Source organism: Quercus lobata, chromosome 2 (genome assembly GCF_001633185.2).
Source record: "Quercus lobata isolate SW786 chromosome 2, ValleyOak3.0 Primary Assembly, whole genome shotgun sequence".
NCBI classification, from domain to species: Eukaryota; Viridiplantae; Streptophyta; class Magnoliopsida; order Fagales; family Fagaceae; genus Quercus; species Quercus lobata.
In genome coordinates this window covers 104287509-104355088 of record NC_044905.1, presented here as the reverse complement: position 1 = coordinate 104355088, position 67580 = coordinate 104287509, and the positions used below count along the sequence as shown (strand labels likewise).

Sequence of the window (67580 nt, the reverse complement as noted above, 5' to 3'; positions counted from 1 at the left end):
AAAAAAAAAAAAAAAAAAAAGAAGCCCAAACTTACATGCGATCTCCACCAATCGACCTCATCGATGAGCTCATCATCATCACAAAACTACTCTCCCTTTTTGTCACGAATGACAAAGGGTAAGTCACTAAGAGGTCGTTTCATCATCACTGGAAGAGCTAGCATTCTCATCCTCATCATCATCGCTAGTACCATCATCGGCATCCTCATCCTCAGAAGCCTTTGGAGAAGGTGAAGGAAAAGCAACGAAGCCACCAAGGTGAGCCTGTTGTTGTGCAATACGACCAACGCGGGTAGTCACTTGACACAACTCATCACTGAATGTGTCAAGGCGAGCATCCATGTGCTGAAGCTGTGCCATGATCACCTCAAGAGTCACATCATTACAAGCTGTAAAATCAATTTGCAAAAGTTAAATCATTCAATCAATGGAATTGATTATAAACTTGTCCAAGGATGTATCGACAAGAGCACATCTGAACCAAATTCTTATCCTCTTCCTAAATCAACATCACTAAAAAAAAAAAAAAAAACGTTATCCTTGAAAGATGGTAATCAATTTTGTAGTTGATTGATGGGGCAACCTGAGCAAGAAAAATTCCCACGCCTCCAATGATGTTTGACACAGCCAAAATTTTATTTTTAAAAAAAAAAAAAAAAACATGAAATAGAAGCCACAGTAAATGGCTTTTAAAAGACAATAAAAACAACAAAAAGTAAAATAAGAATGAATGGAGTTCAAGTTTCCTATGGTGCACGCGCAACATTGCTTACAGGCAGAAGAAGAGTGCAAAAAAAGGACTGCAAAGATAAAAGGACATATAGTAAACCTTCAGTCAGATACTAAAACCAAAAACGTAAAGACTAAAACTGAAGGACAGAGTATCTAAAGAGTAGATGAGGATTAGCATTATGTAAATAAAAAGTAAAAAACAGCAATGCAAGACATGTAACATCTAAAAAATAGAGCTTCTTTGAGTTTCAGGACTAACATTTGTCTGGCCAAAACAAGCCAAGTAGCCAACATTGCTCGGATAATGCAATAATTTTGTGCTTGTGAACAAGATTTGTACATTAATCAGATAATCCACATATTCAATTGATGACATAGGTACATTAAATGTGCTCAATTAACCGAGGGATGGGGTAGAGATCTGTCCAAATGAAGCAATCTCTCTAAGGGTAGAATTCATTTGCCCAGCTAAGGGTGCAAAACTCAGGCCAGTAGTAGGTGCATGAGGTGCTCCAAGAGCCAAAGCATGAGCATGAGCATGAGCATAGATGGAAGGAACCAAACCAAATGCATTGTGAACTCATTGTGTTACAAGGAGGAGATAGGAATTGATTCTTGATGCAGGGCATGGTGCCACTCCGAATATACATGACGACATGGTGTGGTTAGTGACGCTGTCAAAGAGCAGTTTCCTGATGCAGATATAATTAATTATTATAATGGCCCTACGTATCTTCATCTTAATTAATTAATAATTTAGTCCTATGTATATATCACTGTAGAAAAATCTCTCTATCTCTATCTCTCTTCAATACGCTACTGGACTATTATTTTGTGTTGTGTGGACTAATAACAAACAAGTAGTATGAGACCTCCTATCAAAAAAAAAAAAAAAAAAGTAGTATTATGAGACTTGCATATATGGTTTGGGACACAACAAGTTGTCTTTGTCTTGGAAAACTAACTCCTAATTATTTAATGGCATCCTGCTTGAGCTAGCCTAGCTAACTATATATCTTATTAGGAGGGGGAGGAGGGAGTATTAATTAATTCGTCACAGCTAGTTAAACCTTTAAAATTTAATAAATAAATAAAAGTGCATATATAATAATAAGTTGACGATCTACTTATTATTCCACATGCCAAGTTACACGTTGTCATTAATACTCTAACTAAAATCATATTTTGAACACATGATTGAAGATATAATTTAATAACTTATAATTGTGAAATGATAAAATTGTGTTTTAATTTTAAAATGACTCATCTCCCTTGAGATTTTGGACTCCAAACCTAAAGAGAAAAAACACTCTCCTCTCTTGAGGTTTTGAACAAACTAACACTCTCCCCTTTTTATTATATTAGTAACAAAATATTATAAATTTCTGTAAGTATTTATTTACAAAAGTTTAAGCATGGTTAGTAAAAAAATAACTGATAAACTTAGAATAAAAATGCAAAATTTATCAAGCACCAAAACACTTGCAACAACAAATCTTTCAATAAATCCTAAAAAAAAAAGGAAAAAATAATATGCAAAATTCATACTTAATATTTTAAAAAACACTTTAATTAAAATTTTAAAATTAACAATGAATTTTAATTCTAAAATATATGATAAGTTTTGAAACATGTCTTTAAGCAAAAGACATGTTAGTACACAATATTTTTAATATTAATTGAACAAATTTTAGTTAATCAAATGTTAAAGGGGAAAGTGTTTTTTCCCTTGAAATTTAAGATGAAGTGTCATTTTCTCAAATTTTAAGAGAGAGGAATATAGTTACTCATTTTAAAATTATAACTAAAATTGTATTTTAAAACACGATTGCAACTTTGTGTCTTGTAAACAGTATGTAACTATCACAACTCAACTCATAAGTTAACTAATGAAAGAAGTAGCTAGCTCCCAACACTCAACTCATTAATGCGGTTATGGTGTGGAGTTGCATATTTGGTTGATTCCCATTTCCCAACAATCGATAACACAGAACCATAATTTTATGTGGTATACAAAGTTATAAAGGGAACTGTTAAGGGCATTGATTTAGAAATTATTTTTAGAAACATTTTATGAAAATATGAGAAAGCAATTAATTTCGTTATCAGTTTTTTTATATTTTTCATAAGGGTCATGTTAGCGAATGCCCTTAGAGCAATTGTTAATAAACAAAGACATGAAGGGGTTAACTGAGGCATATCACATCAAACATAGGAGATCTACCCCATACTACCCACAAGGAAACGGCCAAGCTGAGGCCACCAATAGGGTATTGCTGAAGATCCTTAAAAAGATGAAGCATGGGTATAGAGGGAAATGGAGTGATCATTTGGCAGATGTACTCTGGGCATGTAGGAGAGAAGCTATCAGCCCTGTGGAATTAGTTGTTCCTACACCGAGAGTGGTCCTTGAAGAAAGCCAAGAAGAAAACGAGGATGCAAACAATGAAACGAGATTGGCAGATCTGGAAGGGGTGGAAGAAGAAAGAGAACTAGCTAAAAAGAGAAGCCAGAGGTACCAGCAAAGAATGACTAGAGCATATGCACAAGCAGTACGCCCAAGAACTTTCAAACATAACATTTAATCTTTTTGATTCTTTTTGATACAATCACCTTTCATTGTGAGAGTGATATTAGATATTTCACCTTGATGAGATAGCCTTTGGCTTTTTTTTTTTTTTAAAAAAAAAACATTCACTTGAATTTTAGGTCGCTTACCCTTTTTCCTAGTCAAATACTAGAATGTGCGACAGGCTTTTACAGCTCAATATCTCTTTTCATTTGGAGATTTACATTTGGTGAGCTCATTTAAGAAAAAAAAAAAAAAAGAGTGGGAAGATATATAGACACAAGTCTATGCATGTCTCAAGATCATCATAACCATTCACTAATCATTCATGACAAGTTTGAAGATCTATTTACAACAATCACATAGATTTCAAGATTTCTCCCATAGTGATATGAGTGCAATGAAACAAGTTATGCTCGAAAATGCACAAAACCATTAGCACAAAGGTACAAGGCAAAACAAGTTTTTAGACATAAACTCAACAATGTCAATCAAACTTTTTGATTTTCTGATTTTTATATGATTTTTGAATTTTTGACACAAGAAGAAAAGGATTGATCAAAAACAAAAACAAAAACAAAAAAAAAAAAAAAAAAACCAAAAATATGTACAAATAGACAAACACACAACCATCAACATAAGCAACAAGCAATCAATCAACCATTGTCACAAAGCATAGGAAGTATTAATGCATGGACATGTTGTAATGCTTATGCATGAGTACCCTTTTTCACCCACATGTCACTTGCGTTTGGGGTGATTTCCTTATAGGATTGGGTACGGAGTTAGGGCTTTCAAACTTTCGTGAGAAGCTTTCCAAGTAGTTGGTGAATGCACCAATTATCTTCATCAATCATTCCGGGATCACCATTTTGATCTCTTGATTGTTTACCTACCCAATTTCTTCTATCATTTCTAGGTCCTCGTGACCTTTGGGGAGTTGCACTATTCTTTGCTCTCAGCTTTTGGCAATTTGGTCGAGTATGCCCTTGAAGTCCACAATGATGACACACATAAGGTGATCTAGGACCTCTTTGTGGTCGTGGACGAGACTTGGCACGAGATTCAGATCTTCCCACAGATTGACTACGGGAATTCAACAACCGTTCGTTCCCCACATTTCTCTTCTCCTCTATCTTGGGCTTCTCAGCAGTAGGACCAACATCAGCTGATTCTTTGGCCTTTATAAACTTCACTTCTTTAGTGACATTTCCAGATGAGCTACTTCCTCCAGTATATCCCAATTTGGATTTGTCTGAAAAGCACTTTTACGATGAAATAACATCATCTAGTTTCTTGGTGGTGACCCTCTCAATTTTGGCATTTGCTTGCACAACCTCTTTCTCAAGAAATCTCACTTTTGTGTAAGCTTCTGAAAGCTCACCATTCAGTGTTTCTATTTCACATTTGGCCTCCCTATATCGGATTAGGAGACTTTTATAATCCTCCTCTGTCTTCTTCATTTTTCTCACAGCTGCCTTGGCCACCCTTGTGTACTCACCCAACTTCTCCAGGATTGAGTTATAATTCTCTTGAAGGTTGGCTGTGCTTTCATCTTCTTCAGCATCTTATTCTTCAAAAATTCCCATTGATTCTTCAACAATTCCCATTGATTCTTCATCACTATGTTCTCCAAGGTCTCGTACAAGCAGATTCAACTCATCTGAAGACTCAACATGAGCAATAGTCATAAAAGCTGAGTAGTTCCCCTCTCCATCACAGCTTTCTTCAGATTTTGAGTCGGAAGAATTCGAGTCACTCAATGTCGTGGCATACACTTTGCCTTTCAATTTCAAATAATTCGGACATTCCTTCTCAAAGTGTCCATGCCCGTTACATTCGAAACAAGTAACACCTTGTGTAGGTTGGGATTCTTTTCCATCTTTCCTTTTGAATTCCTTTTTCTCCCTTCCTGAACTTTGAAATTTTCCTTTATCACCAAATTTGCCATTATTTTTGAATTTCAAGAATTTTTTGAAATTTTTCACAAGGTAAGCAACATCTTTGTCAACCACATCTTCTCCCGATGAGTCATAATCCTCCACCTTCTCACTAATGGTCTTAAGAGCAAGAGATTTACTCTTCCGTTGATTGGGCAGCGACATCTCATAGGTCTGAAGAGAACCAACCAGCTCTTGAACTTTGATGTCATCAAGGTCCTTGGTCTCTTCAATTGTTGTCACTTTAGCACGAAAACTTTCCGGCAATGATCGAAGGATCTTCCTTACAATTTTAGAGTCTTCCGTTTCCTCTCCCAAATTGAACTTTCTTACAATCACCTCATTCAGCTTGCTATAGAAAGAGTTAAAGGACTCATCCTCACTCATTTTTAACTCCTCAAACCGAGTGGTTAGCATCTGCAGCTTGGTGTCTTTTACCTTCTTCGTGCCTTTGTAAATGGTCTCCAATATCTCCCATGCTTCTTTAGCTACGGTAATGTGAGAGATCCTGTGAAATTCATCTGGAGACACACCACAGAAAATAGCATTGAGTGCTTTACTGTTAGCATTAGATGCAGCAAGTGCTGCCTTATCCCATGTGGATTTGGCTTCCTCAGGCCTGGTCTAACCTATCTCAACAGCATCCTAAACAGATTCATCAATAGAACACAGAAAAGTTCTCATGCGAACCTTCCAAAAAGCATAATTACTACCATCAAAATATGGAGGTGCATTTAGGGATTGAGACCGATCCATCTCAAAAGGGGTCAAGGATCACACAATGGTAATGAAACCACTAGAGATGTACCCGCTTTGATACCAATTGAAAGTTCAAATATGTGTATAAACACCCTTGAACGTTTAGACCCCCAATTTACAAATTAACCAATTCAAGCATTATGTCAAACAACTAGTATGCGGAAAATGAACATAAGCTATAATATAGAATTGGATAAACTATCTAAACCAAATTAAAATCACAACCCACAGCAGATAATAAAAGGCAAAGATAAAAAGGAAGGAAGATGCAAACACAAAGACAACACGCGATGTGTTATCGAAGAGGAAACCGAAGCCCTCGGCGTAAAACCTCTCCGCCGCCCTCCAAGCGGTAAACAATCCACTAGAAAATGTAGTTGGGATACAAGGACAGCAATAGACCCTCCAAGCCTAATCTACCCAGTGCACCTAAGCCCTCCAAGCTTCTTGCTCCAACGAGGTTGCGCCGAACCTTTTTCTTTTCTAGCTTCCCGAATTCCGCTACTAGACCATAGCATCAACCAATGTAGATTGGTTCCTTGCTAACTGCTTCCTAGCAAACCAAACAACCCTCTCACAGTGATGAATATGGTGAGAACAAGGTTTTGGTAAAATGCCTCTCAAGAATTTGACAATGGAGAGGAAGAAAGTTGAGGAATTTGAAGAGACTCTAATGTATAGATTGTTGGTGAATCAATCTTGTTTTTCTTTAGGGTTTCTCTCTCAAAATTCTCTCTGGAAGCTCTCATACATTTGTGGGTATAAGGGGTATTTATACTGGAGTGAGAGAGGAATGTGAAACATCAGGTTTTACAAAACAGGGGTGGCTCGCGGCTTGGCCTCGCGACTTGACTAAGTCGCGAGATCCAGTCGCGAGATAACCGTATGCCCAGTTGTCCTGTAGTGCTCCAGTTAGCTTGACTGTTCACCTTTTGGCACGCTTGGCACGTGTGCTGTGTTTGGCGGCTTGAAGCCGCGAGCTACCCGCGAGAGCAAGCCGCGAGTCTCTGTTTTCTTGCACACTCTTGAGCAATCAACACTCTATCTCACTCACTACCCTTACATCAAACCCACCTAAATACAGGGTTACTAAATGCTGAAATACAAGCAAATTTGGCATGGAATAAAGCCAATAAAATGGTTGATGAAATTCAACCTTACAGTATTTTTTTTTGATAAATATTCATTTTTATTGAGCTAAAATTAAAAAAAGTGTCACTCACATATACTTGATGTATACAACTAGAGACCAATAAAATCATAAACCCCTAACATAGTGAAAATTGTCATACAATTGACATCCAATTCAACAAAAGGATTAGGTACCCTAACAATGGGACAATTTTGTGCAAAAGTCTTGATCTGATTCTTCCATTACTAAATGTAGCCGGATTATTATAAGCTCCTGATGCTTATTTTCTTTCACTAAAAAAGTTTTGCAAAAGGATTTTCCACTGACCATTGTGCCTTTAACTTGAGTGCTAACATGGGCCTTTTCTCCTTCACCCATAGGCTTAGATAGTCCAAAATCAGAAACTTTTGCATGTAAGTGTTCATCCAGGAGAATGTTGGGTGACTTAATGTCCCTGTGTATAATAGGAGGGTTAGCAAGTTCATGAAGATAGGCCAGGCCTCTAGCTGCACCAAGTGCTATTTTTAGTCTCCTCATCCAATCCAACCTGAATCCTGACTTCCCTGCATAAAGAATAGCTATCTCATTAAATGTTAATGAAAAATTGTCAGCATTATCTACATGATAATTTACATTTCCTGGAAAGAAGCTATTAGAGTTATGACATATTATGTTTTCCTCTAATATTGTCTCGGAGGAAGGCACACTGTTGTAGTATAAAAAAACTTACTGAAAGCCATTTTAATAGTGGTTGAAGTACCTGAAAGGTTATACTTTAGAGATCCATTTGGAACATACTCATATACAAGCATTTGTTCTCCTTGATCATAACAAAAACCAACAGGGCTGACAAGATTCTTATGATGAACCCTTGACAGAAGTTCAATCTCGGTTTTGAACTCAAGGCCACCCTGCATTGATTCTTTCTGAGCTCGTTTGATGGCAATCAATTGACTAGTGGGAAGAGTCCCCAGATAAACCTGTAGTAATGTTGATAGATTAGACATTTGGTAACACAATTTACCGATAGGAACAGTTCAGAACTACATTGAGAAACTTAAGGAGTTGTCATTAAGCCAAATATATATATATATATATATATGGGGGTAAAAAGGAAAAGATTTTGTAAAGGAAATTAAACATTTGAAGTGGCAGAAGAACTGAACAAATTGCATTAAGTGAAAAATATTTCTTGTTATAAAATTTAAAAAATCTTCTTATATATTTTTGGAACTTTCATGATCAACCAATATTCTAGAGAGAGTATTCATATTTAAACCTTTCCATAACCCCTAGATCCAATAGAATTTTCTTCAGAAAACTTATTGGTGTACTTCTTAAGCTCTTCAAAAGAGAAACATCTTGCTCCTTTCAACTGAGGAATGCCACCACTGCCATTATTTGGATCCCAGCAAGCTGTATTTGTATGGTGTGAAAGTGATTATATCCATTACAATTTTGTATTAATAGCTCTTAAGTACAAAATTTATGTCATAGTTATCTTACCAAAAGGGTGTAATTGATGAGAAGCTCTTTCTGCTCTTCTTTTTTGGTGGAATGCATAAAACCCTGCTAAGAGTAATAGAAGCAGCAAGACAGTGCCACCAATTGCTGCTCCAATAATAATGCCTATGCTTGACTGCTTTTTTGATTCTGTGTATTCCTCTAAATGATGCACATGTGCAAGAGAGAGAGAGAGAGAGAGAGAGAGAGAGAGAGAGGTCATATTAAGATCAAGCTAACATTTTATCAATTTCTTTTTTAAGAGATGCATCACAATAAGAAAAGGCAAGTATTGCAAGTATTACTTTTTAATATAGGATGCAAATTTGAAGTTACCTGAAAATGGTCCGTATGGCATAGCCTTAAAATAGAAGGGTCCAAATTTATCTGGAGGCTTAAATGTCTGGTTGCTAAGCACAAACCCAATGTTAGAAATTCCTGTTTGATTGAAATGATCTTGACCAGATGGGAAGACTTGTATGCTCTTTTCAAGGTTCTCAGATGAGTCTTTGAAGAGGTTGCTTATGGAAACTGAATCCACAGGCAGTTTGTGGGATTGTGCAAATTTCATTAGAGACCCCTGAATATCTATGTAGTAACTTGGGTTTCCCAAATCTGAGAAGGATGGTGCTCGAAAAAATAGAGTTCCCTTGTATGGATATGCACATTTACAATTGGGGTTGGAATCCTGACCCAAATTGCAGTTTATATAGGCTGACAGTTATTTGGTGGAGTTGAGAATGTACTAGTGTTTTTTGATTGGGGAACCATGCAGTAACTCTCGACACTATTCTTACAAAATGGGTTATCCACAAGTCTGTATAAAAATTATCGATAATTAGTCCAATGATGTGAGGAACTGCTAAAAAAAACCTGAAGATAGTGTACATATCTTGGATATTTGACTCCAACAAACCAAGAGTCTTATGTTGTAATTGAATTGCCCAATTCTCTTCATGAAGGAGAACCTAGGTTTGGAACCTCTACCCCCCCCCCCCCAACCCAAAATGACAACCAAAAAAAAAAAAAAATCCAACAAGAAAAAAAAAAAAAAAAGTCATTCTTTTAACAGTGCAATTAAAATGAAACAACCAAAAAACCAAAATAACTAACTATAGCTTACATCAATTTCTTGTCGTATCCTTTAGCTCTTATTGTGAAGCTTTCAATTGAATTGTTTTGCAGATTGATAAGTTGCAATTGGTTGCTATAGGTGGTGCCAACATCTAAGGTGCCATTGAGCTGGTTGTTCCGTAATACCCTATCCCCAAATGTTAAAACAGTCAAGTCATTGTGTGTAAAAATAGACTTCATTGTTTTCAAATCTAACAAAATTACATGCTTTTTCATTTGGATTTTCTCAACATCCACCATGTTGAAAATGGTGCTACTTGAAATCAAATTGATACTCACAAAGTTTGTAAATGGGTAAGGCTAAATAAGTTAACAGGAACTTCTCCTTGACAATTTGTGTTTTCCATCGTGACAATTTGTGTTTTCCATCGTTCTGTGAATAGAAGATTTAAAAGTTGAATATTGATACCAAATACTTTAAACCTTTTTCCATGCATGAAAATTTTCTTGAATACATTCACACACACAGACAAAAACACATAGAAGCACCACTAGTTTCACAAGCAAGGGCATACCTTCTATTTGGCCATTCCTATGCCAGAAGATGATGCTTAAGGTTGACAATGAAAACTTCTAAATATACCTTAGTAGATTTTAGCCCAAGAAGGAACATGGTCTATCTTGCTAACAACATTAACTTAAAAGACAAGACCAGATTAGGGACCCATTTAGTGCCCGTAAAGGGGGTGGATTATGAAGGACCAAAGGAAGAAGCGATCTTGGAGTCACACATCTCCTAGAGAAGCACATGGGGATGTGCTTATAAGGGGTAATCTCCCTTTCATGTGTAAAGGTCTTGTCTCCTACTGTTGTGTGCTTTGGGAGGGGGGAAAACAAAACTGTGAGGGTTTGAGAACCGCAAAAAATGTCTACACAGTTGGAGTGGGGTCATTACACTTGCTCTTTTTTTTTTTCTTTTTGATAGGTGACCCACTTGGTCAAAATTACAAAGAGATGCAACATGGCAATCTAAACAACACTAGAAAGATGTGAATGATTTTTTTTTTTTTTAACTTAATTATTTATTTAAGGGGAGGATAGTGAGCATATGTTCATATTACCAAACATATGCTATTTATGGTGAATATTTTAATAGAAATCCAGCTATATATATCTATTCAAGGATTTATTGGCTGGTATGACTCTAGAGGTTGTGGAGCAGTGTTTATAGTTAAATGGATGAAGTGAAAGCCAGTAGCATTTTCTGGAATGTTTTATTATCAACACATAATATGTAATACCCGGGATTATGTGGATTAGATTGGTTTAGTATGTCTTGCGAGGGTGTTTGTTGAGTCCCACATTAGGTGTTTACTAGGTCAAATTGGGCTATATAAACTGTTGAATATTGCCTCAAATTCCTAATTAGTTTTGATTTGAGTTTCCTTGGTGTAGAAGGAAAGGTTCTTCCTTGGTGTGGAAGACAAGGATTCTCCTTGTCGTAGAAGTATTCCTTATTGAAGAAGTAATGGGTATTACTTGTCCATTAAGGAACAAAATTGAAGCTTTATAAATAGGCATTGTAGTAAAGGGTTAGGTGACTTTTGCCCAAGGTTCTTCCATGTGGGGAGAGGTGAAAAACTCCTAGAAGAACATGTTGGGTTCATAATTAAGCATTGTAATCCATATCGTTGATAGTGGATATCTTTGTTGGTGTTGCCATTGGGTGTAGAACCAAATTAAATATTGGTGTCTCTTGTGAATGTTTTATTTTCTTGTTCATGTGAATGTGCTTCTGCTAGTCCCAAATCACAATAATTAATGTTAGAGCTTCCGTAGTTGCACAATATAAACAACTAAGAGGAGCCTCAATTGTGATAAACTAGTCCTTTTAGGGTATAGCATAGATGTGAATAGTGCTTCCTTTGGGTACTTACATAATTAAGTCAAAAAATACTCCATGCATTGTGTCAATGAAAATAGTAGTGGGTATTGTTGAGAAGGCATCGAATGAGATATGATATAACAAATATCTACAGATCTGCCTAAAACTAGAAATAACTGCAGGCTGCAGATGAGGACTAAGTAGACGAAGTTGTGTGAGTTCATTCAGATTTGCAGAAAATACCAAAAACTGCATATTAGAAGCCAATCACTCTTAATGAGCTACAGCATAGCAAGGTCAAAATTGTGAGACAAGACTAAATAAGCTATCAATGTGTTGATGACAGAGAAAGGGGGCAGGGATATGAAGAAGGGAAAATGGAACTTACATTGTCGTCAAATACTTTAAGGATGAAATCCATGGAGGAAAGTCAGACTCATCGAAACTATTGTTGCTCATATCCCTGCAGAATACACTTACAATCTCAACAAAAAACATATTGATAGTAGTAATATTACATAAATTTATCCTAGAAAAATGAAGATGGCAAATAGTACCCACTTTGGAGTTAGAAAAAAGAAAAAAGGATAATTACATCAACAACGACAAAGGCCTTAGTCCCAAAAAATAGGATAATTAACTGATCATAAATTATAATGCTCTGACACTACTCACTTACCCCTGCAACACAAATGAAATTCATAGTCTTTTAGTTATATTATTGCAACTTACACATATTGGAGTGTGTTCATGCCAGTAAGGTTAGGTATAGGACCAGACAGCTTATTGTTGGACAAGTACCTGAACAAAGAGCATCAACAGCTCTACTTGTAAAGTGAAATTTCCCGCAAAAGATTATTTAAAATTAAAAAGAAAAAAAAATTCATTATAAGTGCTGTATTTGATATGTCTATCATCTTTACTTACAGCTTGCCAACATTTACAAGATTATTGAGGTTCGAAGGTACGGGGCCACTTAATGAATTCCTAATAAAGCGTCTGTAGCCAAAACAAGATACTCAGTACAATAACTTGAAAGAGGTTCACAGCTCACAACAATCTTAGACTGAATTCACTTTAGCATGTGAGCTAGATACTCACATCACCTCCAAAGGCGTCACAGATCCAAGGGTTTCAGGAATGTTGCCGGTGAGAACATTATTGCTAAGAAGCCTGTAGGGGGGCAGGGGTAGAAAATAACTACTAAATTGACAGTGTTTTGCAATACAATTGAGAATATCAAAGTGAACTTGTTAGCTTCTATATCGAAGACGTTTGAGTTCATATTTGGCATTAGAGGTGGAGACTCTGAAAATGAAAACAATGTTTTATGTGTAACCAAATAATAGTGGTTTGTGCAAAATAGAAAAGACAATCACATAGGAATACAAAGATTTACGTGGTTTGGTTTAGGCCTATGTCCATGGGCGGCATCTAAGAGAAAGTTTCACTAAGAAAATAGGGATACTACAAAGGTGCCACAAAAGCATGCTCACAAACCAAAACCTTAAATACACACAAATAACTCTCTATCTCAAACATCAAAGAATAGAGAAACACCTATTCTTCACATATAAAACATGAAAATGGATGTAAAAAAGTGGATGTGAAAAAACAAGTGTGAGAGTATTATTGACCTAGATTATCTATAACCCAAGTCAACTATGTGAAAGTCCGGTTAATACCTTTGAACATGAAGTACACAGAATTGAATTCAAGCCATACGTGCAAAAAACAAAAACATAACCAAAGAGAGGTCTGTTAGGCATATTTCAAATGTCATATATGAAGTCTCATAAAGCTTGCAACATAGCTGTACCGAGAAATTTTAGACAATGTCTCAGATTCAAGAAGCTTACAAATGTTTCAGAACCATATTTGAGCTGAAATGTTTAGATGGAATTTCGCCTGAGAACTTTCTCTTTTCGAGATGGCTGTAGAGGATGAAAGAATCTTAGATTGTGATTAATTGGAAAAAATGAACTATTTAGCTTGAAATTACATAGACTTGACATACAAGTGCTTTGCCTTAACTAGCATATCGAGACCAGGTGTATTCCCATCAGAGACTGGTATAGGTCCATCAAGCTGGTTTTCAGCTAGGTCTAGCCAATAAAGGTTGGAAAGACGACCAATAGAAGTAGGAATACGTCCACTGAAGCTGTTATTATTCAGAGATCTGCATTGATAGAGAATGAAAAGTTCCAGAAAATTCAGTGTACATTGGCTCAAAAATGAAACTGTAATAGATATAGCTTCATATGGGAGATTTACATGATGCAAAAATAGATCCTTCATCCAGAACATTGTGCAAAATGGATGATAACTTAAGAGACATAAGTAATCGCAGACATGCATTAAAAATTAAAACAATAGTAGAAAACCAAGTCAAAGCCTTACAGAGTAATTAGCTGTTGTAGATTTCCTATTGTGTCTGGAATAGAGCCAGAGAAACTGCAATCAATCAGGTTTCTAGTGTGCAAGCAAAAAGCAACCGGTTAACTCCAAGGATCTAAAACACAAGTTTTGTATGAGGTAATCCTCTAACAGCAATTGATATTTCCTTACAAGTTTATTAGGTGCATTAAATTCCCAATTGAACTTGGAAGTTGTCCTGTTATGTTCTTGTTGTAAGAGAGATCCCTGTATGAAAAAAAAAAAAAAAAAAAACTGATAATTAGGAATGAACTTGCGGATGACTAACCGAAGAAGCAACTAGTGAATACTGCATCATATAATGGAGTAATTGATTTCATCTATTTGTGAAATTTCGGGTCTGTTTGGGATCCGCAAATTTTGATAAAATTAAAAAGTTTTTGTTGAATATACTGTAGATAAAGGTGAAAGTTAGCTAAAATAGTACAGTGGAACCTATGAATAGTATCAAAAAATGTAGTGGGCCCATAAATAGTGGTAAAAATAAGTTGAATAGTAAAATAAGCCGGCTTTTTAATTTTTGCCAAACACACACTTCATCTATTTGTGAAATAAAACAAAATAGTTAATTTTTGCCAAACACACACTTTAATTGTTGATTCCTGGGATGCATGTCTCAAAGATAAAGGGCTCCTAAATAGATGGTAGCCCAAGTTTTTCCTCAACACAATAGTTAAAATGGATTACCATAAAAACATAAGCAGCCAAGTGCAAATAAAAGCAAATAAATGACCTACAAAGTCTGCAACTCAGACAACTGGCTGATCTCACTAGTTAGTGTCCCCATCAAATTCATGCTTGTCAATATTCTGGAATAAAGAACAGTTACATTAATATATAAATAAAAAGAATGGACAGAAATAAAAACCATAAAAAATCATTATAGGGTGAAATTACAAGGAGGTCACACGCGAATTGGTGCACCTAATCCCTTCCCAATTGTCACAAGGATTAGCACTACCCTTCCAATTTGGTGTGTTCTTCAACTCATCCTGGAGAGACAGTAGACCTTTAACTGCAGTAAATTATAAAACAGTATTAATAATTGAATCACCAAAAAGGGTGGTGGAATAGAAACAATATGAATAGTCAAATAAAACTATACAAGATTATATATACTTTTGAATGATAAGTTACACATGTAATTATGGGAGAAGGAAGTGTCATTTGAGGTGGAGATCATTAGCAAGCACTATATTTGAATATGTACTAAACTGAGAGGAGGATTAGGACTAGCTTTATTCCATTTTAGGCAAGCAATTTTCAGGACATGGTCACAAACTACTGTTATTCAGCAACCCAAAGAACAAAAATATAGCCCCATCCAAGTGATGATCCTCTTGTCAAGGTTGACTGAGTACTTTCCAATTCCAAGTGCTGCAAATTAACTCTAAAAGTACCTAAACCATTGTTGGGCTTTGTGGAGCCTAATTTTGTTTGATTCGATTTGACTACTCGACTTGACCTGAATAATGTTGCGTGCTTTTTAATGGGAGATTTTCTGAGGCTTAGTCTATGGAGTGGAGGCTTGGGCCAACAGGCCCAAGTCGGAGCGCTTGGAAATTTTTTTTGGCCCGTTTTGTGTAGAAAACGCAATTTTGTGATTAGGGTTTATTGTTGTCGTTCTTGAGAGATTGAAACACTGTAGCCGCACTTTGTATTTTTTCGTTGATAATAGTGAAATCCCTGCAACTCCATGGATGTAGACAAATTGCCGAATTACGTAAATATTGTCTTGTGCGTGTAATTGTTTTCTTTGGCGTGTGTTTTCTCTATTTTTGTTTCTCATAGGTTGGGAATTTCGGGTTTATTCCTTACAACCATTATATCATGGACTATGTAACTTGAATCAAACTATACAACACTATCAAATCCTAACTTATGAGTGCTACCAAATAAATGTGCACTGTGCCTGTAGAAAAGGGAGTGTGTCAGTCTATTGTCATATGCAGTTAATGGAACAAAGGGTAAATTCTCCAAGGCACTGATCCATAACCTTCACACTGGAGATCATTGATAATCACCTAACAAAAAAAGTAACCCTCCGTGTGCTGTGGAGGAATTGCATATCGCGCATGAACCACATGTTGTAAACATGTTAGCCCTTTATTGTGCTAAAATCAAGGGATCCTCATAGGTAAACTCTTGTTTGTGTATATATATACACACAGTTTGTATAGCACCTCTTATGTTCATATTGATTCTGATGCTCGTAGTAAACTTGATGCAAAGTCTAAAATATATTTTTTTATTGGCTATGGTGATGAGAAATTTGGCTATAGGTTTTGGGATGAACAAAACAAGAAAATCATCAGAAGTAGAAATGTGATATCTAATGAACAGGTTATGTACAAAAACAGGTCAACTATAATGTCAAATGTTACAGAGATAGATCAAAAGAAATCTGAGTTTGTTAACTTAAATGAATGGACTAAAAGTACCGTCCAGAAAAGGGGTGAAGAAGATAAGGAGAATGTAAATTCACAGGTAGATCAGAGTATACCTATAGTTGAAGTCCGTAGATCTTCCAGGAACATTAGATCTCCACAGCGTTATTCACCCGCTCTAAATTATCTCCTATTGACTAATGGTGGTGAGCCAGAGTGTTATGATGAAACCTTGCAAGATGAGAATTCAAGCAAGTGGGAGTTAGCCAAGAAAGATGAGATGGATTCCTTGTTGGGGAATCAGACATGGGAACTGACTGAATTGTCAGTAGGAAAGAAGGCTTTGTACAACAAGTGGGTATACAGAATAAAGAACGAGCATGATGGTAACAAATATTATAAGGCCAAATTAGTTGTTAAACGGTTCCAGCAAAAGGAGGGCATTGACTACATAGAGATATTTTCTCCAATTGTGAAGATGTCAACAATTAGACTAGTACTGGGAATGGTGGCAGCAAAAAACATACATCTTGAGCAGTTAGATGTGAAGACGGCATTCTTTTATGGTGACTTGGAGGAAGACCTTTACATGATTCAGCCAGAAGGGTTCATTGTTTAGGGACAAGAGAATCTAGTCTGCAAACTAAGAAAGAACGTGTATGGCCTAAAACAAGCTCCTAGACAGTGGTACAAGAAATTTGACAGTTTTATGCATATAATTGGGTTCAAAAGATGTGAAGCTGATCATTGTTACTATGTTAAGTCTTTTGACAATTCTTACATCATATTACTGTTGTATGTGGATGATATGCTTATTGCAGGGTCTAGCATTGAGGAGATTAATAATCTGAAGAAGCAATTGTCCAAACAGTTTGCAATGAAGGATTTGGGAGCTGCAAAGCAAATCCTTGGTATGAGAATCATTAGAGACAAGGCTAATGATACATTGAAGCTTTCACAGTCAAAGTATGTGAAGAAAGTTCTCAGTAAATTCAACATAAATGAAGCTAAACCAACGAGCACACCCTTGGATAGTCATTTCAAACTAAGTAAAGAACAGTCACCGAAGATAGAAGAAGAAAGGGACCATATGAGTAAGGTGCTCTATGCCTCAGCTATTGGAAGCTTGATGTATGCTATGGTGTGTACAAGGCCAGACATTGCACATGCAGTGGGAGTTGTGAGCAGATTCATAAGTAGGCCTGGAAAGCAGCATTGGGAGGAAATTAAGTGAATTCTGAGATATCTGAAGGGTTCATCAGATACATGTCTTTGCTTCACAGGTGCAAGTTTGAAACTACAGGGTTATGTAGATGCTGATTTTGCTAGTGATATTGATAGTAGAAAGAGTACTACTGGGTTTGTTTTTACTCTAGGTGGTACAACTATATCATGGGCTTCAAATTTACAAAAGATTGTTACTTTGTCTACTACAGAAGTTGAGTATGTTGCAGCAACTGAAGCTGGAAATGAGATGATTTGGCTACATGGTTTCTTAGATGAATTGGGTAAGAAGCAGGAGATGAGCATTCTACACAGTGACAGTCAGAGTGCAATCTTTCTTACCAAAAATTCGGCTTTTCATTCAAAGTCAAAACATATACAGACAAAATACCACTTTATCTGTTACCTTGTTGAAGATAAGCTGGTAACACTTGAGAAGATTTGTGGATCTAAGAACCCGACAGACATGTTGACTACAGGTGTCACTATTGAGAAGCTGAAGCTGTGTGCAGTTTCAGTTGGCCTTCTAGCTTGAGGACAGGAGGATGAGTTGCAGGAATGAGGGATTGTGTTTTGGAGGATAGCGGTTGATGTTGGTGATTGAACTAGTCTCCAAGTGGAAGATTTGTTGGGCTTTGTGGAGCCTAGTTTTGTTTGATCTAGTTTGATGACTCGACCCGACTTGAATAATGTTGCGTGGTTTTTAATGAGAGATTTTTTGAGGCTTAGTCCATGGAGCGGAGGCTTGGAAAATTTTTTTTGGCCCGTTTTGTGTAGAAAATGCAATTTTGTAATTAGGGTTTGTTGTTGTCGTTCTTAAGAAACTGAAACACTGTAGCCACATTTTGTATTTTTTTTTTCCTGATAATAGTGAAATCCCTGCCACGTAAATATTGTCTTGTGCGTGTGATTGTTTTCTTTGGTGTGTGTTTTCTCTATTTTTGTTTCTCATAGGTTGGGAATTTTGGGTTTATTCCTTACAACCATTATATCATGGACTATGTAACTTGAATCAAACTATACAACACTATCAAATCCTAACTTATGAGTGCTACCAGATAAATGTGCACTGTGCCTGTAGAAAAGGGAGTGTGTCAGTCTATTGTCATATGCAGTTAATGGAACAAAGGCTAAAAGGCTAAATTCTCCAAGGCACTGATCCATAACCTTCACACTGGAGATCATTGATAATCACCTAACAAAAAAAGTAACCCTCCGTGTGCTGTGGAGGAATTGCATATCGCGCATGAACCACATGTTGTAAACATGTTAGCCCTTTATTGTGCTAAAATCAAGGGATCCTCATAGGTAAACTCTTGTTTGTGTATATATATATACACACAGTTTGTATAGCACCTCATTGTACAGAAATTACAAAAGATAGACAGAGGCTGAGTACCAAGCCCTTGCCAGTACAATTTAGAACAATTTTGTTCTTTCTCCATCTGCTTACTACAACAAGGACAAATGAAAATTCATCCCAGGTGGGTCAAATTATTGTCCGAAGGTCACCAAACTGAATGTATTTTTTAGTTTTGTTGAGAATGATTAAATTATTAAGTAGAAGAAATTTCAAGAATCAAAAATCCAATTTATAGTCTTTGCTATATTTCTGTCTCAGCAATTCATTCACATATGATAACAAGGAAAAAATGATTAACAAAGAAAGAAAAAGGAGAAAGCAATTGAAGTGAACTTACAGTCGTCGTTTGAAGCGTCGTTGGCTGTGAGTGGTATAACCAAATATTGCATGAAAAGCAGCAGCAGCAGCAGAGTTCATGTTCTTCCACGTATTTGGCTTCAAAGTTCAAAGTCGCTGAATTGAATAAGGAATGATAATAAATTATGTAAATCCATTTGTGGTAAGATTGATAGTACTAAAATAAGTCAAAGTTGCAGAAGTAGTGATTACATTGTTACAACACATGAATTACGACACAACTATCAGTGTCCACCGAGTCACTGACTAACTAAAGTGCTAGTATTTTGTAAAAAAAAAAAGACACAAGTACTTGTATAAATCATAAATGATGTATAGAATTATATAGGGGACCTTCTTCTCAGAAATATCAAATTACGTGAATAGGAGGGAAGTTAAAAATGATAAATTTCCATTTCCACCTTTAGTCTCACTATGACAACAGAGGGATGACTGAAATAGAGGGTGTAAGAAGATTATGGAAACTGGTTAATTAGGTAGATTACTAGGAACATATAAAAGACAACATGGAAATGTGGAATAAAGCACAACACTAGATACAACAAACTGAGGGATATTATTAGATTTAACAACTTTTTTACATCAGACATAAGAAGCACTGAAATACATTTTACAATAAGAGCTTTCTTTTCTTTTCCTTCACTCACTCTTCTGCCTCTTCAGAATTACAAGAGTCCTATTTATAGACCTTAGAGCTTGTAGATAATGTACAATATTCATATCAGGATAAGTAGAGGCCGTCCTTATGGATATACAAGTGTCTAGATCATAGTGGTATGGCTGGATTTTTATCTTCCTTCGGATAAGCTTGCCATGGGATAAGAACAATAATAGAGATCTTGAGTGCTGGGCTAGCGAACAGGTGTCAAGTGAGGTAGGGGCATATCTACATTGGTGATCTTCTTCAAGCATCTTTCTGACAGGGGGGAATATGGTACTGTTGGGAGCTGTTGGGAGGCTTACGTCTGAAGACGTTTCTAGGACTTTTGACTGTCTTTTTTTTTTCTTTTTTTTTCTTTTTTTTCTTTTTTTGTTAAAGATATCTAGTCCCATCCATCTCTTCCTTGGAACCATTCTTCATCAACATCTTCATCAGGATCATGATTATGATATTACGGATCATCATATCCAATAAGAGGATTTGGCATTTCCCAATGATCTTCATGTGGCCATTGTTGCTTACAAACATCCAGGCCAGTTGGAATTATTTCAGGGAAAATACCCTTATTAAGGGATTCTGCCATGGTAAGAGCATGATAACAAGATACCCAAGAGACATCCAAATGTGTGTGGAGACTTCCATCTGAATTGGTGACCCAATACATCTCAGCAGGGTGGAAAATTCCTTGTGCTCGAATGTTATTTTTAGAATGAAGTTTGGCAACCAAACATGCTGAAGTGACTTTGTGGCCAAATTTGGGGTGTTCTGTTTTAGGATACTTTATCCATTCACCATCATGAGCATCATTTTTCAAAATTTCAGACCAGAATTTATGAAAATATTTATTTCCCTAAGGGAAAATATAGTTGTAAAACTCAGGTTCGAAATGAAGACACAAGTAGTATTCATTGAGTAAGTACCACATATAGAGGTAATGTGCAACCGTCCAATTGGTTATCCAAAATGCAAAAGGGCTTTTCCATGGTTGGTCTATATCAGGGAAAATGGCAAGGAAATAGCATTGGTGTTTTTTAAGGTAATCATGGAGGGTTTTAATAATTTTTTTTGTTCTGGCTTCAAGGGTCAAGGTTTTGATTTGGTCTTTTATTTCTGAGGGAAGGTTTTCTATCATATTAAGGATATCATCAGGGTCTGCAGAGGAAGGTCCTGAGGATGAGGATGGGTCTGTAATAGGATATACACATAAAGGTGGAGGGATAATTGTGGTATTAAGGGCTGGAGGTTTCCTAGAAAGGTAATCAGTAATAAGGTTATCCTTACCTTTAATGTGCTCGACTTGAAAAGACCATTGTGAAAACCAATTTGACCATCTGAGTAACTGAGGATGTGGGAGCATTTTCCTTTTGAACTGGAGCATTTTGGGAAAGGAAGACATGTCCATTTCTACTAAGAAATTATGTCCAAGAAGATGGAACTGGAATTTTTCAATTCCATGCTTGATTGCAAGAATTTCTTTGAAAGTAGAATGGTAATGAAGTTCTAAGGGCTTGAATGCACCACTTTTGTAGCCACAAATATTCCTTTTGCCATCAATTTCTTCAAAAAGAGCTACTGTCCAATACTCATCACTTGCATCTGTTTGCAAGATCCGTTTACCTGGTCCTAGAATCTGTAAGGGAGGAAGCTTTTCTGATAACTTTTTCAACTGTTGAACTGCCTCTGTGTGAGTAGAGTTCCATTCTAGGGGAGATTTCTTCAACAGTTGAGCCAAACAGTTCTTGTATCTGGAGACTTTTGGAATGAAGTCCAACATGTAATTTACAATTCCAAGGAACTGTTGTATTTGCTTAGTGTTTGTGAGCTTGTCTGGAAATTCACCTAAAGAGGATGCTATGTGAGGCTGTAGAGTATACTTTCCATCTGAAATATTTACTCCCAAAAAGTCTATAGAAGACTGTCCTATGACCATTTTCTTTTCTAAAAGCATTATTCCTTGGGATTTCACTAAATTATAGAATTCAATGAGCAACTTGGCATGGGATTCTTCATCTTTTGAGAACAAAAGGATATCATCCACATAGATTAATGCATTGGCTAAAAGTGGCTAGAACAACATTACCATTGCTTTCTGGAATTGGGATGGGGCATTTTTAAGACCAAAAGGCATGACAGTCCATTGGTAATGGTGGTCTGGGATGCAAAAAGTTGTATTGTATCTTTCTCCTGGATGGATGCCTAACTGTCAAAATCCTGCTTTAAGATCAAACTTTGAAAATACTTTTGCATTTGAGAGATGCTGGAAAAGGGCATTCTTGTTTGGCAAGAGAAATTTGTCATCTGCTAGAAAGTGATTAAGATCCTGGTAATTGATTACCAGTCTGAGTTTGCCTCGAACTTGCTCAGCATGCTTATTGACATAGAAAGCTTCACATGCCCAAGGAGAAGTTGTGGGTTCAATAAGGCCTTCAGCTAGGAGAGTGGATAGTTCCTGAGTGGCCAGGGCTAAATGTTCTGGATTCATCCCTCTGTGACTGGCTCTTGTGGGGTTGACATCTTCATTTTTCTTGAATGGAAGGTGTATGAAAAATTTTGGGTTTTTCCACAGAGGATTTGGATTTTTAAGGAGGAATTCAGAATGGCTGTTTGCACAACAGTCACTAATAATCTAGAGTTTTAAGGAGTCAAAGGGATCCACGGTGAACAGGTGGGGTACTTGGGTCCAAGTAAGAAGGTGTTGTTTGTGCATGAGCCCTTTTGAAGACCATCTAAGACTTGGTATTTGATGAAGGAGATCAAATCTGATGAGAAGGTCTCTTCCTGTAAGAGGGGATCCAAGGACTTAGTGTTTAATGGTTAAGGTTGGAAAAATTCTGATGAGGATAGGTTTACTCTTCAGGGTTATAAGGAATGTTTCTCCATTGGCTGTTCTAAACATCTAGTGAAGGGGTAGCTAGAATTCTTGAGGTAAAATTCTGGGGTGAAAGATTGTTGCTGCTGCTCCTGTATCAAATAAGGCTATCACCGGAATAGGTCTAGAGTATGTGTCAAGGAGAAGGTGCACTTGGGCTATAGGAGTTGGGTTGGTCAAGGGAGCTATTATTGGTTGGGATGTGAAGATGGTTTGGATTTCTGGGTCGAAACCATATTCACTGTCTGGTTCTGAGTCTTCTTCCGAGGTAGAATAAGCCACAACTGCCAAGGCTTGAGGGGAATATTCATTGTCTAAGGAAAAGAGTGACTCTATATCCGAGAAAGGAATATCTTCTGCATGGATTTGGGCTTGTTCAAGGAGTTTTGCTGCTTTCTCCTTTTTCGGGCAATTTTTAGCAAAATGGCCTGGTCTCCTGCATACAAAGCAAACTTTTGAAGTTTTGCTTTTAAACTGCTTCTTCCTAAGAAACTTCCATTTCTTTTTTCTGAAAGTGTTTTTCCTTTTTCCTGCATAATGTCTTTTCTTTCCAAAATATTTTTGAAATGATTTCTTTTTTTCTGTGGACAGGCACAATTTTTCTCATAGTACTTTATCTGCAAATCTTTTCTTCTGCAATTGTCTTTGAGTTTGCTATGGACCTTATCAATTTCGGAAAGAAATTTCCTCTGATTGCAGAGCTTTTCCAAGGCAATAAGCACATGTTGATAAATTTCTCCCAAGGAAGCTTGTTGTAGAGTTATTTTTTGGAGATTCATCATGTGAAGAGTTTCATCTCCCAATGGTTCTGGAAGGGAGCTAAGAAAAGTATGTTTGGCATTAACATCATCCATACCATTGAAAGAATAATATCTCCTTGACATTCTGTCAAAATGCTTTTCCAAATCTTTTCTTTCAAATGAGCAGCATTTCATCAAAAGGAATTCTTCTCGTGCTACCTCCGTGTAATGAGTTATGGAGCCAAGAAATTCATTATGGACAATTGTGAAGAAATCTTCCAATGTGTTGCACTGGGCTGCTTGTCTTTGTCTGTATTCTCCTAGATTGATCCACCACTCTCTTAGCCTTCCTGTAATTCTTGCCACAAATTTAGCAATTATCTGGGGCACAGTGGCATTCGGGGCCTGCAGTTCAGCAATACACCAGGAATACATGCTAAAGATCTCATCATGCCATCTAGAAGGAGGACCATTATCGAGGGTAAACAAATGTTTTGAATCTGTAGTTGGTGAATAAGCCAACCTTGTTTGATATTCTGGGATAAATGGTGGTGGGGGAAAGATTGGTGGCGGTGGGGGTGGGCAAAGAACATCATCTTCCTCTTCCTCTTTTGGTTCATTATTTGTCATGAACACCTCTTCTAGGCCAAGATCAGACAGATCTAGGTCAGAATCCTCAATTACTAGGAGCACAAAAGACTCTCTAGAGTCGTTATGGGTGAGGGTTTTAAGGAATGACGAAATTGGATTTGGAGGGTCAGGATCCACAGTCAACATGTTCATATCTGGAGGTCTTGAGGAAGCACCAATAATTGGGTCTGGAAGTTGGTATTCTGGTTCTTTGTCCTTTTTCATGGAAGGAGAGTCATTTTGGGGTTTAACTTGTGATTCTGGTTGAGGTGGAAAAGGATTTATAATGCTAGGGAGAATTCCACTTGGCTTAAAGGGATTATGATTAGGATGTGTCATGACTAATGGTTGTAGGTTTTGAGAAGTTGGTGAAAACAGTGAGGTCAAGGGCATGGCAAGGTCTTTATATAATAATTGCCGAGGCTGGTAGGGCATCTGGACATGCATTGGAAGAGCCTGAGTAGCTTCTTTCTGTGATCCTTCCATAGATTGGAGTTGTAACAGCAACTGTTTTTTCTCTTTTTCTTTTTTTCCAATAAGAGGAAAGGAGACGGTCAAGTCCTTGATTGTAGAAGCAATAATTGCCAACTCTTGTTCAACTGCCTTGATTTTCTTCTTCAAATCTTCAATAAGAGAATTGGAAGATGAAAAGGTATGATTGATTGCTTCAGCCATCCTTTGCTGGTTATCCAGGATTTTTGAAAGGACTTTATTTTGTGCTACAACATTTTCTGCTTGCCAGTTTAACGTTGCTTCTGCTGAAAAGGCCTGTTTCTTGGTTCCATCAGAATTAGTTCCAACAGGATTCTTTATTTTTCAGACGTGTTTGGTATTGGTTTGAGGGTGGTCAAAATTTTCTAATGGAGGAAAACTTTGGGAATAGGAAGGAGAGGCTTGGTCAAACATGTAGCAGGGGGAAAATTCTGATATCTGTGTTGATTTAGTGGGAAGAGGTTGACATTTTAAAGTTTGGGGAAGGACTTTCTAGTAGTATGGGATTAATGGAGGTTTCTGGTTTTGGTTATGATTTTCTTTGGATGAAGAGGGAGAGATTTGTTTCTTGGTTCTAGGATAAAGGACATAATAATCAAACTTTCCAGAGGGCTCTCCTAGAAGGTCAATTTCTGGATCTCCTGCTTCATATCTTTCTTTGAGCTTTTGCTAGGATGATTTTTTCTTTCTCTTGGAATAATCTTCTTCAAAGCTTTCTTCTTCCTGGCAGTCAATACAATCACAAACGTCCCACCATATGTGACCAGAGGGTGATTTTCCTTCATAACAAGGCTTTCCATCTTCTCGAAATGCTTTAATTTGAAGTCCTTCTTCACCGACATAGGATATCGGTTGGAGCATAGCAATTTGAGTTAGGAAAACTGTGACATCCTTCTTCTCTGATGGTGCCATCAAGAATTTTGTTTCTACTTCACCATTTGCTTTTCTGATAAAGAGAGGATCTTTAGACTGGATTGGTTTAGTTGCTTGATGAAGCATCTCATATTTCGTGATCCATGATTCTGGGAAAAGAGACATCATCTGATCTTTGTTGAGTTGCCTTGGGACAAAGGTACACATGGGTGTCATTCCCAGATCAACTTGAATCAGCAATGCCTCATTGGATTGGGCTATGTCTGGAACCGCCATGTCAAAAGCATGATTCTAAAGTCTATAAGCTAGCTGATAGTGAAGTGTGACAGCAAATGTATCCTGCACCTGAGAAGCTCCTGTAATTTGGACTTGTACTTTGAGAGCATCACAAAGATGGGGGTCCTTCAGGGACATGTTAAAGTTAGGAAAAAGGGTAACAAAAATTGTTCCCGCATTTAAGGTGGTTTGGACCGTCCCTATGACAGCATTTTGATATTCCAAAAATCTGGAATCAAGGAGTGAAATTCTAGAGACTACAGGGAGTCCCTTTCTTCCATGGAAAGTTAATGCCAACCTTACTGCTCCAAAGTGGAGGTGTGTATATCCCTATTTCTGCCATGGAATTATAAACTCTCTAGGAAGTGCAAGAGTAATGAAATTTTCTGTTTCACTGGCTGGAATATTATACTGGTCAAACTTAGAAGCTTGGGCATATTCTTTAACAGTGGAAGACTGAGAAGGACCTAACAATTTTTTTATGGATTTTTTGAAGGAGGCTTGAGGTTTATCAAACACAGTATAAGGATTTACAATAGGAAAGTCAGTAATAGGGATCTTACTATCCTCAGGTACATGAGAAATTTCATACAAATAGTCTAACCTATTAGCAGTAGACTTACGAAGAGAAAGGTCAAAAGTAGGTTTAGTGGTATCAATTACTTCCAAAGATGAACTTGCCATGATAGTTTCCTATAAAAAGAACTATTTACCAAAGACCTATCAGGACTAAAACACCTACTCCAGGCTTAAACGTCCCCAAAGAGACTATGGCAAATAGGATTCTCTAAAGACTTTTTAAAACAAACTCCTCAGTGTTCTACTTTGATTATCAAATCCAGTGTTCTGATGTGATTAAAACAGAGGATCCACGTAATGTGGCAACTGCAAATCATAGAGCATAATAATCAGGACAATAATCAAAGTATACTAATCAAAGGAGGGGAAAACCAATGACATGGCTCTGATACCAACTATGACAACAGAGGGATGACTGAAATAGAGGGTGTAAGAAGATTATGGAAACTGGTTAATTAGGTAGATTACTAGGAACATATAAAAGACAACATGGAAATGTGGAATAGAGCACAACACTAGATACAACAAACTGAGGGATATTATTAGATTCAACAACTTTTTTACATCAAACATAAGAAGCACTGAAATACATTTTACAACAAGAGCTTTCTTTTCTTTTCCTTCACTCACTCCGTAACAAGAGGAGAGACTAAAGGTGGAAATGGAATTTTATCATTTTTAACTTCCCTCCTATTCACGTAATTTGATATTTCTGAAAGAAGGTCCCCTATAGCAGTCTATATATCCCACCAGCTGTGAGTGTGAGGAAATGTACACCCGTAACAGGGTGTATTTTTCCTGCCTCTTGTCTTGTGTGTCTGGCAGGCTGGCTTGGTTCTCTTAGTCTTTAGCTGTTCAGTTTCCAATTAATTGGAAACTGATGCGCGCCGTCTTCTACTTCTTTAAAATGAGTCCACTATGACTGCCCTTCTGTTATCGAATATTCAACTCTGAATTAATCAATGATTTTTATTGCTCCATGCTCTGTCAATTGTAACTGTCTGGGACCTTGTGTCTCCATCCAAAACCAAACTTTTTAAAGTCGTCTCACGCCCAAACCAAAAAGTTTTATAAAAGGCATAGGATTTTTTGTCTTTAAACTTTGATTTCTAATATCTTTTAGTGTTGTATTATTGAACTTATGTTTTTTTTTCTTTTTTTTAATGTTTTAAGATTTGAAGTGTTTATGATTTTTAATTCTTGTATTGTTATGCTTTGAGAAATTTTTGTAATGTTAGAACTTGATTTTTCATGTTTTATGAGTAATAATTTAATGTATATATTTTAAATCAAATTTCAATAAATTATATAAATAATTAAATATATTTTTTGAATGGATGTATAATAGGTTGTGCCTTTTCAATGGATTTTCATAACTAATAAATTAATTATAAAAATAATTAATTAGTGAAAGCATCAGGAATACCTTTACCAGAAAGAAGAGCTTGTTGACAGGATTCATCTCCATCTTTATGCTCATGTCCTTGTTTAAGATTATTGTTATCACTTTTAATATCTTTAAAGTCAAGTTTTAGTTCTGATTTCTCTTCCCTTAGAACTAGCCTTCTTAGAGAGAGAACCCACCCTATTACTACTACTACTACCTTGTTCACTCTTGTTCACTACAAACTTTGTAATCCTACAAACCTTGTAACTAGGACTAGTTCAAGCTTTGTAATTGTTAACCTGTAACTGTTGAGATCTTGTATGTATATATATATATATATATATATATTATTTGAATGTATAATTTCCCATAACTAATAAAATAAAATAAAACTCCAAATAAATTTCTGCTTTAACTTTTAAAGACTCATACTTAAACTTTTACTTTAATTGGGTTTCACACATGGACTCTTTGAAATAATTCTTGTATTGGTGAATTTGCATTATAATAGCAAATCACTCTTCCATGGATGCATTAGGCAAGGGGAGGGATAGGGTTTTGAGTTTTAACACAAAAACACACCACAAACTCCACTAAAAATCTATGGTAACTTTTGGGAGAGCAATGCAAGTTATATTATATAAAACAAATTCTTTTAAGCAATATGGAATAATTACCTCTTTCCAATATATATATATATATATATTTGAGAAACAAACATGCACATACAAGGAGAGAGAATGAAGTTTTAACACAAAGGCACACCATAAAATCCATTCCAAAACCATGGAAACTTTTAAATGAGAATAGGATAAGTTATACAACATACTACACACTTTGTTTAACAATGTGTTTCAAGTGAGTTCTTGGTTAGAAGTGTTTAAGGTTTGATATTCGAAACCCGGAGGGTTTCAGTTATGGCAGGGGTTGCACGAGAATTTGGATGGAAATGATTAAATGTTACAGGGAGTCAACTCACAACTTCTATAAGAATTGAGATAAGAGAAAGAATCGGAAATACCTTGGAGAGAATTAGAAGAAGGTAAAAAGGAAACATTGCATCCATTCCATTATTCATCATATGACTATTATAAGGTTACGCAATCTATACACTTCCATGCCTCATTCTCATTGGCTTACATGACTCATTCCTATTTGGTCATGCCAAAGTAACCGATTAGAAATGTGCTTGAATGAATTTCCACATTTGCAATGTCTTAGACAAGTGTTAATTGTGACGTAATGAAGCTTATGGGAAAAAATTGGCCTTTGCCCTTTTTAAAAAGACAATCTAGCATTTTGCCCTCTTTCCCAAAATAATTAGGGAAATGCCCCTCTTTTAAAACTCGATTTTCTCAAAATCGAGTTAAACCCTATAGTGGCGTTTTTAAGGAGCCTATAGTGACGTTTTAAGGACCTATAGTAGCGTTTTGTAACTCGAGCTCTATGAAGTCGAGTTACATGCAAAAAAAAAAAAAAAAAAAAATTGCATGTAACTCGACTTCATGGAGCTCGAGTTACAAAATGCTACTATAGGTCCTTAAAACGTCACTATAAGCTCCTTAAAACGCCACTATAGGGCTCTGAAATTTTTTTTTTTTTAACTTGAATTTGAGAAAATCGAGTTTCAAAAAAGAGGCATTTCCCCAATTAGTTTGAGAAAGGGGACAAAATGCTGGATTTTTTTTTTTTTTTTTTTTGAAAGGGGCATTTGCCCATTTTCTCCAAAGCTTATGGCAGGCTGATTATTAGAGGCTTTCCTCGCTGTGTGAGGCATCAGTTGGCATGAGGTATGACTTCAAAATATCAATCGACATTTCCAAAACAAGAGTAATGTATAAGGGTGGTGGACATTTCTGTTAGCAGATCATGTTCATATTGTGTTGAGATAAGAGTATTAGAAAACATAGCTCAACTTTAACCCAATCCATTTAACAATTGTATCAAATCCCCTCAATCATAACACAACGTTTTTATTAAGTAGGTTGAAATGATGTAACCTATTTAAACCTATTGAATAGACAATCTAAGAGAAAGAAAACGAAAAGAGTTTTTTTTTTTTTTTTTGGTAAAAAGGTTAGGGGCTTTTGAGCTATAATGAAGAATTTATCAATATGACCATTAATTTTTTTTTTAAATTTCTCCATTATATTTAAAATTCAAATTAATGTTAGATAAAAATGACATTTATTTATATCAATAGGGTCATTTTGGATTGATTGCAGGTTAAATAAGTCAACATGAAATTGACCCATTTATTAACTATGTTGAAACATGTCATATTTTGACATGAACCCATTTACACTAAACACTAACTTGCAAAAAACCATGTAGTATTCACAAGCTGTCATACATTGCCACTCTTGAGTAGTGATTGAGCGTATGTCATGCTAGTGGGTTGCCCACTTCCCATATAGTGGGGTTGTGTATTAATTTTCAAGTGGGTTTGCGCAGGTTCAACTATTAAAGCAAACTAGTCGCAAGCTCCGCGTGTTGCACGTGATAATATTTTTAGGGTGATTTCATTAAATTTATTTATTATTTCATTTTGGACTAATTTATTAAATCGTAATGTAAGTTATAATCATATTTTCATTTATTATAGGGACAATCACAAATGTAATATATATATATATATATATTTATATATAGTGGGTCTAGTTAGCTCAACTGGTAAAGTCACCAAAAACTAATTGGTGTCTTAGTATGATGATAAAAAGCTATCACTAAAAGCGGACGCCATAAGTTGAAACTGACAAAAACACAAAATATGACATATTATAATATGATTTTTCCCCAATTTAGATCAATAACAAACACCATTCATTAAAAATATTTAGTTTTGTAAATAAAATGATAAATAAAAATAAAAATAAAAAATAAAAAACTTGCATCAAGTAACACATATGAATTAGTTAATAATAGGACAATAAGGGAATGAACCTTTAGTAGGAGATTCTCCTATGGGCAATTACCAAGTAGTATCTTTTCTACTACCAATGATTAAGAAAGACCTGTGATTGGGCTATAAATGAATCAAGTCGATTATGAACAACTCGGGCTTGGCTCAATAAAAAGTTTGTTCATGTTTGTTTGTTTATAAATAAGCCAAGCTTAAGCCTTAAGCTCGTTTAATAAACAAGCCCAAGCCTAAGCAAAAAAATTTGTTCACGAACAAGCTCGTGAGCTATTAGGCTTGATACACAACAATTCAAGCATAGACTCATTTATAAGTTTATATGTGTTAGCTAAATATACTCATTACACATATCTTAATAATGACATGGCCAACATGAGACCACTACTTATATTACCTTAATTTTTTCCTTCCTTTTACACTGATCAAGAACCACTTTAGACTATAATTATATTTAAATTTAAATAAATAATTAAGTAAGCCACATATGATCATTCTCTATCAATCATCTAAAGTAAAATTATGAAATATGTTAGTATTTTCTCATTCATAATAGTTATAAACAGGTATTTTTCTAGTAATTTACCATCTAACGTGAATGTAAAAATTGTATTTTGAGCAACTACTAAAGCTGTAGACAAGGAATGATAAATAAATGAATTTAATTATGTAAATTATTAATTTGAATTATAGCTAATCATAAGTAAGATTAGATACATGATAAAATAAGTATAATATTTTCTTTTTCTTTTTTCTTAATTTTAGAGATTTAAGCATTTAATAATGCAATTTTTTTAGATTTCAAGCTCAAAAACTTGACCTAAACTCGAGTTTGAGCTTGATATTAAGCTTGAGTTTGGCTTGACTAATTAATCAAGCCAAGCCAAGTTTTTTGGCTTTCTCACGAGCTCAAGCTCAAACACTATTTTTAGGCTTGTCACAAGCTCAAGCCAAGCTCGAGCTTTTGATTTTTCTTGACGAGCTAAGCTTGAACATGCACTACTCGACAAAGTTTGGCTCGTTTCCAGCCTTACCTGTGAATATCTTTTTATAGAAAATTTTCAAAAAGTAGAATTCTAAAAAACAAATATTCATAAATCTAAGGTAGAGATACAGGGAAAATTATTATTAAAAAAAAAAAATCCAACAAAAAATGAAAGCCAAAATGAGAGAGAGAGAGAGAGAGAGAGAAATAACCTTTTTTGTAAGGGAAAGATATGCATAGAATGGAAAAAAGTGACAAATTTATAGTAAGATGATGAGAATAGGAAGAACTAAAAAAAAAAAAGATGAAGGGGCAAAATAATATGTAAAGTTAAAACTGCCCAAGATGAATATATATAAACAATACTTTTCCATTGATTTATTATTTAGTTATAACATCAAAATTAAAGTAGATGAATATGTAAAGTTAAAACCGCTTAAGATGAATTTGTAAAGCCAATATATATATATATATACACATATATTTAATATTGTAAAAAAATTAAAGGTAAAAAATAAATATGAAAAAAAACTAATTATGTGGCCAATGACGTAGCGATAAGGTGACACAACAAGAGCGTAGTAATACTACGCTCCTACTTTTAGATATATATAGATTCAGGTGAAGGGTAGGTTAAGTCTTTTTTAAACAACCATAACCCGACCCAACCCACACTAGATATATTATCATCTCTTTTTATAAACATACATAACATTAGAGATATGGTACTTAGTTTTTTTTTTTTTTTTTTTTTAATAGAAAAAATTTAGAAAGTTCTCATAGTTAAAGAATTGTGTACTCTGATATATGGAAACGTGAATCAATTCTTATAAATAAAAAAATTGTAATAATTTATAGGATTAATTTAGAGGAAATATAACTTTTTTTACTATACACAACACACTCACTTAAACAATATGAGACAATTACCCTTGTTTTTTTTTTTTTTTTTGAGAAACAAACACACATACACACACAAGAAAAAGGGAAAGGGGAAATATAACTTCTTAAATTCCTCTGTAAATGGTATAATATTTTTTTTAATGTTTAGTATACTACATATAACAAACACTACCTCACGCAATTTGTCAAGTTGAAACCGCCAAAATTTTCAACTGACCAACCGTTTTTGGAGGTTGGTGGGTTGTTGGCAGTTTGGAAAATTTCCAACCTGTCATCGTATATTGGTTGAAATTTTTCTACCATATAGTACCACCCAAATCCTTTACAAAGATCCTCAAAGAGGATAGAGATGTTTGAAACTTCATGCTGCGATTAAGAACTTAGAATTCGGAGGAAATGTTAAAAATATTTCAAAAATTAGTTTTAACTTTGATTCTTTAAAGAATCAAAGTTAAAACTAATTTTTTAAGGTGGATACATCTTATCCCATTTTTAACCAATTTTTTGAACCAAAAAATAAAATCGGTTGTAGTTCTTGGCTACCCTAGTTCTCTGATATACAAAATCAGATAAGTATTAGCCTTTCAATGATGATTCAGTTTCCTTAACAAACCAAAAACATGATCATTCTGCTATATATATTATTAACAAGCTAGGAATATTCTCCACAGTATAAAAAAAATAAAATTATAACGTGCATTTCAATTTCAAATTCTGATTCTTTGCCATCTGAAACAACATCCTCTATCCAATATAAAGCACATACCTCAACATTCAAAATGTAAAAAAGCACACACTCAATGAGGCTCTATCTTTGAAGTTGGAAAAGCCCCTCTGTACTCAAACTCAAAGGTCTCATTGCTGTAAGGATGGACAGAATTCTTCTAACTTACCTCATAACTGTCCAAAGCAGATGTAGATTCAGCGTTGGGGTTCAAACCAGCTATCTGCATTATGTTCTCAATCTCTTTGACCACATCACCCATTGCAGGCCTGTTAGCTCCTGATTCTTCAACACACCTCATTGCCAAGTCCACGAACTTCTCTAATCCTTTCAGTGATGTTTGCAAACCAATGGCAGGGTCAAGAATTTCATGAAGGTTGCATAATACTTTTGTTTTATCCATTGCCATCTGCACCACTCTGACAATGTATTTCCCCCCGTTCAATTGGCATTCTTGCAGTTACCAGCTCCAACATTACCACTCCATAGTTATATACATCACTTTTTTCAGTCAACTGTTGGGTCATGTAATACTCAGAATCCAAGTAGCCCTACACCATAATAGAAAGGCAACTCTCAGTGCTAGAATTAGATGCAATATATGCCATGTAATTCAAAATGAACTCAAGGCTTGAATGCACATCCTTAGTCATAGGAAATCATGTGTGCTGTTTGTTAAGAAAAATTTAAATTCTAGACACTGATGCATATGACTGTATGGTCCAACAAGATATGGTAAGAAACTACCTAAGAAGAAAGACTTGGTGACGGGACAATTTTCTGCAAACATCTTGATCCAGTTCTTCAATTACCAAATGTAGTTAGATTATAAGCTCCTAATGCTTATTTTCTCATTACAAATCACATGGTAGAGAACAAAAATAAATGTTTTTGACTAAGGTTGTAATAAACCACAATTATCCTCCATCGTAGAAAGCACTGACGTAGTGACAAGGGTGCCACACCGGCATTCGACGCGGGTGTGTGGGCGACGCTGCTGCCACGTTGGATTTTTTTTTTTTTTTTGGTTTCCGAATACGCGCCAACTCAGGTCAATTCATGCCAAATCAAGCTGATTCGCGCCGATTCAGATCGTATCGGCTGGCTGAAATCAACCAATACAAGCCATACCGGCCGATTCAGGCTGATACCGGCTTTGAATCAGGCCAAAATTCAAGTAAATATTATAAAAAAAAAAAATAAAAAATAGTGCAAAACGCACTGTTTGAACTTGAACATCTTTAAAAAAAATTTTAAAAAAAATTAAAAAAAAACCTAAAACCATCACTACCTCCCGCTCTCTGCTGTCTGCCTCCCTCCCTGTATTCTAATTTCAATGTCTTAGTTTCAAACTTGTGGATTGTATTTAATTTATGAACATCATGTTTTAGTTATTATCTGCTATTGTTCTTAAATTTGGTATATGTTTATATAATGGGAAAAAGCATGTTTGGCAATATATAGAAAATAAAAATAAAAATATTTTTAATAATTTTTTAATCACTGCACCCACACCTTACTTTTTCAAAAATTGTCAAGTCCCGCACCCATACCCACACCTGCACCCGAATCCGAAAACGCACCTGTGCTTCATAGCCTCCATCATTCTTATTTTCCTATTCATTTTTATAGAAACGCATTAATTACTACAATAGAGGTTATAAGGATTTTCCATTAAAAATTGTTCCCTTCACTTGAGTGGTGACGTGAGCCTTTTCATCATCACCCATAGGTTTGGAGAGACCAAAATCAGCAACTTTTGCATTTATGCGCTCATCAAGCAGAATGTTGGTTGATTTAATGTCCCTATGTGTAATAGGAGGGTTGGCAAGTTCATGAAGATAGGCCAGTCCTCTTGCTGCACCTAGGGCTACTTTTAGTCTCCTCATCTAATCCAACTTAATTCCTGACTTCCCTGCATAAGCAACAGCTACCTCATTTAATCTTTATGAAGAATTATATTAGCATTCTCTACAAGCTAATTTACATTGTCTGGAAAGAAGCAATCAGAGATTCAGAAGGTGACGGAAGCATTATAACACAATGATGGTGAATCATCTGAGGTTGTCACTTGATGAACATTGCTGAAATATAACATATTTATTAATTGCATCTTATTGTGTGGTTTCCTTTATTTCTTTTGCAGGTAGATACAGGAAATATGGCCTCCCTACTAGTGCCTTAATGGTGAGTACAATATAAACTCTTGTTAGAGTTAGTCTTGTTATTTCTAATATTATCTTTCTATTATTTACATTAATGTAAGAGTATTCTTGTAATTAGGAAATAGATATGTTTTGTTACATGTGTGTATATTGTTATCATGTTATAACAACTTTTTGTTATAAAGTTGGTAAAATTAAAAAAAATAAAAATAAAAAAAACGTAAAGTTAGTGATTGTCCAAGCATTTGATTGATTAAGTAGACACTAGTGTATAATTTTATGTATAAATGAGTGTGTTTGTGTGCGCCAATAATTAATACAAAACCAATGAGTTTAGTTTAGTCATTTAGTTTAAAATATTTTTATAAAAATAATAACAAATAGATTATAAAAATTGCATAAAAATAAAAATATTAGATAAACTTAACAAAATAAAATGATTTTAGGCTCATAGCTACCCCACATTAGCAATAGATACTTATAATAAACTATCATATAACAATTCAAAATTTGAATACTTGTAGAAGGAAATTGTAAAACTTCATGTATTAATTTTTTTTTTTTGCCGATAACTCGATATATTCAAGTTCTTTTTTTATTAAATTTTTTTAATGACCCCCCTAAATAAAATTCCTGAAGCCGCCACTGCTATATAATAAGGTTAGTGTTTTTCGGGTTGTTCCAATGAGATTTTTTTTTTTTTTTTTTGAGAATCCAGATCCAAAGGTCAAGTTTATTTCATAAAAGATCAAAGATTACAAAGCATCACGAGTCACTAGAGGAGCTATATCATCAAGACAGGATTCAGTCCAGACCTATAGCTCACTGTCATAAATAGCTTTCCTGGCAAGAAAATGAAATAATCTTCAAATATTACAAAACAAACCTAGGGGGCTCTTACCTCTCTTATATTGTTTGGAAAACAACCCTTTGTGATATTAGGAAGTGAGACAACCAAAATGAAAAATAAACAAGTGAAAGTAAAAAGGTATTATACAAAAGACAAGGGAACTTTGCATATATATGACAATGTGGTTGGAAAATTTTAATTTTTTACTCATACAATTAAAATTATGCAGGTATAACATGCATTGTCATTCTTTGGAGTGCAACTTCCTTTTAGCCTCAAATGAATAATCTGTTTGTATTGGCTTTGGCTACTCAGTAATTGGTTGCACGGATTGTGCCATGTACACATTCAAAAGTACAGGTAGTGGATATGATAGTTTTAGCAAGTTGTAGATTTTTCTAATTTAAAATAAGTTCCCCATAATTATTAATTTGTTAGTCCTTATCACATAAGTATCATCCTTCAAGAAAGGAATATTCACCTTCTTTAACTTTTACACAAAATTGTCTCTACAATCTAACAAGTTGAAAACTTGATCATTAATTCATTAGCTATTTGTTCCACAGTAAATAATGTAAAATAAATACGATAATGATGCATGTATTTCAATTATGTAAAGTTGTGATTTCCAACTAGCCTTTGTTGGCTTTAATTCCGTGCGAAGTTTTGTTGTAATTTAGTCAATCATTTCTTTGTATCTACGTGGGTTTAATTGTAAAGAATGAGTGTGAAAGATTGGTGAAGAATCAAGCATGCAATGAAGATCAATGCAGATTCGCGACTAGCTTGCGAGTAAAGCAACCCACGAAAAAGTCACATAAGAAGCACAAGACTAGAAGATAAAGAGTCATGCCAGCCTGTCATTTCGAGAGTACTTCGCGAGAAAAGCCATCTCGCGAGGTACCCACGAAACTCTCTGTTTGGCAAAAATGAAAAATGTTTTACTAAATGCTTTACACACACTATATATACCCTCATTACCCACAAAATTGTATGGAATGCTTTTAGAGAGAAAACCCTAGCAAAACACGTGAGAGTTAAAGATTGTCATACCCACAATCGTCTACACAAATTCTCTTGGTTTTCCTTTACTCCTACCTCGTCATCTATACATCTTTAAGAGGTTCTTAGCCCAAACACTTACCTCACTCATTCTAAGTGTTAAAAGAAGTTTTGGTGTCTTTAAGAAGCATTTGAAGAAGCCATTAAGTGGCAGAAGCAATCAGGCAGAATTATGGGATTCAGAAAGCTAGTGAAGACAAGACTCTAAGAAGTCCGTTGGTAGCAGGAGTTTGGAGGGTTCAAGTATATTGTATAGATTAGGCTTGGAGAATCTTTTTGATATTTGTGTACTCCAATTTATTCATTAGTGGATCAATTTCGACTTGGAGGGTCGCGGAAAGGTTTTTTGCCAAGTTCTTCGGTTTCCTCTTCGATAACACGTCTCGGTGTTATCTTGTATTTGCATCTCTCTTCCCTACTCTTTAAGCTTTACTTTTATTGCTCATTGTGATTTCTTATGGCTTAGAGTAGTGTTACCGATTTATTGTGCTTCATTTACTTTTTTTCTGCACTTAGATAAGTTAGAGTAAAAGCAAGTAAGCCATAATTTAAAATTAGAGGTCTAAACAAGCATTAGTGTTTTCACACTAATTCAACTTTCAAATTACAATTTTGCTTCCTTATCATGTGAAGCAAACAATCATCACAGTTTCTTCTAGCTAGCTATCCAACATAATTAAAGCAGCCAATTAGCAGAAGCTCAAATGTAAAAAGGATACTCACTGATGGTCTATCTTTGAAGTTGGAAAACTCCCACTATACTCAAAGCCCTCATTGCTGTAAGGATGGCCTGAGTTCCCCTTACATACATCCTCATAACTGGCTGAAGTGGATGTAGATTCAGCATTGGGGTTCAAACCAACCATCTGCATTATGTTCTCAATCTCCTTCACCACATCACCCATTGCCAGCCTGTTGCTTCCTGATTCTTCAACACACCTCATTGCCAGGTCCACAAACTTCTCTAGACCTTTCAGTGATGTTTGCAAACCAATGGTAGGGTCTATAATTTCTTGAAGGTTGTATAGATCTTTCGTTCTATCAATTGCCGTTTGTACCACTCTTACAATATATTTCCCCCTTTCAATTGGCATTCTTGCAGTTATCAGCTCTAGCATTAGCACTCCAAAGCTATATACATCACTCTTTTCAGTCAATTGCTGAGTCATGTAATACTCAGGATCCAGGTACCCCTATACCATTATAGAAATCAAGTCACAGTGTCAAAGGATTTTTTTGATAAATAATAATTTTTATTGAGCTAAAATTTAAAAAAAAAAAAATTAAAAAGTCACCCACATATACTAGATGTATACAACTAGGGACCAATAAAATCAAATACACAAATTACAAATATTAATAAAATGATAAACCCCTAACATAATGAATATTGTCATACAACTGACATCCAATTCAACAAAAAGATCAGGTACCCTGACAATGGGACAATTTTGTGCAAAAGTCTTGATCTGATTCTTCCATTACTAAATGTAGCCAGATTATTATAAGCTCCTGATGCTTATTTTCTTTCACTAAAAAAATTTTGCAAAAGGATTTTCTACTGACCATTGTGCCTTTAACTTGAGTGCTGACATGGCCCTTTTCTCCTTCACCCATAGGCTTAGACAGTCCAAAATCAGAAACTTTTGCATTTAAGTGTTCATCCAAGAGAATGTTGGTTGACTTAATGTCCCTGTGTATAATAGGAGGGTTAGCAAGTTCATGAAGATAGGCCAGGCCTCTAGCTGCACCAAGTGCTATTTTTAGTCTCCTCATCCAATCCATCCTAAATCCTGACTTCCCTGCATAAAGAACAGCTATCTCATTAAATGTTAATGAAAAATTGTCAGCATTATCTACATGATAATTTACATTTCCTAGAAAGAAGGCTATCAAAGTTATGACATATTATGTTTTCCTCTAATATTGTCTCTGGAGGAAGGCACACTGTTGAAGTATGAAAAACTTACTGAAAGCCATTTTAATAGTGGTTGAAGTACCTGAAAGGTTATCCTTTAGAGATCCATTTGGAACATACTCATATACAAGCATTTGTTCACCTTGATCGAAACAAAAACCAACAAGGCTGACAAGATTCTTATGATGAACTCTTGACAGAAGTTCAATCTCGGTTTTGAACTCAAGGCCACCCTGCATTGATTCTTCCTGAGCTCGTTTGATGGCAATTAGTTGACCAGTGGAAAGAGTCCCCAAATAAACCTGTAGTAATGTTGACAGATTAGACATTTGGTAACACAATTTATCGATAGGAATATTTCAAAACCACATTGAGAAACTTAAGGAGTTGTCATTAACCATATATATATATATATATATATATATGGGGATAAAAAGGAAAAGATTTTGTAAAGGAAATTAAACATTTGAAGTGGCAGAAGAACAGAACAAATTGCATTAATTGAAAAACATTTCTTGTTATAAAATTTAAAAAATCTTATATATTCTTGGAACTTTCGTGAACAACCAATATTCTAGAGAGATTATTCATATTTAAACCTTTCCATAACCCCCAGATCCAATAGAATTTTCTTCAGAAAACTTGTTGGTGTACTTCTTAAGTTCTTCAAAAGAGAAACATCTTGCTCCTTTCAACTGAGGAACGCCACCACTGCCATTATTTGGATCCCAGCGTGCTGCATTTGTATGGTGTGAAAGTGATTATATCCCTTACAATTTTGTATTAATAGCTCTGAAGTACAAAATTTATGTCTTAGTTATCTTACCAAAAGGGTGTAATTGATCAGAAGCTCTCTCTGCTCTTCTTTTTTGGTGGAATGCATAAAACCCTGCTAAGAGTAATAGAAGCAGCAGGACAGTGCCACCAATTGCTACTCCAATAATAATGGCTATGCTTGACTGTTTTTTTGACTCTGTGTATTCCTCTAAATGATGCACATGTGCAAGAGAGAGAGAGAGGTCATAATAAGATGAAGCTAACATTGTATCAATTTCTTTTTTAAGAGATGCATCACAATAAGAAAAGGAAAATATTGCAAGTATTACTTTTTAATATAGAATGCAAATTGGAAGTTACCTGAAAAGGGTCCATATGGCATAGCCTTAAAATAGAAGGGTCCAAATTTATCTGGAGGCTTAAATGTCTGGTTGCTAAGCACAAACCCAATGTTAGATATTCCTGTTCGATTGAAATGATCTTGACCAAATGGGAAGACTTGTATGCTCATTTCAAGGTTTTCAGATGACTCTTTGAAGGGGTTACTTATGGAAACTGAATCCACAGGCAGTTTGTGGGACTGCGCAAATTTCATTAGAGACCCCTGAATATCTATGTAGTAACTTGGGTTTCCCAAATCTGAGAAGGAAGGTGCACGAAAAAATAGAGTTCCCTTGTATGGATATGCACATTTACAATTGGGGCTGGAATCTTGATCCAAATTGCAGTTTATAGGCTGACAATTATTTGGTGGAGTTGAGAATGTACTAGTGTTTTTTGATTGGGGAACCATGCAGTAACTCTCGAATTTATTCTCACAAAATGGGTTATCCACAAGTCTGCAAAAAAATTATGGATAATTAGTCCAATGATGTGAGAAACTGCTAAAAAAAAACCAAAAGATAGTGTACATATCATGGATATCTGACTCCAACAAACCAAGAGTCTTATGATGTAATTGAATTTCCCAATTCTCTTCATGAAGGAAAACCTAGGTTTGGAACCTCTACCCCCCCCCCCCCCCCCCCAAATTGTCAAAAAAAAAAAAAATCCAACAAGAAAAAAAAGTTATTCTTTTAACAGTGCAATTAAAATAAAACAACCAAAATAACTAAATATGGCTTACATCAATTTCTTGTCGTATCCTTTAGCTCTTGTTGTGAAGCTTTCAATTAAATTGTTCTGAAGATCGATAAGTTGCAGTTGGTTGCTATAGGTGGTGCCAACATCTAAGGTGCCATTGAGCCGGTTGTTCCTTAATACCCTATCCCCACATGTCAAAACAGTCACGTCATTGTATGTAAAAATAGACTTCAGTGTTTTCAAATCTAACAAAATTACATGCCTTTTCATTTGGATTTTCTCAACATCCATTATGTTGAAAATGGTGCTACTTGAAATTGAATTGATACTCACACAGTCTGTAAATTGGTAAGGCTGAATAAGTTAACAGGAACTTCTCCTTGACAATGTGTGTTTTCCATCATTCTGCAAATAGAAGATTTAAAGGTTGAATATTGATACCAAATACTTTAAACCTTTTTCTATGCATGAAAATTTTCTTAAATACATTCACACACACACAAACACACAGATGCACCACTGGTTTCACATGCAGGGGCCCAAGAAGGACCATGGTCTGTCTTGCTAACAACATTAACTTAAAAGACAAGACTAGATTAGGGACCCACTTAGTGCCTGTAACGGGGATGGATTATGAAGGACCAAAGGAAGAAGCGATCTTGGAGTCACACATCTCCTAGAGAAGCACATGGGAATGTGCTTATAAGGGGTAATCTCCCTTTCATGTGTAAAGGTCTTTTCTCTCACTGTTGTGTGCTATGGGAGGGGGTGAGAACAAAACCGTGAAGGTCTGAGAACCAAAGCAAACAATGTCTATGTAGTTGGAGTGGGGTCATTACACTTGCTCTTTTTTTTTTTAGGTGACCCACTTGGTTAAAATTACAAAGAGATGCAACATGGCAATCTAAACAACACTAGGAAGATGTGAATTTTTTTTTTTAAACTTAATTATTTATTTAAGGGGAGGATAGTGAGCATATGTTCATATTACCAACCATATGCTATTTATGGTGAAGATTTTAATAGAAATCCAGCTGTATATATCAGTTCAAGGATTTATTGGCTGGTATGACTCTAGAGGTTGTTGAGCAGAGTTTACAGTTAAATGGATGAAGTGAAAGCCAGTAGCATTTTCTGGAATGATTCATTATCAACACATAAAATGTAATACCCTGGATTATGTGGATTAGATTGTTCAAGTATGTCTTGCGTTGGTGTTTGTTGAGTCCCACATTAGGTGTTTACTAGGTCAACTTGGGATATATAAACTATTGAATATTGCTTCAAATTCCTAATTAGTTTTGATTTGGGTTTCCTTGGTGTAGAAGGAAAGGTTTTTCCTTGGTGTGGAAGACAAGGATTCTCCTTATCATAGAAGGAGAAGTATTCCTTATTGAAGAAGTAATGGGAATTACTTGTCCATTAAGGAATAGAATTGAAGCTTTGTAAATAGGCATTGTTGTAAAGGGTTTGGTGACTTTTGCCCAAGGTTCTTCCATGTGGGGAGAGGTGAAAAACTCCTAGAAGAAAAAGTTGGGTTCATAAATAAGCATTGTAATCCGTATCGTTGATAGTGGATATTTTTGTTAGTGTTGCTGTTGGATATAGAACCAAATTAAATATTGGTGTCTCTTGTGAATGTTTTATTTTCTTGTTCATGTGAATGCACTTCTACTAGTCCCAAATCACAATAATTAATGTTAGAGCTTCCATAGTTGCATAACATAAACAACTAAGAAGAGCCTCAATTGTGATAGACTAGTTCTTTTAGGGTATAGCATAGATAAGACTAGTGCTTTCTTTGGGTCTTACATAATTAAGTAAAAAAAAAAAAATGTCCATGCATTGTGTTGATGAGAATAGTGGTGGGTATTGTTGAGAGGGCATCGAATGAGATATGATATAAGAAATATCTACAAATCTGTCAGAAACTAGAAATAGCTGCAGGCTGCAGATGAGGACTAAGAAGACGAAGTTGTGTGAGTTCATTCAGTTGTGCAGAAAATACCAACAACTGCATATTAGAAGCCAATCACTCTTAAGGAGCTACAACATAGCAAGGTCAAAATTGTGAGACAAGACTAAATAAGCTATCAATGTGTTGATGATAGAGAAAGGGATCAGGGATATGGAGAAGGGAAAATGAAACTTACAATGTCGTCAAAGACTCTAAGGATGAAATCCATGGAGGAAAGTCAGACTCATCGAAACTATTGTTGCTCATATCCCTGCAGAATACACTTACAATCTCAACAAAAAAACATATTGATAGCAGTAATATTAAATAAATTTAACCTAGAAAAATGAAGATGGAAAAAAAACTATCCACTTTGGAGTTCAAAAAAAAGGATATGTACATCAACAACAACAAAGGCCTTAGTCCCAAAAAATAGGATAATTAACTGATCATAAATTATAATGGTCTGACACTACTCGCTTACCCCTGCAACACAAATGAAATTCATAGTCTTTTAGTAATATTATTGCAACTTACACATAATGGAGGTTGTTCATGCCAGTAAGGTCAGGTATAGGACCAGTCAGCTTATTGTTGGACAAGTACCTGAACAAAGAGCATCAACAGCTCTATTTGTAAAGTGAAATTTCCCGCAAAAGATTATTTTAAAAAAAAAAAAAAAATTCATTATAAGTGCTGTATTTGATATGTCTATCATCTTTACTTACAGCTCGCCAACATTTACAAGATTATTGAGGTTTGAAGGTACGGGCCCACTTAATGAATTCCTATCAAAGCGTCTGTAGCCAAAACAAGATACTCAGTACAGTAACTCGAAAGAGGTTCACAGCTCCAACAATCTTAGACTGAATTCACTTTAGCATGTGACCTAGATACTCACATCACCTCCAAATGTGTCACAGATCCAAGGGTTTCAGGAATGTTGCCGGTGAGAAAATTGTTGCTAAGAAGCCTGTAGGGGGGGGGGGGGGCGCAGGGTTAGAAAATAACTACTGAATTGACAGTGTTTTGCTATACAATTGAGAATATCAAAGTGAACTTCTTAGCTTCTATATCAAAGACGTTTGAGTTCATATTTGGCATTAGAGGTGGAGACTCTGAAAATGAAAACAATGTTGTGTGTGTAACCAAATAATAGCGGTTTGTGAAAAATAGAAAAGACAATCACACAGGAATACAAAGATTTACATGGTTTGGCTTAGGCCTATGTCCATAGGTGGCATCTAGGAGAAAGTTTCACTAAGAAAATAGGGATATTACAAAGGTGCCACAAAAGCATGCTCACAAACCAAAACCTTAAATACACACAAATAAACTCTCTATCTCAAACATCAAAGAATAGAGAAACACCTATTCTCCACATATAAAACATGAAAATGGGTGTAAAAAGTGGATGTGAAAAATAAGTGTGAGAGTATCATTGCCCTAGATTATCTATAACCCAAGTCAACTATGTGAAAGTCTGGTTAACACCTTTGAACATGAAGTACACACAATTGAATTCAAGCCATACATGCGAAAAACAAAAACATAACCAAAGAGAGGTCTGTTAGACATATTTCAAATGTCAAATATGAAGTCTCATAAAGCTTGCAACATAGCTGTACACAAATTCTAGACAATGGCTCGGATTCAAGAAGCTTACAAATGTTTCAGAACCATGTTTGAGCTGAAAAGTTTAGATGGAATTTCACCTAAGAACTTATTCTTTTCGAGATGGCTGTAGATGATGAAAGAATCTTAGATTGTGATTAATTGGAGAAAATGAACTATTTAGCTTGAAATTACATAGACTTGACATACAAGTGCTTTGCCTTAACTAGCATATCGAGACCAGGTGTATTCCCATCAGAGACTGGTAGAGGTCCATCAAGCTGGTTTTCAGCTAGGTCTAGCCAATAAAGGTTGGAAAGACGGCCAATAGAAGTAGGAATAGGTCCACTGAAGCTATTATTATTCAGAGATCTGCATTGATAGAGAATGAAAAGTTCCAGAAAATTCAGTGTACATTGGCTCAAAAATGAAACTGTAATAGATATAGCTTCATATGGGAGATTTACATGATGCAAAAATAGATCCTTCATCCAGAACACTGTGCAAAATGGATGATAACTTAAGAGACATAAGTAATTGCAGACATGCATTAAAAATTAAAACAATAGTAAGAAACCAAGTCAAAGCCTTACAGAGTAATTAGCTTCTGTAGATTTCCTATTGTGTCTGGAATAGAGCCAGAGAAACTGCAACCGATCAGGTTTCTGGTGTGCAAGCAAAAAGCAACAGGTTAACTGCAAGGATCTAAAACACAAGTTTAGTATGAGCTAATCCTCTGACAGCAATTGATATTTCCTTACAGGTTTATTAGGTTCATTAAATTCCCAATTGAACTTGGAAGTTGTCCTGTTATATTCTTGTTGTAAGAGAGATCCCTGTGTGAAAAAAAAAAAACTGATAATTAGGAATGAACTTGCAGATGACTGACTGAAGAAGCAACTAGTGAATACTGCATCATATAATGGAGTAGTTGATTTCATCAATTTGTGAAATTTCATCTATTTGTGAAATAAAACAAAAAATAAAATTTCGTAGTCACAATATTTATGATAATAATCCCATGAAATAGTTTATTTTTGGGATGCATGTCTCAAAGATAAAGGGCTCCCAGGCATGAGGTATGTGCTGCCTCAGATGTTGTTGAGCATTGAATCTTTAGGCATCTGAATACTGAAAGCCTATGAAAACAGATGGTAGCCAAGTTTTTCCTCAACACAATAGTTAAATTGGATTACAATAAAAACAGAAGCAGCCAAGTGCAAATAAAAGCAAATAAATGACCTACAAAGTCTGCAACTCAGACAACTGGCTGATCTCACTAGATAGTTTCCCCATCAAATTCATGCTTGTCAATATTCTGGAATAAAGAACAGTCACATTAATATATATATAAATAAAAAGAATGGATAGAATTAAAACCTTAAAAAATCATTATAGGGTGAAATTACAAGGAGGTCACACGCGAATTGGTGCACCTAATCCCTTCCCAATTGTCACAAGGATCAGCACTACCCTTCCAATTTGGTGTGTTCTTCAACTCATCCTGGAGAGACAGTAGACCTTTAACTGCAGCAAAAATTATAAAACAGTATTAATAATTGAATCACCAAAAAGGGTAGTGGAATAGAAACAATATGTATAGTCAAATAAAACTATACAAAGATTATATATATTTTTGGATGATAAGTTACACATGTAATTATGGGAGAAGGAAGTGCCATTTGAGGTGGAGTTCATTAGCAAGCATTATATTTGAATATGTACTAAACTGAGAGGAGGATTAGGACTAGCTTTATTCTATTTTAGGCAAGCAATTTTCAGGACATGGTCGCAATCTACTGTCATTTTGGCAACCCAAAGAACAAAAATAAAGCCCCATCCAAGAGATGATTTTCTTGTCAAGGTTGACTGAGTACTTTCCAATTCCAAGTGCTGCAAATTAACTCTAAAAGTACCTAAACCATTATATCATGGGCTAAGTAACTTGAATCAAACTATACAACACTTTCAAATCCTAACTTATGAATGCTACCAGATAAATGTGCACTGTGCCTGTAGAGGAGGGATTGTGTCAATCTATTGTGCTAAAATATAATGGAACAAAGGGTAACTCTCCGAGGCACTGATCCATAACCTTCACACCGGAGATCATTGATAATCTCCTAGCAAAAACAGTAACCCTCTGTGTTCTGTGGAGGAATTGCATATCGCGCATGAACAACATGTTGTAAACATGTTAGCCCTTTATTGTGCTAAAATCAAGGGATCCTCATAGGTAAACTCTTGTGTGTGTGTATATATATATATATATAGAGTTTGTATGGCATCTCATTGTACAGAAATTGCAAAAGATAGACAGAGGCTGAGTACCAAGCCCTTGCCAGTACAATTTAGAACAATTTTGTTCTTTCTCCATCTGCTTACTACAACAAGAACAAATGAAAATTCATCCCAGGTGGGTCAAATTATTGTCCGAAGGTCACCAAACTGAATGTATTTTTCAGTTTTGTTGAGAATGATTAAATTATTAAGTAGAAGAAATTTCAAGAATCAAAAATCCAATTTATAGTCTTCGCCATGTTTCTGTCTCAGCAATTCATTCACATATGACAACAAGGAAAAAATGATTAACAAAGAAAGAAAAAGGAGAAAGCAATTGAAGTGAACTTACAGTCGTCGTTTGAAGCATCGTTGGCTGTGAGTGCTATAACCAAATATTGCATGAAAAGCAGCAGCAGCAGAGTTCCTGTTCTTCCACCCATTTGGCTTCAAAGTTCAAAGCCACTGAATTGAATAAGGAATGATAATAAATTATGTAAATCCATTTGAGATAAGATTGATACTAAAATAAGTCAAAGTTGCTGAAGTAGTGATCACATTACAACACATTAATTACGACACAACAACCAGTGTCCACTGACCGACTAAAGTGCTGATATTTTAGCGCACATTAACCGAACCCTTTGTAAAAAGACACAAGTTCTTAAATATATAAATAAATCATAAATGATAACTCCTTGAGACCACAGGTTGTCTGCAACTTATTAAATGGAGATACAGACAAATATATTATAGGGGACCTTGACCTTGACCTTCTTCTCAGAAATTAATATCTAATTATGTGAATAGGAGGGAAGTTACCACCCGGCCTTTTAGTCTAGGTGGTACCCGATTTACCATGAAACTGTTAGCTCGGAGATTCGAGTCCCCGCACCTGCATAAACAATTACTTAAAAAAAAAAAAAAAAAAAAAAAAGAGAATAGGAGGGAAGTTAAAAATTAAATGACAAATTTCCATAACATTTCCACCTTTATTTTAGCTTTAGGCTTTAGCCTCTCCTCTTCTCTTTAGCTTTTTCCGTTTCCAATTAATTAATTAATTAATGTATGTAATGTATGTATCAGACAAAGACAAGTCTCTAGATGACTGGAACTGCATGGGGAATGGAGAACGTGTTCATATTTATACGCTTTATTATCATTCGTATCCAATTGCGCGTCGTCTTCTACCTACTTTAAAATGAGTCCACTATGACTGCCCTTCTGTTACGGTTACCACACAATATTCAACTCTGAATTAATCAATGCTTTCTTAATTTTATTGCTCCACTCTCTGTCTGTCAATTGTAATTGTTTGGGACCTTGTGTCTCCATCCAAAACCTAACTTTTAAACTTTCTAAAAGTCGTCTCACGCCCAAAATGTTTGTCCCAAATCACAATAGAGCTATTGTCCTCGACCCACTCCATGCTTATTGAAGATATTATTCATGTGCTTTACTCACATTATTTTTTAGATAACAAAATTTAGCCTTCTTTAACATCTTTTTATTGGTTATTTAACATCTTTACCATTAGATTACATATTCTTTTTTTTATTCTACATGCTTGCAAAATTTCTATAAAATTAAAAATCAATAGCTGTGTTATTTATAAATTATTTAAATTACAAGTTTTTGTAATTTAAAATTATGCATAAAATATAACCTTATAGGTTATATAATAAATAATGTCCGATTGACACAAAATTTGACATAAGTATTAAGAGTATAAAGATTCTAAAGAACATACAATCCAACAATTAGATTTTCAGAATATGTAGTAATGTTAACAATATTAAGTAAGGTTGTATCCTTAGGCACTACAACTAATTTTGTAGTTAAATTTTGTTCATTTTTAAATTAATCATGTAAATTTTTTAAATAAAATATGTCTTATAAACCGCCACGAAGTGAAACAGAGAAAATAGCTTCAATCTAGACTTTGTTGAATCACATGGGCACCAGTCTTGCCCAACTTTGAATGGGATGATTAAAACTAATTCCTAGTAGCAAATGAGACAAATACGGGATGAGGGTTAAATATTTGCTTTGAATTAGGTTAAGACGGGTTAGGTAGATTAGGGACCTTGACCTGATCATATATATATATATATATATATATAGAGAGAGAGAGTATGATTTTTTGTCTAAACTTTGATTTTTTAATATCTTTTTTTGTTGAATTATTGAATTTTGTAGTATTTATATTTTAAGATTTGAAGTGTTTAAGATCTTTGATTATTGTATTGTTATGCTTTGAGATGTTTTTGTAACGTTGAAACCTGATTTTAAATGTTTTATGAGTTATAAATTAATGTATATAATTTAAATCAAATTTCAATAAATTATAAAAATAATTACATATATATATATATATTTTTTATGATGATGATTGAGTGTATGTCATGCTAGTCAGTTGCCCACGTTTTGTATAGCGGGGCTATGTATTTATAAACTTTAATATGAAAAATGAATAATAATTTCCCAACATATTTATAAGCATACATAGTGACATAGATATAGTACCCAACATTTTTTTTAAAGAAAAAAGTTAGAAAGTTCTATAGTTAAAGACCTATGTATTTTGATATATGGAGACATGAGTCAATTCCTAAATTTTTTCCAATGATTTATAGATGAAATTTAACTTCTTAAATTTCTTTGTAATTAGTAAAATAATTTTTAAAGTTTAGTTGTATATAACTAAAGCTAACTCACCTAATTTTCCAAGTCGAAATTGTCAAAATTTTCAACCGACCAGCCGTTTTTAGAGGTTGATGGATTGGCGGCTATTTCAAAAATTTCCAACCTGTTAATGGCAGATTGGTTTAAAATTTTCCCTTTAACTTGTCCAATCTAATACATGCATAGTCCTACCGTATAGTACCACTCAAATCCTCCAGAAGTAAGAAGATCCTCAAAGAGGATAGAGATGTTTGAAACTTCATGCTGAGATTAAGAGCTTAGATTTTGGAGGAAATGTTTAAATATTTCAATGAATCAAAGTGGAAAATAATTTTTTAAGGTGGATACACCTTATTCCATTTTTAATCAATTTTTTGAACCAACCTTTCAATGATGATTCAGTTTCCTTAACAAACCAAAAACATAATCATTCCGCTATATATATTATTAACAAGCTAGGAATATTCTCCACAGTATAAAAAAATAAAATTATATCATCCATTTCAATTACAAATTCTGATTCTTTGCCATGTGAAAACAACATCCCCTATCCAATAGAAAGCACGTAGCTCAACATTCAAAATGTAAAAAAGCACACACTCAATGAGGCTCTATCTTTGAAGTTGGAAAAGCCCCACTGTACTCAAACTCAAAGGTCTCATTGCAGTAAGGATGGCCAGAATTCCCCTTACTTACCTCATAACTGTATGAAGCAGATGTAGATTCAGCTTTGGGGTTCAAACCAGCTATCTGCATTATGTTCTCAATCTCTTTGACCACATCACCCATTGCAGGCCTGTTAGCTCCTGATTCTTCAACACACCTCATTGCCAGGTCCACGAACTTCTCTAATCCTTTCAGTGATGTTTGCAAACCAATGGCGGGGTCAAGAATTTCATGAAGGTTGTATAATACTTTTGTTTTATCCATTGCCATCTGCACCACTCTGACAATGTATTTCCCCCGTTCAATTGGCATTCTTGCAGTTACCAACTCCAACATTACCACTCCATAGCTATATACATCACTCTTTTCAGTCAACTGTTGGGTCATGTAATACTCAGGATCCAAGTAGCCCTACACCATAATAGAAAATCAACTCTCAGTGCTAGAATTTGATGCAATGCCATGTATAACAAAATGAACTCAAGGCTTGAATGCACATCCTTAGTCATAGTAAATCATGTGTGCTGTTTGTTAAGAAAAATTTAAATTCTAGACACTGATGCATATGACTATATGGTCCAACAAGATATGGTAAGAAACCACCTATGAAGAAAGACTTGGTGACGGGACAATTTTCTGCAAACATCTTGATCCAATTCTTCCATTACCAAATGTAATTAGATTATAAGCTCCTAATGCTTATTTTTCTCATTACAAATCACATGGTAGAGAACACAAATAAATGTTTTGACTAAGTTTAATAAACCACAGTTGTCCTCCATCATTCTTATTTTCCTGTTCATTTTTGTAGAAACGCATTAATTACTACAATAATAGAGGTTAAAAGGATTTTCCACTAACCATTGTGCCCTTCACTTGAGTGGTGACGTGATCCATTTCATCATCACCCATAGGTTTAGAGAGACCAAAATCAGCAACTTTTGCATTTATGCGCTCATCAAGCAGAATGTTGGTTGATTTAATGTCCCTGTGTATAATAGGAGGGTTGGCAAGTTCATGAAGATAGGCCAGTCCTCTTGCTGCACCTAGGGCTACTTTTAGTCTCCTCATCCAATCCAACTTAATTCTTGACTTCCCTGCATAAACAACAGCTACCTCATTTAATCTTTATGAAGAATTATATTAGCATTCTCTACAAGCTAATTTACATTGTCTGGAAAGAAGCAATCAGAAGGTAAGGGAAGCATTATAACACAATGATGGTGAATCATCTGAGGTTGTCACTGGATGAACACTGCTGAAATATAACAGATTTATTAATTGCATCTTATTGTGTGGTTTGCTTTATTTCTTTTGCAAGTAGATACAGGAAATATGGCCTCCCTACTAGTGCCTTAATATGGTGAGTACCGTATAAATTCTTGTTAGAGTTAGTCTTGTTATTTCTTATATTAGCTTGCTATTATTTACATTAATGTAAGAGTATTCTTGTATTCTTGCTATATCACTCTGCTATTAATATGTGCTAAGGTTGGGCATGTTTGATGTGTATGCTCTAGCTTGAGAGGGAGTGTTGGAGTTTCCTTGTTATTTCTTTATATTAGCATAGGGGTATTCTTGTAATCTTTCCATATCACTCTAATATGACCATTTTTTACAACTTAATTGCGCTAATAAACAGAAGAGTTCCATGATTTTTTTTTTTTTAATAAAGTAACGCACATGTAGTGTCAAACAGTACCAGAATTCATATAAGGAGGTGAGGCATTGGATGGAAGTACCTGAGAGGCTATCCTTCAAAGTACCATTTGGAACATACTCATATACAAGCATTTGTTCACCTTGATCAAAACAAAAACCAACAAGGCTAACCAGATTCTTATGATGAACCCTTGATAGAAGTTCAATCTCAGTTTTGAACTCATGCCCACCCTGCAAAGATTCTTTCTGAGCTCGTTTGATGGCAATCGGTTGACCAGTGGGAAGAGTCCCCCAATAAACCTGTAGAAATGTTGACAGATTAGACATTAGGTTTTTATTTTGAGACAGGCATAGTTCAGAAATATTGTGATAAGATTAAGAAGCTTTTATTAACAAGAAATAAATTAATGGGAGAACAAGGAAAATTTTGGAAAGGAAATTAAGCATTTGAAGTGCCAGAAGAACAAAACAAATTGCATGAATATGAAATATTTCTTGTTATAGAACTTGAAGAATCTTTTGATATATTCTCAAAAATTAAGCAAACTATCAATATACTGACAAGAGTAGTCGTAATCAAACCTTCCCATAACCACCAGATCCAATAGAATTTTCTTCAGAAAACTTGTTGGTGTACTTCTTAAGCTCTTCAAAGGAGAAGCATCTTGCTCCTTTTAATTGAGGAATGCCACCACTGCCACCATTTGGATCCCACTGTGCTGCATTTGTATGGAATGAAAGTGATAATGTACCCTTAAAATTTAATATTAACAGCTCTGAAGTGCCAAGTTTACATCATAGCTATCTTACAAAAAGGATTCAATTGCTCGGAAGCTCTTTCTGCTCTTCTCTTTTGGCGGAAAGCATAGACCCCTGCAAGGAGTAATAATAGAAGCAGGACAGTGCCACCAACTGCTGCTCCAATTATAACGCCTATACCCAAAGACTTTTTGGTTTCTGTAGAAACATAAAAAATGACACAAAGGAGGGAGAGCAAGAGAGAGAGATTGGTCATAATAATATCAAGCTAACATTGTGAAAATTTGTGTTTTTAGAGATGCATCACAATAAGACAAATCCAATATTGGAAGTACTACTTTCTATTTAAATGTGAATTTGAAGTTACCTGCATAGCAATCATATGGAACAGGATCAGCTAAAAAATAGTAAGGTCCAAAACCTTGTGGGGGCTTAAAAATCTGATTGCTGAACACAAACCCAACCTGAGAAAGTCCTGTTCGATTGAAACAACCTTGGCCAGATGGGAAGACTTGTAGTCTTATTTTAAAGTCCTCAGAAAAGTCTTTGATTGGGTTACTCAGGGAGACTGAATTTACAGGCAGTTTTTCAAAAGATTTCATAAGATACGCCTCAAGTTCTGTGTAGTGACTTGAGTTTCCCAAGTCTGAGATGGAAGTTGCTCTGAAAACTAGAGTTCCACTGTATGGATATACGCATAAACAGTTGGGGCTGGAAACTTGACCCGAACTGCAGGAAATAGGCTGACAGTTATTTGGTTGAGTCGAGTATGATGGGCCATTATTTGGTTGGGAAACTGTGCAGTAACTACTTTTGATGTTCTGTGACTCGCAAATTGGGTTGTCCTCAAGTCTGCAAATAATAAAGGACAATTAGCCCAATGATGTCAGACCTTTAAAATCAGTTAAAAAGAAATATCATGGATATTTGACTTCCAATAAATGATAAAACAGTTATTTCTTCAACAATGCATTTAAAAAATAAACAACCAAAGTAACTGATTTTGGCTTACATCAATTTTCGGTTGTACCCTCCAATGGTATCTACGTAGCTAGAAATCGAATTGTTCTGTAGATCAATGAGTTGCAACTGGGTGCTATAGGTGGTGCTAATATTTAAGAAACCACTGAGCTGGTTGTTCTTTAATAATCTGTCCCCACATGTCAGATCAATCACATAATTTGTTTAGTTGTATGTGTGTGTATAGCTAGACAGATTTCATTGTGTTTGAACCTATGGAAATTATATGTTTGATTCACATTGAATCAATGCTACTTGAGATCAAGCTGATACTCACACAGTCTGTAAATTGGGAAGGCTGAATAAGGAAACAGGAACTTCTCCTTGAAGTTGCGTGTTTTCCATCTCTCTGCCAATAAAAGATTTAAAGGTTGAAATCAAATCAATACTAAAGAATTTAAACCTTTTCCCTGTTTGAAAGTTTCCTGAATATATTCACACACACATGCAAACCCAAGAGAGAGAGAGACAGAAGAGCACCACCTGTTTCACATGCAGGGCCATACGGACATCCCCAAGCTAGAAGAGAGATGCTTTAGGTTGACAATGAAAACTCTTAATTATACCCTAACAAACACAAATTCTTGCACAAGAAGCATTTTGGTCTGTCTTGCTAACTTAATTGACAAGACCAGATATGGGTCCCACTAAGTCAAAATTACAAGGAGATGGAAGACTGGAAGTGTAAACAACAAAAAAAGAATGACCAGAATATATACTATTGATGGTAAGGTATTAACAGAAATCCAACTAAATGTTTCACTTCAATAATCTATCAATTGAAAAGAATCTAGATGCTTTTGCACAAAGAGTTTAAAGCTATTGACGGAGCCAATAGCTATTTCTAGAAAGGTAACTATTGAACCCAAAGAAATTTAGAAGAAGACCATCAACAACCATCCTTTATACAATATAGACTAGCAAAATCATGTCCATGAGTTGTGTAGACACCAGATCGATTCTATAGTGCTATTGATTTTGTTGGACCTGATTGATCATGTTGTAACTGATTGGTGCTTTTAGAGACATTTGATTGCTATTTGATTTTAATTCCCTATTACATAATCTCATTGTGAGTTTATTTTCTTTTCATGTTTGATGTAACTTAGAAGGACCAAAGTTCATTAATATAGATAGTTGATCATGGATTAATGAAATTTGGATTTGAAGGTTCCCCCCCCCCCCCCCCAAATGCTTGGAGGTGATTCCAAGAAGGCATAGGTGCTGATTCCTAAGCTCCTACCATTCTTGAATGCTTGATGTTGACTCCATGCAACTCCTGGTGGTGATTCTTGGATTCAATTTCACAGTTTTCATCACTTGGTGTTGATTCCAAGTAAACCCTAGGTGCCAAATCCTAGGTCCTATCCTTTTTTTTATTCTTCTCTTTGTTTCTCAAACACAAAGTCCCATTTTTAAAGTTCATTGTCCTACATCAAAATAGTAATGGGTATTGTTTGAGAAATATTTGCAGCAGATGAGATAAGATATAATCAAAATCTATTAATTTGCCATAAATTAGAAATCGCTACACATGAGAACAAAGTAGGCCAAGTTGTCTTCAATTCATCCAAACACGCAACAAGGACTAATGACTGCACTGGGAAGGACACATTGTACTTAAACAAGGGGAACAAAGAATGGTAAATTTGTAAGAGAAGACATCATAAGGTCTAATATAAACAATGATATATTAGACAAAGAAGAATGAGCAACAATAAATATTTCAAAAATGTGTTTATATATATACTGTGATACTTCAAATTGTGCGGATTTGATTAGATTGGATTGGATTGTTTTGAGTGTGGGTTGTGCGGATGTGTGCTAAGTCCCACATCAGATGTTACTAGATGGATCTTGGGTATAAGTGATTGTGAGGATTATGTAACTTGAATAATCGTTTGAGGTATAAGGTGGGGAACAAAGTTTCTCTCCCTAGTTTGGAGAGAAACTCTTCAAATTTCTCATATATTTCTTATTTGGTTGTGAATTTTGAAAATCTAATTGTTGAATTTTATGTTTATTATGGTCTTAACATGCATATCAAATTTCGTTCAAATCGGATATTATTTACTATTTGATCAATTAACTTCTTTTCTATGTACAACTTTAGATTACAAAAATTTGAAATTATAACATTTATTTGATGACATAGCAATTAATCTTTGATTTTTTTGAAATTTTGTAAGTATTAAGGATGTAATAAGAATATGCAATCTATCGGTTAGATTTTTAAAATTCACACTCAATATAAATATATATGATAAGTTTGTAGGATTTCTCTCCAAACTAGTTTGGAGAGAAACTTTGTTGGTGGGGGGATTTTGAGTGTGGGTAGTACGAGGAAGGGGTGAAATTTACAAGGAGGTCAAGGACTCAAGGTTGAAAAGCATGGAGGAATTTCAGATCCATCAAAACCATTGTTGCTCATATCCCTACAGATTACACTTATAGTCTAAACAAAATAAATGATAGAAATTATTTTAAATATAGTAACCATAGAAATAGGACTGTGGCAAACAGTATCTATTTTGGAGGTTAAAATTTTTTAACATCAGTTATAATGGTCTGACAATGCTCATTAACCCCCTGCACTACAATTTAAATTCAATCTCAAGTAATATTAATGCAGCTTACAAATAGTTGAGGGAATTCATGCCAGTAAGGTTGGGAATCGGACCAGACAGGTTATTGTTGGACAAGTACCTGAAAACAGAGCACCAAAAGCTCTCTTTGTAAAGTGAAAATTCCCGCATAAGATGATATAAATAATTTCATTAAACAAGTTTAAATGCAGCATTTGGTGTGTCAGTATTTTTTGCTTACAGTTCGCTAACTTTTACAAGATTGTTGAGGTTCGAAGGCACGGGTCCTGTTATTGAATTCCTATCAAAGCGGCTGTAATGAAAACAAGATATTCAGTAAAATAACTAGAAAGAAGTTCACAGCTAGCAACAATCTTGGTCTGAAATCACTTGATTATGTGAGCTAGATACTCACATCACCTCCAAAGACTGCACAAGTCCAAGGGTATTTGGAATCCTGCCAGTGAGTTTATTGCTTCGAAGAATCCTGCAAGAAACATATACAGCGGCAGTAGGAAGGTATGATTAAATTGACTGTGTTTTGCTATACAATTGAGGATATCAAATTAAAATGAAGCTTTTTTCTTAGATTCCATATACAAAACCTTCAAGCTGACAGCATTAGAGCAAAAAATGATGCAGAGGCAAAACTCAGAAAATAAAAACAAAGACGTGAACCAAAGGGAGTCCATTATACATATATTTCAAACATCATTAATATGCGGTCTTTACTGAAGCTTGCTACCTAGCTGAGAGTAAACCAATAGAACTTACAAATGTATTAGAATCATTGATGAGCTGAAAAGTTTAGGTGGAACGTTTCCTGAGAGCTTATTATTTTCCAGATGACTGTCGATGATGAAAATATTTTAGCTCATCGTTGAGTGGAAAAAACTAAGTAATCAGCTTGAAACAGAGAAATGACATACAAGTGCTTTGCATTAAGTAGCATATCAAGACCAGGTGCAGTCGCATTAGAAACTGGTAGGGCTCCTTCAAGCTGGTTATTGGCGAGATCAAGCCAGTAAAGTTGGGAAAGAGAACCAATAGAAGCTGGAATTGGTCCATTGAAGCTATTATTAGTTAGAGATCTGCAATTCATAGCAAATGAAAAGTTCCAAAATTCAGTGTATGTTGGCCTAAAAGCGAAACTGCAACAGATATAGCCTTAAATTGTGATTTAGAAGAAAAAATAGACCCTTTATCGGGAAAATCATTGTCTTACAGAATACTTAGCAGCTTTAGGTTTCCTATTGTGCCTGGAATTAAGCCAGAGAAACTGCAACCAATCAAGTTTCTAGTGTACAGAAAAAGCAACAGGTTAATTGTTGGGATCTAAAACGCAAGTTGAGTATGAGCTAATCCTTTGACAAAAATTGATAATATCTTACAGGTTTACAAGTTTAGTTAAATTCCCAATTGAACTTGGAAGTTGTCCTGTTATGTTAATGTTGTAAGATAGATCCCTATATGAAAAAAGCTGATCATCAGGAATGAATTTACAGAAGACTAACTAAAGAAGCGACTAATGAAATACTGCATCAAATAATGGAGTAATTGAATTAATCTAATTATGAAATAAAACAAAATAAAACTTCTGAGTCAGTATTGTTATAATGATAATCCCTTGAAATGGTTGGTCTCTGGGATGCATCTCTCATAAATAAAGAGCGCCTCTCCCGACATGAGAAATTTGTTGCTTCAGATGTGAGCACTGGATCTTAATACATGCAAGTACTGAAAATCTACAAAAATAGATGGTAGATTTTCAGTACTTGCATATGTTAATATTATCATGACAAAAAGGAGTGGCTAAGTGCAAATAGATGACGTACAAAATCTGTAACTCTGACAACTGCCAGATTTCGCTAGTTAACTTCCCTGACAAACCCATGCTTATTAATATTCTGACATAAAGAACAGTCACATTAGTATGAAAAACTGGACAGAATTGAAACCTTTAAAAAAAAAGGTATTTAAGGGTGCAATTTACATTGAGGTCACACGTGAATTAGTGCAATTAATCAATTCCCAACTGCCACCACAAGGATCAGCTCCCACCCAAGATTTTGGTGTGTTCTGCAATTCGTCCTTAAGAGACAGTAGACCAAGATCTGCACCAGAAATAGTTAGATAGTTTTAATGATTGAATCACCAGAAAAAGAAGGGGGGGGGGGGGGAACAAAAAGCAATTAGAATTTTTAAACAGAACCTTTCAAGGATAAAGTATTATTATTTGTATTGATAAAGTTGCACTCACATATGTACATAGTGGATCTTGAACTTATAATCTCATCCTCCCTCTCATTCTAATAGGATGAGGATTTGTCATTTGAGCTAAAGCTCATACGCAAGTATTATATTGAATATATACATAAACCAAGAGAAAGATTATGACTAGCTTTATCTCCTTTAAGGGAAAGTAATGTTCAGGTATAATTACACTACCGTAATTTCAGCAACCCAAATAACAAAAAAGAAAGCACTGTCCAGGAGCTAATTTTCTTGTCAGGGTTGACTAAGTATTTCCCAGTTCCAAGTGCTGAGAATTAACCTTACCAAAGCCATTAAATACACCATCACATCATCATTAACCAAAAAAAAAAAAAAAACAAGGGCTGAGTAACTTGGATCAAACTTGACTTGACAGCTCTAATGTCATTCAAACTACTGAATACTACCAAAGAATTGTGCCCCCTAAAGATGAGGTTTCCATACACAATAGTACAATATGCAGTTAATGCCTTAAAGGCACAGAGGGTAACTCTCCAAAGCAATGATCTGTAATTTTCGCTTTGGAGATCATTGATAATCACTAACAGAAACAGCAATCATCCCTGTATTGTGGAGAAATACGGAAAAAGAATTCCCAAAAACAAACAAAAAACTCGAAAGCTTGTTTTTTATGTTGTTAAGAGAAAATTCAGCCCAAGTTAATCAAATTATTCTCCAAGGGTCACTTTATTGGATGAGTTCTTCTGCCTGCTCAAATGATTAAATTGTAGAAATTTTGAAACTCAAAATTCCAATTTTTTCTTTCCATGTTCTCTCAGCAATCAAATAAATTTGGGTCATAATTAGTGTAGAAGAGACTGAAAAAAAAAAACAAAAAAAACAAAAGAGGAAGAAGAAGAACAGAAACCAGAAATGTTGATTTATGAATGGCCAAATAACAGGGGAAATGTATTGTTGTTCTCTTATTTGTATGGCTAAGGAGAAACAAGAGGTGCTAAGCAAGAAACCTAATGAAAAAGTTGATTAACAAACTATGAAAAAGGACATAGTAATTAAAGTGGACTTACAGTCATTTGTGGCATTGTTGGCTGTCACTGCAATAACCAAATATTGCATGAAAAGCAGCAGCAGCAGCTGAAGCAGCTGAGTGCTTTGTCCCATTAAGCTTCAAAACCACAGAATTCTTGGAAGAAAGTTTTTTCTGGGTAAGAAAATGATTGAAGGGTTTCAAATGAAGCCCATCTGATAACACCAAATAAAAAAAGAAATCAATACAAAGGCAAAAACTCAATAATCAAACCTATGACAGTATCAACTATCAACCTCTTGCTCAGATTTCCAACCAGCTTATTGATATTTTTTATATAGATTAGATAACTCTAGCTGCATAATAAATGAAGGACCACTTGCCATTATCAGATATTTCGGAAATTTCTTTTCTTGCCTACATGGGGATGAAAAATTAATAGTAGTTCGATAAGATTCATTTAAAGAAGGGGTTGAGTGTGTAAAGTATATTGAGCGTTGGTTTTGATAGCGTCTTGCGGCAAGGGTCTGCGTTTTTGCGTGGGTCCCGTGTACTGTTTACAGGACCTACAAGTACAATTCTGTGAAAAATTTTCATTAAAACTATATCTTACAGTACTATTTACACATTTAAAAATTATTTTGCTATAATATTTTCAGTTTTCAACAATAAACAATATCCAAACAAACCCTAAACCCCATCGGCTGTCTTTATTTTGAGCACTTCCAAGTTCCAAGAAAGAGGCAGCAAATAGATAATTTGGGTTTGAAGAATACTATAGAAAAACCACAAAATGTCATTTTCGCAGAAAGATTCAAACAAAGCAAGTAGCATGGTGTTGTCCTACTCATTAAGGCAAAAGATTGAAGTTAAATATGAGGAATGATGATAATAACAATAATTGAAAGTTGTGCCAGAGCTAAACCTGAGGTGACAGATGAAATATTAGTTTATAATTTGAGGAAAAAAAAAAAAAAAAAAAAAACAAAAACAAAAACAAGAGATTCATATAGGTATAAGATAACTGGTTAAGGTGCGTTTGAATGTTTAAGCGCTTGGCTTGGCGTTTTTTAAAATGAGTCCAATGATTAAAACATAATAGTATAATGATGGAACAAGAAATGGCCGGCCTGCAAATCAGGATAAGCAGCAGTGTGTGAACGTTGTGTCGTAATTTTCTAATGTTGGGGTCATTGGACTTGGAGAGCTGGGGAGTATATGTCCTGCACAAGAGGACAATGACACTTGGTGATAGTGATTAGACCAAATTGTGAAGTTGTCAACAGTCAAGAGTGGTTGAGTTGGGAAAACTGAATGGGGAATCTGACCTTTGACAAACCATTTGTGGGAATTAAACAATTTTTTGCAAGTAGAGGGCTGCCTGCCATGTAATAATATAATATGGAGTCTCACTCCCATGTCTGATTTCTATTCGTATCAACTAACATGCAACTGATGCAAACACATAAATATATTTAAAATTAAACATAATTTTTATTATAAAAATATAAATAATTAATCAAATTATTAAAAAAATAGCATATAACACATGCATACGTTTGGATATATTTAAAATTAAACACATTTTTATTATAAAAATATAAATAATTAGTCAAATTATTTTTTTTAAAGTAAACGCAATTAGTCACATATTAAAATTCTTACCCAAATTTACTACTACCTATGATTTTTTTCCTTTCTAATATTTAATAAAATATAATGTGTGGTGATTTTTGTTGTGTGATGATTTTTCTTGAGTATATGTGATTAGTTTTTTTTTTTTAATTATAGTTTATTAATATTAGATTCTTAGTTTTTTGCGCTCATTAACCCACTTGGCACAAAGATTAAAAAATTTAAGTGGACACATGGCACAAACTTAAGGGTATATTTGGTTGGGGTGAAAACAGTGAGGATGGAAAATAAGGAGAGGAAAATAGGGTGGAAAATGACATTTTCCACTGTTTGGTTTAAGAGAAAAAACAAGAGAGACAGAAAATAAAGAGGAAAATTTTCCCTCTGGGCCCACCTTTTTTTATACTCCCAATTTGAGAGAAAAATGGAAAGGAAAAAGTGTTGAATGATGTACTTTACACAAATATCCTCACTTTATTCATCTCACCTACCCCTCACTTTTTTAATAAGTGTAAATTTGCTGTCCACGTTTTTGCTGCCCACGTCTTTGTTGCCCAATTGCCCAGTTAAATTATTAGTGCAAGATTTGATTTATACAAGTTTTAGTGCAAATTGATTTGCCTAGTTAAATTATTAGTGCAAGTTTTAATTTATATAAATCAGTGCAAGTTGATTTGCCCAGTTGCCCAATTAAATTGTTAGTGCAAGTTTTGATTTATAAGTTTTGCCCAGTTGAATTGCTTAGCTTATTTGTTGCCCACGTTATAGAAATACCTTGTTTACAAAATCTTTTGCCCAGTTAAATTTATATGTACATGTAGAGGAACAATTTGGTGGCCCAGTCCTTGTTGTTCAAGTCTTGGTCCAAAAAGTCCAACACAATGAGTTCTTGTAGAGTATGGGTTAAAGAACTCGGTTTAAATAAGTTTAAACGGTTTGTTGCATGGGTTAAGGAAATACATGAGCAAGAACAAATGCCATTGTGTCGAAAGATCCCCAGGAATGATAGGGCTAAAAACTTGATCAATGGATACAGATCAATGCAATAGGATTTCCTCTTAATGCTACAGTATTCTCTTCTTTTTTCTCGTTCCCCTCTCTTGGGGGACTTTTACATATTATATAGGCCCTTTCCAATCATCCGGGTTTTATACTTGTTGATCATCTAAACCCCCACTTGAGCACCTATCCCATTAGACACCTCTCTCAGTTCTTTGTGAGTTGCGGTAGTCAAGGTAGCACTGTTCAGGGGTCTTTTCCACATTAATGTGGCCAGGAGAGTAGTTGTAATGCATTTAATGTGGTGGTGGCAGCCTTTGTTAAGATATTTCGGGTTTCCTTCTTTTTTACGTATTTAGAAGATGGACTGTAGTGGCTTGGATGTACCTTTACTCCGGATTTTGCAGTATCCGAGGAGAAATTACTCCTCAGACATGTTTTCTTTGCCCCAGTGGGCCTGAATAAGGATTGCTTGAGTCACGTTGGCTCCTCGGATGGGCTGCGTCCTCGGACGGGCCTAGGACCCAGCCTGTTATTTTGGGCCGGTCCCCACAATAGCCCCTCAAAACTCCGGTTTTTGATCTCCTTCCGAGGAGAAAAGCGGGGTTTTGACATTACAAAGGATGAAATTAATTAGCTCCAGATTCACACGTGTGGGGGCAGTTACTTTTGTGAAAATTTTTCATTAAAACTATATCTCACAGTACTATTTACATATTTAAAAATTATTTTGCTATAATATTTTCAGTTTTCAACAATAAACAATATCCAAACAGACCCTAAACCCCATCGGCTGTCTTTATTTTGAACACTTCCAAGTTCCAAGAAAGAGGCAGCAAATAGATAATTTGGGTTTGAAGAATACTATAGAAAAACCACAAAATGTCATTTTCGCAGAAAGATTCAAACAAAGCAAGTAGCATGGTGTTGTCCCACATCAAGTTTTTTTTTTTTTTTTGAAAAAAAACCAGTTTATTTTACTATTTAGCTTATTTTTTCTACTATTCATGGGTCTCGCTGTATTATTTCAGCTAACTTTTACTTTTATCTATAGTATTTTCAGGAAAATTTTTCAGTTTCAGGCTTTCAGTTAAATAAGCTGTTCTCAAACGGACTAAATCTTACCATACCAATATTGTTGTTTTAAATTCTTGGCCTTTTAGGCTTTGTTTAGTTGGAGAGATATAAAAATAGAATAGTTGAAAATATTTGTATTTTCTGCTATATATATTTAATAAAAAAGATTAAAAAAATATAAAAAAAAAAGTTGAAGGATAGGGAGAAAAACTCTATTATCCTTTAACCCTATTATCCTTCTACCCTATTTTTGGACCGAGAGAAAAACTCCTTTAACCCTATTATCCTTCTACCCTATTTTCCCCTACTAAAAAAATGGCATTGCTAGTGTTACAACCATGTACTAGCTTAATTAATCATAGCACAATAGAGAATATTTTATCTTGTTATATACAATATTTTATATTTTTGCCTAGGTAAATTCCACAGCTGCCATCGACTAATTTACAATTTCGCAAATTCTATCTAACTATGTGAAATTGGTTGATGGATGCTCTTAACAGTGGTCCAAAATTGTCTCAAAAATAAGTTGGTTAGGCCCTTTGACTTATATATAATTACCAAAATCAAAACAGAAATATGGCAAAAAAACATATGTGGAGATTTGTTTACAAGTGTTGCTGAGTATATTAAATTCTCGATTATGACGCTTACAACTTACTAATAATAAAAGAAAACATTTTTACAAAAGAATCATACAAATTTCTGTAACTCATAATATAAAGGGAGAGGCTTAGGTCCAGTGCTTTATGTGCATTAAACCTGATGAGATGTTACCACATGACAATATTTGGACATATGACATTATTCTATTGGGTTCAGTGCGCTAAACACTAGACCAGAGCTAAACCATAATATAATATAGTATAAGAACAGTAATTTCTAAATGCACACCATCCTCTTTGGGAAAAAAATAAAAGAACTTTATTATTATTTTTTACTCTAGCCTAATCTAAGTGAATATGTGTGTGAAACTCTATTCTAAAGACTTGAATTCCGGCCCTTACCCCCCACACCCTACAAGTACTTATAGTTGTGGAGTGACCATCACACTAAGGTTGTGCAGTGGTCAATAAAAGAACTTTATGAGAGGCTGTACATATGCTCAAATAAAAGAAATGTCATACTCTTATTATTAATTCAAAGTTTATCCCAAACACATCACCCTCTCACATAATGGTAGGTTTTTTGCATGAAACCACAAATGAGATTCACGAATCACGGGTACCATCATTCTTACGACATATTACACCTATACAATGTAGAATGAAGATGACTGGATTCATATACAACACCCTCTTTGAGAAGGGCAGCCTTCATTTGCTTCTTTATTCTTTGCCTAGAGAAAATCAAGCAAATTACCAAACCAAGGAGGACAATGAGAATGACGGACACTGCAAAATTCCGGGCAGGGACGAAGTCAGGAATCAAGTCTTGGGGAGCAAACTTAATATAAGCTCATTCACTTTTATTATAACGCTACAATGAAATATTACCAATTTCATTGAAGTAAAAACATTATTTAATTAATTATTTATTTATTTTTAAGATGCTTCGTTATTTTCATGTCTTACAAATATACTTTACTAGAAATTAATCCCAAACCAAATAAATATGCCCCACGAACCTAAACAAAAAAAATGTAAATAAAGTTTAAAGTAAACAAATACTTAAAAAAAAAAAAAAAAGTTAACAAACAAAAAATAGTGTCAAGTAAAAAAGACGTTATTATAGTTAGTGGGTTACAGCCATTACCCATTATCTTGGTTTTAGAAAAAAAATATTTTTTTATACAACCTTTTCAAAGCTTTTCACGTGCTATCTCAATTGTAAATCAAATCACAATTACAAAATTTTCTTCCTTCTTATTTGAACCTACTTGAAGTCTAGAAATCAAATCACAATTAAACAATCTTTTTTTGTGTTCATTACTACCTTAACTGTTAGATCTAAGAAGTTCACCGTTGTTGCATCCATACACTGCTTGATCTCAGAAGCTCATCAGGTTCGACACTCATTGTCCAGAGCTCAAGTCTCAACAATCAAGCTCACAGCTGCTGCATCTTTCACTCTCTCTGCCCCTCACGTTTAGTTTAGTTTTTTTTTTTTTTTTTTGGAATTTGATAGAATGATTTGGTATGTAAGATTCACATTGATTTTGTTTCAAATATTTTTAAGGGCTGGGCTAATCTTTTGGTAAAATTTGCTGATTGGGCTAAGTTTTCTTTAACTTTTTATTATTGATTTTGTTGTTGAGTTAATATTTTTGGGCTATCTAATTTGTTTTTTGAATTTTAGATCAGTAATTTTTTATGGGCCTTTTCTTTTCTTTTTTTATGAGTCTTTTATTTGGTTTGAAGGGGCAAGTTTAATTTTATTGAGTCAAATTGCTAAAAATTAGGTTGCTATATATATACTATTGATTTTATTTTTTTCAAAATTTAGGGGGGCCATTGCCTTCCCAAGCCAGTGAATGGCTCCGTCCCTGACTCTGGGTGTCAAATTTTCCTTGAAACAGATGAAAACCCAATGGGAAACGTTCCTCGAAGTGAAAGTCTCTTGGTTGATCCTTCACTCCCCTATTCTCTGCTTTTTTAGACAATCTCAAAATTGATGGCAAACTTATGAGAAAAATGATTATGAAAAGAAAACCAAAGAAAGCAGAGTCTCTCCAATTCCACTCGCATTGTGTCTCCTCTTCCATTCCAGCATTCATGGTGTTAGTGGTGCCCAACCTGTTCTCTATATCCCCCATATTTTTATCCATTTTCTTTTGGGGTCTACTTTGGCTTCAATATATCTGTGTTCTTGTAATTTATATTACTATGTATGTGCAAAGAGTGGTCCAAAAAATACTTAGAAATAAGTTGGTATGTTGGGACGTGGCTTAAGATGATAGCCTTACCACATCCAAAAGCTAAGCTGACACAGAGAGTTCATTACCTGATACGGCATTTGTTAACAGGTGTGTGGATGAAAGCTGCTATAAACTGAAAGCTTACTATATTTTGATAATTGGGAGCACGGGATTTGAATCTTAAAAAGTATCAGTTAAAGTGAAGTTAGAAGACAGAGAGTTCATTACCTGATACGGCATTTGTTAACAGGTGTGTGGATGAAAGCTGCTATAAACTGAAAGCTTACTATATTTTGATAATTGGGAGCACGGGATTTGAATCTTAAAAAGTATCAGTTAAAGTGAAGTTAGAAGTATCAGCTTGAATTTGTATCGAGTCGTGGCTTATCTTATCCTTAACAGTTGAGCACTTGAGCTATAAAAAGTCTTACCAAAAGCTTATAGTTAACTAGCTTTATTATTTCTATTTACATCCAACCAAAAGTTAAGGCCATTTATTATGCGTAAGTATTAGTTGGTGTATGTCACCATCCTCTTTTTTATTTTTTCTTGCATGTAATTATGGTCCAGTTGCAAATTAAATACAATTGATAATATATGCTTAGTTCTTCTGTGACCACAATTTTTAGTTGATTATGAAAAAAAAAAAAAATATATATATATATATATATTATCACGTTCACATGGATGACTTTTTTTTTTTTTTTTTCCTCATCCCAGGCCTCACAATTGACCACTTAAGAGTTGTGGCGAGAGTTCTGGTGCAAAAATTGTCTCTAGACTTTTTCATGTGCATGATACTCCATGTAATAATTTTCTTTTTTATTTATTTGTTTTTTGGGTTAATGTTATAATGTTTAAAAGTGATATATAAATAACCCATGTATTTTTTTTTTCTAAGAAAGAAAGAGATAAGGTAACGTAAAATAATGTTTAAAAATGAGATAGAGATAGTGTCCTAAGTTTTAGGCTGAATGGAGAAGATAAAGGAAAAAACCTAAAACTTAAGAAAAGTAAATTACTTTTTTAATCAGTTTGTGTTTTTTAATTTAAAATTATTTAACTAAATGATAGAGATATTTCAGAGAGTTTAAGAAATTGTGTGGGGGTATTTTAGTACTTAAAAAGTTGAAAACCAAATCGGGAATCCTGTTATTAATAGTATAGATAAGGTTTTTTTTTTTTTTTTGAGGGCCGATGATTAATAAGGATAGAAGTTACTATTAATGTAAAAGCAATGTTAATATTTGGTCCCATAAAAAAATAATAA

General features: G+C 34.8%; 2 protein-coding genes and 1 pseudogene across 6 annotated transcripts; all 3 read right to left on the bottom strand.

Annotated features, from left to right (window-relative positions):
* Positions 1-7261: 7261 nt before the first annotated feature.
* LOC115977698 lies at positions 7262-19468 on the bottom strand (annotated as a pseudogene).
* Positions 19469-33312: 13844 nt separating this feature from the next.
* On the bottom strand, positions 33313-47650 carry LOC115977694 (probable leucine-rich repeat receptor-like protein kinase At5g49770). 5 transcript variants are annotated; one of them, XM_031099714.1, is made up of 20 exons: positions 47456-47650; positions 46233-46350; positions 46070-46141; positions 45585-45659; positions 45417-45488; positions 45034-45195; positions 44876-44950; positions 44111-44182; positions 43938-44009; positions 43747-43815; positions 43406-43480; positions 41586-41657; positions 41296-41433; positions 40530-41008; positions 40219-40377; positions 39992-40128; positions 39475-39694; positions 39041-39276; positions 38198-38667; positions 33313-33948 (listed from the first exon to the last, which is right to left on the bottom strand). In XM_031099714.1, exons 1-20 carry the CDS (start codon positions 47544-47546, stop codon positions 33921-33923), a joined length of 2892 nt encoding a protein of 963 aa, XP_030955574.1. In that variant the 5' UTR covers positions 47547-47650; the 3' UTR covers positions 33313-33920. The 5 variants fall into 5 exon arrangements, with proteins under 5 accessions (XP_030955574.1, XP_030955575.1, XP_030955577.1 ...); XM_031099715.1 differs by lacking the exon at positions 44876-44950; XM_031099717.1 differs by lacking the exon at positions 47456-47650 and having other exon boundaries at positions 46204-46293.
* Positions 47651-50212: 2562 nt separating this feature from the next.
* Positions 50213-60094, bottom strand: LOC115977696 (probable leucine-rich repeat receptor-like protein kinase At5g49770). The gene is made up of 18 exons (XM_031099725.1): positions 59783-60094; positions 58474-58594; positions 58316-58387; positions 57872-57946; positions 57706-57777; positions 57410-57571; positions 57255-57329; positions 56896-56967; positions 56722-56793; positions 56533-56601; positions 54173-54244; positions 53888-54025; positions 53243-53727; positions 52927-53073; positions 52699-52835; positions 52197-52416; positions 51316-51551; positions 50213-50865 (listed from the first exon to the last, which is right to left on the bottom strand). The coding sequence occupies exons 1-18, from the start codon at positions 59874-59876 to the stop codon at positions 50389-50391; spliced, it is 2796 nt and encodes a 931-aa protein (XP_030955585.1). The 5' UTR covers positions 59877-60094; the 3' UTR covers positions 50213-50388.
* Between the last annotated feature and the right edge of the window lie 7486 nt (positions 60095-67580).

Coding starts and splice junctions, on each gene's coding strand:
- LOC115977694 (XM_031099714.1), bottom strand. CDS start 47,546: ATGGGTGGAAGAACAGGAACTCTGCTGCTGCTGCTTTTCATGCAATAT. Junction 45,660..46,069: donor TTGTCTGAGTTGCAGACTTT/GTAGGTCATTTA, acceptor TTTTTCACACAG/GGATCTCTCTTACAACAAGA. Junction 44,951..45,033: donor CTAGTTAAGGCAAAGCACTT/GTATGTCAAGTC, acceptor CATCATCTACAG/CCATCTCGAAAAGAATAAGT.
- LOC115977696 (XM_031099725.1), bottom strand. CDS start 59,876: ATGGGACAAAGCACTCAGCTGCTTCAGCTGCTGCTGCTGCTTTTCATG. Junction 56,968..57,254: donor TCAATGATTCTAATACATTT/GTAAGTTCTATT, acceptor TGTTTCTTGCAG/GATTCTTCGAAGCAATAAAC. Junction 50,866..51,315: donor CTCAAGTGAAGGGCACAATG/GTTAGTGGAAAA, acceptor ATTATGGTGTAG/GGCTACTTGGATCCTGAGTA.